The sequence below is a fragment of the Capra hircus genome (assembly GCF_001704415.2).
Source record: "Capra hircus breed San Clemente chromosome X unlocalized genomic scaffold, ASM170441v1, whole genome shotgun sequence".
Classification (NCBI taxonomy): Eukaryota; Metazoa; Chordata; class Mammalia; order Artiodactyla; family Bovidae; genus Capra; species Capra hircus.
The window spans coordinates 10,729,103-10,801,191 of NW_017189517.1; the positions used below are offsets into that span (position 1 = coordinate 10,729,103).

At 40.7% G+C, this 72,089-nt stretch overlaps 1 protein-coding gene and 1 non-coding gene across 11 annotated transcripts; one reads left to right on the forward strand and one right to left on the reverse strand.

Moving 5' to 3' along the window:
- Positions 1-3,185: 3,185 nt before the first annotated feature.
- TRNAC-GCA lies at positions 3,186-3,257 on the reverse strand. Its single transcript has one exon. It is a non-coding gene; the product is annotated as a tRNA-Cys (tRNA).
- Positions 3,258-16,287: 13,030 nt separating this feature from the next.
- Positions 16,288-40,178, forward strand: FAM122B (family with sequence similarity 122B). Of its 10 annotated transcripts, none has more exons than XM_018044240.1 (12): positions 16,289-16,682; positions 17,221-17,358; positions 19,499-19,577; positions 25,073-25,129; positions 25,433-25,476; positions 25,561-25,615; positions 25,867-25,968; positions 26,295-26,356; positions 26,893-26,957; positions 29,429-29,525; positions 37,456-37,596; positions 38,413-40,178. In XM_018044240.1, the coding sequence occupies exons 1-12, from the start codon at positions 16,570-16,572 to the stop codon at positions 38,480-38,482; spliced, it is 1,023 nt and encodes a 340-aa protein (XP_017899729.1). In that variant the 5' UTR covers positions 16,289-16,569; the 3' UTR covers positions 38,483-40,178. The 10 variants fall into 10 exon arrangements, with proteins under 10 accessions (XP_017899736.1, XP_017899729.1, XP_017899730.1 ...); XM_018044241.1 differs by having other exon boundaries at positions 26,896-26,957; XM_018044238.1 differs by having other exon boundaries at positions 16,290-16,682; positions 26,271-26,356.
- Positions 40,179-72,089: the final 31,911 nt, after the last annotated feature.

Genomic DNA, 72,089 nt, shown 5'->3' on the forward strand with positions numbered 1-72,089 from the left:
AGCTGTGCACACTTGGAACAACTATGGAGATTTCACATAAAGAATTTGGATTCCAGGTTTCTGGCTTCTGTTGAAATTTTGCAAGATTTTGCCACACTGACTCACATTCCCCCATGGCAACAATGAACTGAGCTGAGCAACCACTGCCTGCTGAAGATGTTCCTAGTTTCCTCAGCTTTGAAAGTGCCTGCTTAGCCAGCCTTGACCTGATTTGAGCTTGGGACCCTGAAGAAATCTTTCCCTATTTATGTTTTCATTTTGTTATAACTTTAGAAGCATTTTTATTTTATATTGGACTCTAGTTGATTTACAATGCGTTAGTTTCAGATATACAGCTAAGTGATTCAGTTATACATACATATATATCTTTTTTTCAAATTCTTTTCTCATTTAGGTTATTACAGAATATTGATGAGAGTTCCTTGTGCTATACAGTAAGTCCTTGTTGATTGCCTAGTAAATATAGTAAAGTATGTTGTTATAACTTTTTTTATTTTGAAACTGACTCACAAGAAATTGCAAAAAGAATATAGTGTTCTTGTGTACCTTTCGTCCAGGTTTCCCTAATGATAATAACCTATCTTTAACATGTTCTTTTCCACTCCCTATATCCAATTAAGTGCCAGTTCTTTTAGGTTTTACCCACGATTTTTCATGTCCATCATGCTTTCCAGGTTCCTTGCTAAAAACTAATTCAAAGCATTCTTACTTTTCCACCAACTCTGTAATAGTCTAGTTGGTCAGCTCATCTCTGTTCTTTTCCTACTGCGATCAGCTTGCTCTCCTGCTCACAACTTTCAGTGATTCTCTTCATTGCCTTCTGAATTCAGTTACATTCTTTACTATAACTTTTGGGCTTCCCTGGTGGCTCAGACGGTTAAGAATCCACCTGCAATGTGGGAGACCTGGGTTCAGTCCCTGGATTGGGAAGATGCCCTGGAGGAGGGCATGGCAACCCACTCCAGTATTCTTGCCTGGAGAATCCCCATTGATAGATGGAGCCTGGCGGGCTACAGCCTACAAGGTCGCAAAGAGTTGGACACGACTGAGCAACTAGGCACACACACTATAATTTTCAAAGCCCTCCACAATTTAGCTCCACAGACTTTTGGATTTCACAGACCAGGAAAATTTCAAAACAAAATCTTGGCACAAACGTGCAGTTGCATTTTCTCTTGCCAAGTAAGGTCATTAAAAAAAAATCTCATCAACTACCATCATTTCATTTATAAAAGGGCATTTTGTTATTTAAAAAAAAAAAGCAGGACTGACAATACAGGTCAGAGTAAAATACAGTAATGCCCAGGAAAGTATGCTGTATTTAACTTTTTAAAGCCATGGATTAGGTAGAATGTCACTTGGGATCAGCACTGGTCAGTAGGTAAACATTTGGGAGCCAGTGATCCAGGCAGAGTTGACCAGCATTCTAGAATACACCTATACTTTCCTACTTCCAAGCCTATTCCATGTTCTTGAAATGCTGTTCAGTTACCTGGCCCCCTTTCTTCCAGTCTGCTTTCAATCAACTTATTTGTTAGGACCCATCTTAAGTGCCATCTAATCCAAGAAACTTTCTTGTATTCCTCACCAATCCTGTCATTTCTAACTCCCTTCTTTTAATTACCCTAGGACTTTCTTTCCCTTCTAAGCACAGATCTTACTCGACCATACATTTAAGTCTTCTCAGTATTCATTTTCCCTATTAAAAGCTTATTGAGCCTTGAGATACATCTTTGCAGTGCAGTAATTTGCATATAATAGGCAGTAACAATGTTTATGAGAGGATATGTGTATATGTATATTTTTACTTCCTTTCCCAGTCATTTTCCCCTACGAGAACAGGAATATATTTTAGCAGTTACTACTAGGAAGTTGGAGGGTCACTAATGGGTTGCATATTTCCACTGTCTTTTGCATGTGGGAGGTAATTCTTTAAAAAAAAATTTATTGGAATATAGTTGATTTATAATGTTAGTTTCAAGGTGTACAGCTAGGTGAATCAGTTATGCATATACATGTATACACTCTATTGTAGATTCTTTTCCCATACAAGCATTACAGAGTATTGAGTAGAGTTCTCTGTGCTATACATTAAGTCCTTATTGGTTATCTATTTTATAAATAGTAATGTGTACATAATGGCAACCCAGTTCTTCCAGGTTTGTATTAATACAAGCTTATAATACCAGTGTGCTTGCACTCAGTCGCTTTAGCCATGTCTATCTCTTTGCGACTCCGTGGACTATAGCCCACCAGGCTTCTCTATCCATGGGATTCTCCAGGCAAGAACACTGGAGTGGGTTGCCATGCCCCCCTCCAGGGGATCTAGATGGTTGATAAAGTCTGTAAAGGGCCAGACAGTAAATATTGTGGGCTTTGTGATCCATACAATCTTTGCTGCAATTACTCAACTCTGCCACTGTAGTATGAAAGTGGCCCAAAGATAGTAAGTGAACAAGGGGGTGTGGCTATGTTACAATAAAATTTTATTTGCAAAACCGATCAGTTTGGCCCCCAGGCAATAGCTTGTCTTTCAAACAGAATTGAGGCACTAACAGTTTAAATGCAGGGTCAGACTAGTGGTATTTAAAGAGGGAAGGCACTGGCAGAAATCCAAGAACTTAATCTCTAATAAGGGCCACAGAAGTAGAAGAAAAAAATAACTTTAAATAAAATCACTGACACCAGTAGTGAAGTCAGCCACCTTGAGGGGCTAAAGATAGAATCAAGAGCTTCAAAACTTTTGACATTGATATTTTTATTAATACAAGATGAATACAAAAATGTACAGGAACTTAAGAAATAGTGATGTTTGTATTAAAGAGTTGACATTTACACAACAAATTCTGCAAATGCTGGTGCAAGGGAGACAAGTCTTTATACATAGGAAACATCAAACAAAATTGGAAAACTGCTTCAAAGAAGTGCAACAATATTTAGTGAGCTGTGAAAGAGGCAAGGCAATGAGTATGAGAGGCCAAGTAAAAGAAAGTGCAGTGAGCAGTGGACATACTCCACTGAAAAGAATCTGCAAGAAAATGAATGCAACTAAAGTGAAGAGAAGTCGCTCAGTCATGTCTGACTCTTTGCGACCCCATGGACTGTAACCCACCAGGCTCCTCAGTCCATGGAATTTTCCAGGCAAGAGTACTGGAGTGGGTTGCCATTTCCTTCTCCAGGGGCTCTTCCCAAACCAGGGATCGAACCCGGGTCTCCTGCACTGCAGGCAGACGCTTTACCATCTGAGCCACCAGGGAATGCAACTAAGGCTCCCTGTAATTCTGCTCTAAATTTTTCTTGTTGATTACACGCTAAGCTTGTCACAATAGCACAAAATATGCCCTCAGATCACTTGGACCAGTTCCTTGACCTCAGGCATGTCATCTATCATTCCTATGCTACTTCTTCTTGATAGACAAGAGTCCCTGGACTTGGTCTATCTTTCGGTTTAATTCCTACTAGAGAAATATGCAACTGCCCTTCACCATTCTGTACAAAAATTCATGTCCAGCATCAGATCTTAAGCTATGGAGTTCTACACTGTAACCATGCTCTAATATAATACACATTTCCAATCTTTTGCAGAACAAAGTAAAGTATGAAGGGATAACTGTGATCACTCTCTTTATTTCCAGGACTTTGAGGATTGGGACAAGGGACCTGGTCAGCTGCCCCTCACCCCCCACCCCAGCACTTAATATATTAAATAGAATCCACATGTTCCTGCAAATATATATTCTCCATCATCTACATATTTGTGACTTGTTTCTTCATTTCATAGAGCTTTTCAATAAAATGAACATTCTCAAGTATTTTCTTCTACTAGCAGAGTGCACCCATAACAATTCATTTATTCACACAACAGGATTTAGAGTAGAATCCTGAATTTATAGCATGTTCTTTTTCTCGGTACAACATGCAGAGCTGTCTCCACCCCTTATTTTTCTAGCTGCCTATTTTAAAAGGTAATGTATTATTTTCAGGTCACTCTTAGTTTGTGTTTCATTTTGTTAGAACATACTCTCCCTTAACTCAAAAGACCAGAAAGCTGCATTTATTTAATTAGTCAGCTTAGATATTGACTGAAGTGAAGTGAAGTCGCTCAGTCGTGTCCAACTCTTTGTGACCCCGTGGACTGTAGCCTACCAGGTTGCTCTGTCCATGGGATTCTCCAGGCAAGAATACTGGAGTGGGTTACCATTTCCTTCTCCAGGGGATCTTCCCAACCCAGGAATCGAACCCGGGTCTCCCACACTGCAGGCAGATGATTTACCCTCTGAGCCAGTGGACAAAGCACTAGCTTAGGAGTCTGGAGCCACAGCTTCCTAGTACTGATCGATTACTGACTATGACATCTTGGAGACTGATGGACCTGTTAGCCCATACATTAAACAAGGAGGGTGGATCTGGTCTCCTGAGTTCTCATCTAACAGTTGTGAATTACAGCTATCAAGTAGGATGATGCCAGCAAAAGGTGAGGTGCAAACTTAATAAAATGTATGCAGTGAAGGCATTTTTCAGACATTTTTACAATATTGAGAAAAACTTATAATACTGGGATGTGAAATCCAAGATCTCACTTTAAAATTCTATTTTAAGAAATAAGGTTGAGTCAGGCCAGATCTTTGGATATATGCAAGAAATACAGTTAACCATCAGTTAATCTTTTAAACCTTTTTTCATCATCAGATCTCTAGAGTCTTTTTAGACATTTCCTCCCTCATTAGCTCCTCGAGAATTCCCGCACAATTTTAATAACACAAATATACTGCGTATCTATGTGCCATATATACATATCTGTTTTATGCATATGAGAAAAAAACTTTCACCTGCCAAGAACTAAGTAGGGCCAACGTAGGTTACTGAGAATACAAAAGTAGGAGATCAATTTTCTGTGATAGCTAAACTTTTTGTTCAAATAAAAACTAGGTGTAAAAAAGGCCCAAGCTTATTTACTTGCCAACCATTCCCACTCTGAGTGTGCTAAGGTGAAGGTCAGAGGTGACAAAGTAGATGAGAGAATGACAAAAATTACAGTCATTACAGATCTGGAGGCGAGGGTGGGGAGTACACAATTTCTTCAATGGTGTGGGTGAGAGATGGGGTGAAGTTAGAGAAAGCCGTGCTCCACACCAAATAATTGTTGCTTTCGGGTCCTGGATCCTGATGAACTGTCAGAAGAGGACGTCACGTTTCATTTGTGCCCTTGCCCTACAGCCAGCCCGTCCCCCTTCCCCCCGCCCCCAGGCTGAGAGTGGGATCTTCCGGTCACCAGGAGCAAGGGAGATACCTGCAGAACCTCAATGAGTCAAGAAGTGGGAATGCTATTGTAAGTCACTTTCTTGCAACTCTTGCCACCCTTTCCCGCCCGCGCAGGCCTCCTCCAGTATCTCAATCCTGCTCACCCAAGGCCACTGATCAAAGGGGCGCTGCTGGATCGCCTCAAAGTGTTATCTTCTGTAGTGGTTGAACTCGGCAGCCCCTCCAATTGTAGTTCCATTTTCTCCCGTGCTCTGTCCGTGCAGAAGCTTAGTTTGGAGCTCTCTGGTTTTTCTGACTCCCGTTCACATAAGAAGTCAGCTAAGTGAGGAGATGATGTGGGGAGAGAGGAAAAAGAAGAGAGAGAAGGAAGTTCTTAGACAAGTGCGTGCTCACTTTTGCAGCCCTACCATCCCTAACACCAGTGGGCACAAAGTGGGACAGGACTGGCTCCGACCCTCCTAACTCCAAGCTTGGGGCACCTAACACTGAGATCTTCCACCTCCAAGCCTGTAATGAACATGAGGAATTTATCGTAATCCGTGAGTCCTCCTTTATTTCCCTCAGCCAAGGAAACCCGGGTAAGCCTTTCCCGTCAAAACAAAAACTACAACCCACTGCCTTGCAGAATCATTTGGGCACTGCGCTTCTGCGCATGCGTCCTGGGTCCGGCCCGCTGACGCACGTTTACTACGTAAGCAATGAACATTATTACAGGCGCCTGTGTCCGCCGTGAAGCGGGCGCACGCGCAGTGAAGGAGCCTTTTTTCGGAAGGCAGGCACTCTCTTCTCTCTGCCTAGTGCGGATTCACCTTGGTTGTTCCTCCTCTCCTCCCGTGTTAACCCTAGCATGGTTTCCTTAAGCATTATTTAGGAAAGAAAGGATGGAAATAAGGTGTATGGGAGCGCCATCTTTTCTGCCCTAAATCTAATACTCAGTTTGGGTTAGCTCATTGTCTCATGACTGAGGCAACAAGCTTGTTACCTCTCATGAATTTTTCCATCCTGTTACAAAAGACAACCTAAACCTTTGCAATGTAAAAAACACTAAAGCCTGGGGGTGGCGGTGGAGGAGAGGACCACCCGCTCTCAAAGGATCATGTTAAAGTCCTAACACAATTGGAACCAATTGCGCTAATAGAGTGTGGGTGGGTGGGTGGGTGGGTGGATGGCGGTGGAGGAGAGAACCACCCGCTCTCAAAGGATCATGTTAAAGTCCTAACACAATTGGAACCAATTGCGCTAATAGAGTGTGTGTGTGGGTGTGGGTGTGTGTGTGTGTGTGTGTGTGTGTGTGTGTGTGTGTGTGTGTGTGTTGAATTTAGTATCCATTCAAATCAGTGTTGCCATTTAACATTGTAAGAACTGCTCTTTTAGAATTTTTTTTTTACCACCTCTTAACTCCATACTAATAATTTTGAAAAACCACCCATCTTAGGAACCATATAGAGAAATGGCAGAGAAGGCAAGTGAAACGATTGAAATGGGAGTTATTAATTAAAAGAATCATAACACGGTATAGCACTTTACAGTTTAAAAAGATGTTTTCACATATTTATCTCAATTGGTTCTATCATTAACCCTGTTCAGCTAATCAGTGGTGAATTTAAAATAAATAGGATTATCTTGAAACAGTTCATGACAAGTTTATGTCATAAACATGAAAGATCATAATCATTCTTCATTCTGAGAATAGAATAAGAAAAGTGTAATTATATTAGACAGAATTAGGTTACTTAAATCCCTGACATGAGGACAATTTGGAGTCTCCATTCCTGATATAAGACAGGTTAACAATAGCTACCATTTGGGGGCCATTTATTATGTGCCAGGTACTGTCCTAAGCCCTTGAAATATGTGATCATATTTAATGCTTACAGTAACTCTGTGAGATAGGCACCATCACAATGCCCATTTTTCAAAGAAGGAAACTGAAGCTCAGAGGGATTACTCAAATTACAACTACTAAGCGGCAAAGCCAAGATTCCTCTGCTGTTCTATTTAAGTGGAAAGACAGACCAGGGGCCTCTGGATATTTCTCTGGACACTATTTCTGAACAAGCAAGCACTCAATAAATAGTTATTAAATTATTTTATAAATAAAACAGGTTTAAGTAACTTGTCCTTCACAGCTATCTTGTAAATTAGGTAAATATTTTCTATTTTACAGTTGATAAAATTCCGGAGAGATTAATGGCACATAACTAGGTAGCAATAGAATCTGGGCTGGTACCAAAATTCCTGAAAGCCACTGTGGAATTTCCCAGGGTAAGCTGGAGAGTTTATGAAAGATGGCAGCTAAAACTGAGCCTTTACTCAGAGTGACTGCAGAGGCAGTGGTTAAATACAGAACAGAGGGTCAAAACGAAACCATCTGAATAAGATAAAAATATGGAGTACATCAGAGAACAAAAAGCTCTTACTTTCAATCTACTGCTTATTTTACTTTTCAAAGAGTTTGTTAATATTCTTGGCAGACAATAAGGTTTAATGGATATGCAGTGAATGAATAGACAAATCAAATCTCATCATGTCTAAACATTACTGATATCTAGTTTTTTAAAATGGTCGCAAAAGAGTTGGACAGGACTTAGTGACCAAGCTACAACAAAGTACATAACACTAAGAAAATAGGTATAATAAAACAAGGAAAGAGCAACTAAGAGAGAGTTTTGAGAAAAGGGATTAAGAATATGAAATGATTAAATACATGAGATAACAATAGTTTCCAGCTACTACCAAAAAGGAGGGATTCTCTTTAACTTAAGTTCAGCTATATAACAGGAACCTAAAACCTGTAAAAATAGAAACAGGACATACTCAAGTTGGAAAGTCAAAAGGAACAAGTACTACAAAAACAAACATTTCTATATACTAGAGTGGCAAACACAATATTTAAAGAAATTATTTTTACTTCCCATTTTTACCCACACATTATTATACCAACCTGGCTGTGTTCCCTGATCGGTATTTGCTGTTCTGCAGTCATGTGCCATGATCTTGAGTTGTTGTTTTGCTTAGATGTATACCTTGACCCTTGTGGTGCTCTTCTCTGTGTCCCAGTCTGCTGCCATCTGCCCCTTGCCTCTTTCCTGTGAAAGGTGTCCCACAAACATGTCATAATCAGTTCTTTATTTTGTCTGTTGTCACGGCAACTTTAAAGCAACATGTTAGCCTTTAGTTATCACAAGACCAATACAGATACAAGTTGATCCCAAGCCCACAAACCACAAACACCAAAACCTTTCAAAAGATTTACATAAAGAGTAAAAGGAACTAGATAGAATGATATGAATAATGAATAAAACCTGAAAATGATGGTCAAGACAGCATCTGTCTTCTCACATATCCTTGAATTTCTCCTAATTGTTCAGCCCCAGAAAGTTAAGGATTCTTTTAAATTGTTTGGCTCTTCAGAGTTAGGGACTGTGTACTTGGTCAACAAATGATTCTTTGGTAGCTATTGTGAACAATAAAATGTACTATAATTTTTTTTGAGCAGATTGATGGGGAGTGGGGTATGGCTGAAACACTGAGATAAAAAGAGAAACATAAATTGATTAAAAAAGAACGGAGCTTGCTTTTCTAATCCAGTTGGCAGGAAAATATAGGCAATTTAAAAGAAACTATCTTGTGCTTGCTTCAGCAGCACAAATATCCCAAATTGGAATGATAAAGAGAAGATTAGCATGGCCTCTGGACAAGGATGACATGCAAAACTTTGTGACGTGTCTGATATTTTTTCATCTCACACTGGTCAGAATCAGTTCAGTTCAGTTCAGTCACTCAGTCGATTCCGACTCTTTGTGACCCCATGAATCGCAGCACGCCAGGCCTCCCTGTCCATCACCAACTCCCGGAGTTCACTCAAACTCGTGTCCATTGAGTCCGTGATGTCATCCAGTCATCTCATCCTCTATCGTCCCCTTCTCCTCCTGCCCCCAATCCCTCCCAGCATCAGAGTCTTTTCCAATGAGTCAACTCTTCCCATGAGGTGGCCAAAGTATTGGAGTTTCAGCTTCAGCATCAGTCCTTCCAATGAACACCCAGGACTGATCTCCTTCAGAATGGACTGGTTGGATCTCCTTGCAGTGCAAGGGACTCTCAAGAGTCTTCTCCAACACCACAGTTCAAAAGCATCAATTCTTCAGCGCTCAGCTTTCTTCACAGTCCAACTCTCACATCCATACATGACCACTGGGAAAACCATAGTCTTGACTCTACGGACTTTTGTTGGCAAAGCAATGTCTCAGCTTTTGAATATGCTATCTAGGTTGGTCATAACTTTCCTTCCAAGGAGTAAGCGTCTTTTAATTTCATGGCTGCAATCACCATCTGCAGTGATTTTGGAGCTCCCCAAAATAAAGTCTGACACTGTTTCCACTGTTTCCCTATTTCCCATGAAGTGATGGGACCAGATGCCATGATCTTCGTTTTCTGAATGTTGAGCTTTAAGCCAAATTTTTCACTCTCTTCCCTCACTTTCATCAAGAGGCTTTTTAGTTCCTCTTCACTTTCTGCCATAAGGGTGGTGTCATCTGCATATCTGAGGTCATTGAGATTTCTCCTGGCAATCTTGATTCCAGCTTGTGCTTCTTCCAGCCCAGCGTTTCTCATGATGTACTCTGTATATAAGTTAAATAAGCAGGGTGACAATATACAGCCTTGACGTACTCCTTTTCCTATTTGGAACCAGTCTGTTGTTCCATGTCCAGTTCTAACTGTTGCTTCCTGACTTGCATACAGGTTTCTCAAGAGGCAGATCAGGTGGTCTGGTGTTCCCATCTCTTTCAGAATTTTCCACAGTTTATTGTGATCCACACAGTCAAATGTCCATCATCAAAAAACAATCTACAAACAATAAATGCTTAAGAGAGTGTGGAGAAAAGGGAACCCTCCTACTCTGTTTGTGGGAATGTAAATTGATATGGCCACTATGGAGAACAGTGTGGAGCTTCCTTAAAAAACTAAAAATAGAACTACCCTATGTTCCAACAATCCCACTACTGGGCATATACCCTGAGAAAACCATAATTCAAAAAGATACATGCATCCCAATGTTCACTGCAGCATTATTTACAATAGCCAGGACATTGAAGCAACCTAAATGTCCATCAACAGATGAATGGATAAAGATGTGGTACATATGTACAATGGAATATTACTCAGCCATAAAAAGGAATGAAATTAGGTCATTTGTAGTGATGTGGATAGACCTAGAGTCTGTCATATAGGTGAAGTCAGAAAGAGAAAAACAAATATCTTATATTAATGCATCTATATGGAATCTAGGGGGCTTCCCAGGTGGTGCTAGTGGTAAAGAAGCTACCTGCCAATGCAGGAGACATAAGAGACCCGGTTCTATCCCTGGGATGGGAAGATCCCCTGGAGGAGGGCATGACAACCCACTTTAGTATTCTTGCCTGGAAAATCCCATGGATGGAGGAGCCTGGCAGGCTACAGTTCATAGGGTCTCAAAGAGTCGGACATGACTGAAGTGACTTAACACACACACGGAATCTAGAAAAATAATACAGATTAACCTATTTGCGGGGCAGTAATAGAGATGTAGATGTACCGGACATGTGGACGTGGTGGAATGGGGAAGGGGAGGGTGGGATGAACTGGAAGAGGAGCACTGACATATGTATACTGTTGTTGTTCAGTCACCCAGTCCTGTCTGACTCTTTGCGACCCCATGGACTGCAGCATACCAGGTCTCCAAATCCCTCACTATCTCCTAAAGTTTGACCAAATTCATGTCCATTGATTGGTGATACATCCGGCCATCGCATCCTCTGATGCCCTCTTCTCCTTGTGCCCTCCATCTTTCCCAGCATCTGGGAAATTAGTTAGCTGTTTGCATCAGATGACCAAAACACTAGAGCTTCAGCTTCAGTATCAGTCCTTCCAATGAGTATTCAGGGTTGATTTCCCTTAAGATGGACAGGTCTGATATCCTTGCTGTCCAAGGGACTTTCAGGAGTCTTCTCCAGCACCAAAGTTTGAAAGCGTCTATTCTTTGGCATTCTGTCTTCTTTACTGTCCAGCTCTCATAACTGTACATGACCACTGGGAAGACCACTGTTGTTCAGTTGCTCAATGGTGTTCCAATTATTTGCGACCCCATGGACTACAGAATGCCAGGCTTCCCTGTACTTCACCATCTCCTGGAGTTTGCTCAAACTCATGTCCATTGCATCAGTGATGCCATCCAACTATCTCATCCTTTGTCATCCCCTTCTCCTCCTGCCTTCAATCTTTCCCAGCATCAGGGTGTTTTCCAATGAGTCAGGTCTTCGCATCAGGTGGCCAAAGTTTTGGAGCTTCAGCTTGAGCATCAGTCCTTCCAATGAATATTCGCCTTGACCTTTGTCAGCTGAGTAATGTCTCTGCTTTTAAACACACTGTTTAGGTTTGTCATAGCTTTGCTTCCATGAAGCAATTGTCTTCTGATTTCATGGCTGCGGTCACCATCTGCAGTGATTTTGGAGCCCAAGAAGAGGAAGTCTGTCACTACTTCCACCTTTCCCCCTTTATTTGCCATGAAGTAATGGGGGTGGATGCCATGATCTTAGTTTTTTTAATATTTAGTTTTAAGCCAGTTCTTTCACTCTCCTCCTTCACTCTCATCAAGAGGCTCTTTAGTTCCTCTCTGCTTTCTGCCATTAGAGTGGTATCATCTGCATACCTGCCTGCAAGTTAGGAAACCAGGGTTCTATTCCTGGGTCAAGAAGATCCCCTGGAGAGGGAATGACAACCCAAACCAATATTCTGGAGAATTCCATGGACAGAGGAGCCTGGCAGGCTACAGTCTATCGGGTTGCAGAGAATCAGACATGACTGAGCGACTAACACACACACACACGTGCATGCATGCACACACGCACGCACACGTGCGCGCGCACACACACACACACACACACACACATATCTGAGGTTGTTGATGTTTCTCCCATCTATCTTGATTCCAGCTTGTAACTCATCCACTCCAGCATTTCTCATGATGTGCTCAGTGTATAGGTTAAACAAACAGGGTGACAGCAGACAGTTTTGTCGTCCTCCTTTTTCAATCTTGAACCAATCAGTTGTTCCATACAGGGTTCTAACTGTTGCTTCTTGACCCACATACAGGTTTCTCAGGAGATAGGTAGGATAGCCTGGTATTCTCATCTCTTTAAGAGATTTCCACAGTTTGTTATGATCCACACAGTCAAAGGCTTTAGCGTAGTCAATGAAACAAAGGTATATGTTTTTCTGGAATTACCTGGCCTTCTCTATGACTCAGCGAATGTTGGCAATCTGATCTCTGGTTCCTCTGCCTTTCCTAAACCCACCTTGGACATCTGGAAGTTCTTGGTTCATATAATGCTGAAGCTCAGCATGCAAGATTTAAGCATGACCTTACTAGCATTGGAGATGAGTGCAATTGTTCAATGGTTAGCACATTAATTAGTATTACCCTTCTTGGGAACTGGGATGAGGATTGACCTTTTCCAGTCCTGTGGCCACTGCTGGGTCTTCCAGATTTGCTCACATATTGAATGCAACACCTTGATGGCATCATCCTTTAGGATTTTGAATAGCTCTACAGGAATTCCATCGCATCCACTAGCTTTATTTCCTAAGGCCCACTTGACTCCAGAACGTCTGGCTCTGGGTAACTGACTACACCATCGTAGTAATCTACTACATTAAAATCTTTTTTGGACAGCTCTGTATATTCTTTCCATCTCTTCTTGATCTCTTCGGCATCTATTAGGTCTCTACCATTTCTGTCCTTTATTGTGCCCATCTTTGGGTGAAATGTTCCCTTGATATTTCCAGTTTTCCTGAAGAGATCTCTAGTCTTTCCCCTTCTGTTGTTTTATTCTACTTTTATGCACTGTTCATGGAAGAAAGCCTTCTCCATGCTGTTCTTTGGAACTCTGCCTTTAGTTGGATGTACCTTTCCCTTTCTCCCTTGCATTTCACTTCTCTTGTTTCTTCACGTATTTGTAAACCTCTTCAGATGACCACTTTGCCCTCTTGCTTTTCTTTTTCTTTGGGATGGTTTTGTTCGCTGTCTCCTGTACAATATTATGGACCTCCGTTCATAGTTCTTCAGGCACACTGTTAACTAGATTTAATCCCTTGAATCTATTCATTACCTCCACTGCATATTCATAGGGGATATGATTTAAGTCGTACCTGGCCAGCCTCATGGTTTTCCCTGCTTTAGTTTAAGCCTGAATTTTGCTATGAAAAGCTGATTATCTGAGCCACAGTCAGTTTTTGCTGACTGTATACAGCTTCTCCATCTTCGGCTACAAAGAATGTAATCAATTTGATTTTAGTATTGACCATTTGGTGATGTCTATGTGTAAAGTCATCTCTTGTGTTGTTGAAAAAGAATATGTGCTATGACCAGTAGCAATATTTGCTATTGCCCTGATTCATTTTGTTCTTCAAGGCCAAACTTGCCTGTTACTACAGGTATCTCTTGACTTCCTACTTTTGCATTACAATCCCCAATGCTGAATAGAACATCTCTTTTTTTTTGGTGTTAGTTCTAGGCAATCTTCTAGGTCTTCATAGAACTGATTAATTTCAGCTTCTGGGCATAGACTTGAATTACTGTGATGTTGAATGGCTTGCCTCGGAAACAAATCGAAATCATTCTGTCATTTTTGAGGTTGCACCCAAGTACTGCATGAAATTAAAAGATGCTTACTCCTTGGAAGAAAAGTTATAACCAACCTAGATAGCATATTCAAAAGCAGAGACATTACTTTGCTGACTAAGGTCCGTCTAGTCAAGGCTATGGTTTTTCCAGTAGTCATGTATGGATGTGAGAGTTGGACTGTGAAGAAAGCTGAGCGCCGAAGAATTGATGCTTTTGAACTGTGGTGTTGGAGAAGACTCTTGAGAGTCCCTTGGACTGCAAGGAGATCCAACGAATCCATTCTGAAGGAGATCAGCCCTGGGATTTCTTTGGAAGGAATGATGCTAAAGCTGAAACTCCAGTCCTTTGGCCACCTCATGTGAAGAGTTGACTCATTTGAAAAGACTCTGATGCTGGGAGGGATTGGGGGCAGGAGGAGAAGGGGACGACAGAGGATGAGATGGCTGGATGGCGTCACTGACTCGGTGGATGTGAGTCTGAGTGAACTCTGGGAGATGGTGATGGACAGGGAGGCCTGGCATGCTGCAATTCATGGGGTCACAAAGAGTCGGACACGACTGAGCGACTGAACTGAACTGAACTGCATTTTGGACTCTTTTGTTGATTATGAGGGCTACTCCATTTCTTCTATGGGATTCTTGCCCACAGTACTAGATATAATGATCATCTGAATTAAATTTGCCCTCTCCCATCCATTTTAGCTCACTAATTCCTACTAAAAAGTCGATGTTTATTCTTACCGTCTCCTGCTTGACCAAATCCAATTTACCTTAATTCATGGACCTAACATTCCAGTTTCCTACGCAATACTGTTCTTTGCAGCATTGGATTTTACTTTTATCACTAGACACATCCACAACTGAGTGTCGCTTCCTCTTTGGCTCAGCCGCGTCTTTCTTTCTGGAGCTATTAGTAGCTCTCCTCCACTCTTCTCCAGTAGCATATTGGACACTATCATGTGTAAAATAGCTAGTGGGAAGCTGCTGTATAACACAGGGAGCTCAGGCTGGTGCTCTATGATGACCTAGAGGGGGACTCAAGAGGGAGGCAATCTTCTTATCACTTATTTTTTTTAATTTATTTATTTTTGGTTGTGCTGGGACTTTGTTGCTTCACGAGGGCTTTCTATAGTTGTGGTGAGCAGGAGCTGCTCTCTGGTTGTGGTGCAGGGAATTCTCATTGCAGTGGCTTCTCTTGTGGTGGAGCATGGGCTCAGTAGTTGTGGCGCATGGATTTACTTGCCCTGTGGCATGTGGGATCTTCCCGGACCAAGGATCAAACCTGTGTCCCTTGCATTGGCAGGCAGATTCCTATGCACTGTGCCACCAGGGAAGTCCTAAGAGGGAGGAAATATACGTATAACTATAGCTGATTCACTTTGTTGTACAGCAGAAACTAACACATTGTAAAGCAATTGTACTAATAATAAAATTTTAGAAATAAAGGAAACTATCTAAAAGTGGTTTAAAAACTCCCATTTTATAAACAGAACATATAAACATTGAGGAATAAAATGACAATTTGGCTTGGCAAGTTTAGTATGGTACAACTAAGTTGAAGAAGTAGGTAAAATTATTTCTGCAAAAGATAATTTCTTTTTTTTTAAATTTCCTGTACTTTCTAGGTATGTATGATTAACACAGTACAGTGGCCATCTCTCTCTCAGGGTCCTTCAAGTGGTGAGGATTAAATGAGTTAATATTTCTAAAGCTCTTAGAATATTGCCTAGTATGCAGTAACTGCTATGTAGGTATTTAATAAAATAAGTTTAATTCCGGGTCTCATATAAGCTGAATCATGACTTGACTGTTAAGTCTCTATAAAGCCTAGAAATAAAAAAGGAAATTCTGGTTCTCTTACGGTTCTTCAGGACTTTCCCTGATATCACTGAAACTAATGGTGCTTGCATAATGGAGGTGAGTGCTTCTCATTAACTATAGGAACTCTCATTGGATTCACTTTATTTTTATCCCATTGCTTTTGTCCATTCACTTTCTTTGGTCTAGTGCACCCAAATGGACGATCTAACAAATGTGCTCCACACAAATACCAACAAGGTCGCGGGATTTAAGAAACGAGCGGGGATCCCAGACGTCAGGGCATACAAATTGGGAACGAAAAAACGTGGAAATCACGTGTTTCTTTTTTCTCTTGAATACCGGCCCAAACTCCTCCAGAAAGATGATGCTCCAGTGTCTCCAAAGGATTGGTTCTTTTCAAAATCCGGCGCCAGGTTCCCGGGACCAATGCAGAGGAGAAAAGCGGCCTGCTCCCTGGAAACGCTCCTCCCCTTTGAAGGAAGTTGGCGGGGCGGGGCTCCCACGCATGCTCCGTGCCCGCAGGCCCATTGGCGCCGCTTGTGGGCGCATGCGCAGGACCCAGTGGGTGCCCGGACGCGGAAGACCTGGCTTTGCTGAGGTTCCCGCTTCGGCAGCGTGGGAGGAGTGAAAGGCTGCAGGTTGTAGATATTGGTCTTGGCCCCGAGGGGTTCCCCCAGGCCATTAGAACCCAAGAAAGGAAAAGCAGGCACAGCGGCGGCGGCTGGCCAAACCCCCGACCTGTCTTCCAGGCAGGGAGGGGGTGGCGAGGAGGGGGAGCAGCTCGGATAGCAGGGCTGAGGAGCCTCCGGAACCGGGTCACGGACCATGAAGGGCTGGACCGGCTCCCCAAGCATGGGGAGCTGGAGCCGCCGAGGCCGCCCGGCCGGGCCCTGCCCGACTGTCAGCTCCTCGGTGCTAGTGCTGCCCGGGCAGCTCGGGTATCTGTAGCGCGGCCCCGCTTGAGGTCGTTGGCCGAAAGAGCAGCATGAGCTCCGCTGCTGCCTAGTTTCCACACCCCTCCCTTGTCTTCTCCCTCGTCCTGTCTCCTCTTTCCCAAACCCCGTCCTTCTCTCCCTCGCTCCCGTGCTCCTCTTTTCCCTCCACCCTGCCCTCCTCCTTTCCCTCTACCTCCTCTCCCCTTTCTGTCCCCCTCCTTTACCCTCTTTGTCTTCCTGCTTTTCCTTCTATCCTTTTCCCCTCCCTCTTGCTCTTTTCCCTCTTCCTTCCATCCCTCTTTCCCCCTCTCTCTTCCTTTATTCTGTCACCCACCACCACCACCTCTCCATCCTCCTCCCCTCCCTCACTCTCAGCCTCCCTTCATCATCCTCATCCTCTTTCCCTCCTCCTTCTTTCCAGCTTTTCTCCGCCCCCGCCCCCGCCCCCAAGCCTCCGCCCCTTAGCCCCCGCCCCCAGCTGCCAGTCCCCAGCAGCTCAGTCCTGCAGTGAGAGTCTTGGGAGTCCTTAGCTAAGCACCAGGAGCAGAGCACTGTCCGCGTGCTGCATGCAAGCCTCCGACATGGCTCAGGAGAAAATGGAGCTGGACTTTGAGCCTGACACATCTGATGGGGGCACCCTCAGGAGATCCAACAGCGCTCCCTTGATCCATGGGCTCAGGTGAGGACGGTTGGGGAGGATGGAGTGCAGGGTTCAGGAGCTCCTTGACCCCCTGCAAGCAGTCTTCCTTTCCTCCAGTGAGAGTTGGAGCTCATATGAGTTCACCACGCTGAGGGGGTGGGGACTTGTCTGCTTGACAGTGACTTGGGTCCCAAGGTAGAGTGAAAGTTTGACCCTAAACTCTGGGCAGTGTGGGGAAAATGGGACTCTCTCTACCTGTGGCTCTGTTGGCCCCTCTCAAAGGAACTACAACAGGCTTCTGGCTCTTCTAACAGGTTGCTTGCCCTGCCTAATTTACACCACTGAATGTCAGACTGAAGCCCCTGGAACTAGAATTGCAACTTGACACCTGTCTCTAAGAGCTGCTATTTCTAAGCTTAGTTTAGGAACCCTGGCGTTAACAGAGGTTTACTTCGATAAATCACAGTTTATCTAATAACTTGTAATTAAATGCCACATTCATGTCCTATTAAGTGATTCAGACTTGTCATAATGTTTTCAGATCCTAAAAATGCCTGAAACACATTCCAGTCAATAAAAAAATGAAGGGTGGCATGTAGCTTAGGTAAGTGAAAGTGCAGGTTTTCAAAAACAATAGAAAGAATCGACTCTTGAATTTTAGTGGTAGGTTCTTGTGTTTTCTGCCAGTAAGTCACCAGAGGGTCTATTTTAAGGCGGACTCTTGTGATAGTGAAGGTTAGGTTGGCAGACCTCTTGAGCCTATTACATTTCACTTTTGTAATTAGACAATTCATTTTAAAGCCAATTTGTGAGACCCTGTAGAAATGGAATGACTCCAAAAAGGGGGGATGGGAGTAGAATTAGCCAAAACACTAATCAAGCACAGTGAAGGCAAAGAGAAAGGTAATCCTTGTCTATCAAGCTGATTATGATATCCTTATTTTGGGGAAAAAGCAGACTTACCTTTTGTCTTTTATTATATTTCAACATTGAAGGAATGGTGAAGTGACTCTTTGCTTTCCTAATTGTGTCCTCAGCTCTACATTAATTTTTGATATTATAAAAATAAATTGGTATTTTTTTGAATCTTGTAAGCCGGCAGTTGTTGGGGACTGGGGTGATCCTGTTGACCTGCATTAAGACTGTTGCTGCTTTTTTGCTTCATGATTTAAGTAATTATTTGAAAGTAGCATGATGTGACAGGAGAAAGAGTGAGGTGACCAGGCCTAGTCCCAATTTTCTCCCTAACTGGCTATGATTAGGAATGAGTCACTTAGCCTTTCTGAGTCTCTGTTTTCAAATTTAAAATTTCAGAGAGCTGGATTAGGTGATCTCCACCATCCAGGTGATCTCCACCATCCACCAAGCCCAGTCCAGTTCGGCCTTGAAAATCCTTCTTCACCTCTTGTCCTGGGCATGGCACTCTGCTCAGGACTGCAAGGGTGACCAAAACGCCTCTCCCAAGGGGTTTAAAACACATGCACACTTGCCTTTAATAAAAAGTGAAGTTGGTGTCTCAAGAAGCATCTGGTTTCCCATTGTACTCTTTGGGTGCAAAGAGGGGAATGATAGCATTAGGTTTGTGGAATGAAGAGAGGCTTGTGGAGGGTCTGACATCTGAGATGGCTATTGAAGGATAGGAAGGGTTTTGACAGAGAGTGGTGGGAGGGAGGGCATTTGAGGCAGAAGAGGCAATGTGAGCAAATCTCTAGGTCTGTTGATGTAGTTGAGCAGCAGGGTTACAGAGTAGCACAAGTGTTTAGGGCAACGGGGAGATGTGCTGATAGGGTTCCTACTGGGCACGAGGGCTCCCCAGCTCTACTCACGTGACAGCGCACTTAGGCAGTAACGTTTACAGGTAGATCCTCTGGGGTAAACAGATGAGGTACTGGTGTCTGGTGGTAACTGGTTTGGGGGCGTGAATTCTGACCAGAAGGAACTGGAGGCAACCAGCCTGGAGCTCCGCCCCATACCTCTTCTAGCTGTCCCCCAGCCCAGAGGAGATCAGTATCTCAGCCAGCCTCTCTTCCACAGCACACCACTGGGGACTTTCTGCAGAGGACAGTGAGGAGTTGAGGGGCCATCGAAGACTTCAGTGTTAACCAGAGAACTGGCATTCATACAGCCGAAGGATATCTTATATGAGAAGACATAAATCATTTTATTTTTTACTTTCCAGTGACCTTTCACAGGTTTTTCAACCTTACACGTTTAGAGCTCGGAGGAATAGTACAACTGTCATGAGCCGTCACAACTTGGTAAGTATAGGAGTAAGTATCCTTAGTGGTTGGGATTGGAGGCGACACTTTCAAATGTTGTTTTTTTTGAAGTGGTGTGCTAGACACCACTGCTTATGAAAGAAACAAATGATTTTACCTGTCTTGTTTACTGCTTATGCCGTGGCCATTTTCAATTTTTGGTGCAAAAAGGAAATCTGGTTAAAAATTTTTCTTGACTGTGGGACTTGGTATTTTTAAACACTGTTCATTGTTTTTTGTCACTACTTGCATCATGGTTGTGAGGTAAGAAAGTGTTAGTCGCTCAGTCGTGTCCAGCTCTTTGCAACCCCATGGACTGTAGCCCACCGGGCTCCTCTGTCCATGGAATTTTCCAGGAAGAATACTGGAGTGGGTTGCCATTTCTTTCTCTAGGCAGTCTTCCCAACCCAGGGATCAAACCCTGGTCCCCTGCATTGCAGGAGGATTCTTTACCATCTGAGCCACCAGGGAAGCTCAGGGGTAAGTCAGGATTAACTTCTAATTATATCTGAGAATAGGTCTTTATTTGTCCTAGGATGCAAAAATCATGTATATGGTAGCAGAGTATTTATTTTTGTTGGACAGAGCTATCTATTTAAAGTAAAGACTACTTGAAAATGCTTGTATTTGCATTCCCAGTAGAGGTGCTGATGGTGACTGGTCTATATAGCCAGAGCCATCACGGATCACCTTTTTAGTTGGTCGTGGTGGGAGAAATTATGAAGAGGTTTTTATATAGTAGCCTTTCACATGTGGAGTCCACTTATCCAGTAATTGCAGTGCCCCGGAAGGTATGAAGTGTAAGCAAATAGGCCTCTAAATGGCTGAACCAGATTTCCATAGTCTGTGCACAAAGGTTCATCATTTTATTTATAGGAGAGGCTCTCTGACCTCTGAATCATCTAAAATTTATGCACAATTATAATAAGCTTCGAACTCAGTAGTGTGTGAGAAACAGCAAATCGGAAGAAGTACATTTGGGTTAAAGGTGTATTAGCAGCTGCTAGCAAGGGAGGAGAGGGGAAGACTGAAAAGCAGATAGAGGTTTTTACAAAATTAGTCTGTGGCTTAGTATTAGAGCTGAGAGCCTGTTGATAGACCCTGAGGGTGTCACTGGCATCGAACTGTAAAATAGTTGATATTCCTACAATATCTGGGTCATTAACCTTTTCTGAAATTGTAGTAATACTTACACTTATATGGTATTTTACATGTTACAGAGTACTTTCAGACATTTAATTCTCATAGCAACCCCTATGAAGTAGGCAGGGCAAAAGATGTTTTTCCCAATTAAAAGAGGCAGCAGCTAAGACTCAGCCGATCAAAGTGACTTGCTCCGAATAAGTGGCAGAGCTGGGGTTAGACTAGACATCTTCCAGTGCTATTCTGTTTGGTAAAATCTGTTTAAGAAAGGGACGGGGGATAGAACACTTTTAAGATTTCCAGCTACAGTGTCTACAGATACTTCAAGGGGGAAATGATAGCTCTCTGGAGGTTTGGTTTCCTGCACCTTCTTCCCTGAGGATACTAGAAAATAGAACTACTCGTTTTTGCTGTGTATGTGAAAAATCTTTCTACATGTTCTACAGCTGTGTTCCTGATATCAATAGCATAGCAAAGAAGCGAAAATGATTTTGCCCCTCTGCACTTCACTTGGCTATTTTCTAAGATGTGAAGATTCTTAGCATCTAAGATTCTTAGATGATTCGGGGCTCATCTCACTAATAGCCTTCCTTCTGGCTGTGCTGAAGTGCATGAGTTTGCTGAAGTGCATGAGTTTGCTGAAGGGATGTGTGGATGCACTCTTCTTTATTGATCCCTATGCTCTCTTCACTCTTTCCCCTTCTCCTCTCTGGTTTTCTGGTTTAGGACACCATCCCCAGCACCCTTTGGCTACTTTTTTCATAATATTGATTACACCATATGTATTATGTCACCACAAGCTCTACAGATCTTAATATACTTACCTATGTCCCATCTTGGCTCAGACGGTAAAGCATCTGTCTACAATGTGGGAGACCTGGATTTTTTTTTTTCATATGTACTTTTATTTTATTTTTTATTTATTTTATTTTTTTTTAGTTTTTTATTTTTTTAATTTTAAAATCTTTAATTCTTACATGTGTTCCCAAACATGCACCCCCCTCCCACCTCCCTCCCCATAACATCTCTGTGGGTCATCCCCATGCACCAGCCCCAAGCATGCTGTATCCTGCGTCAGACATAGACTGGCGATTCAGTTCTTACATGATAGTATACATGTTAGAAATTAAAATTGTGGTTTTGACTCAACTGAGAGACCTGGATTTGAGCCCTGGGTTGGGAAGATCCCCTGGCGAAGGAAATGGCCATCCACTCCAGTACTATTTGCCTAGAAAATCCCATGGACAGAGGAGCCTGGTAGGCTACAGCCTATGGGGTCACAAAGAGTCAGACACCACTGAGTGACTTCACTTTCACTTTTTATGTGCCATCTTAACCTGCACAAAGTGAGGTATTGCAGACTGAAATGGAAAGAGGTGCGGTTGGGGGGCTGATGAAAGAGCATGCAGAAGTAGGATCTGATTTGCTGATTAGATAGAAAGGCAGAGGGAAGGTGTACTCAGAGTGACTGATATTTTATTTCTTGATGACCATGTTTCTTCTTGCCTTTATTCCAGATAGGAATTGAGAGGAATTAGACATTTGAAGGGCAAACAGTACATTCTTCCCTGGAGTGTTGGGTTCAAGGAGTGTTGGGTCCAAAGCAATATTCAAAATCTTCTCAAAAATGGCAGTCCTCCTGTCTCACCTCCTTGCACTTTCAGCAGACGACCTGAGCCTTTTCACTTTGCAGAGATGGCAGACACTTCTCTTAGATAACCAGTGACCTTCTTCTCCTGGAAGTCTTGCCCTTCACGTGGGGGACTTTCTGCTAATGGTTGGGAAGTTGTTGGACTCCCCTGGACCTTTGCTCAGTCTGTTGTCTCTGCTCTATCTTGTGTCCTCTGTCCCTTCCTTGCTGGCTCTTTCCCTCCTGCCTTCTCCCAACTCACACATCCCATATCTGGAAAACAAGCCTCTTTCTTCATAGGTCTGTCTTTGCCTTTTTCCCTTCCTCTCTCCGAGTTTTTTCAAAGCTTAATCCACACTCAGTTCAGTTCAGTTCAGTTCAGTCGCTCAGTCGTGTCTGACTCTTTGTGACCCCGTGAATCTCAGCACGCCAGGCCTCCCTGTCCATCACCAACTCCCGGAGTTCACTCAAACTCATGTCCACTGAGTCGGTGATGCCATGCAGCCATCTTATCCTCTGTCGTCCCTTCTCCTCCTGCCCCCAATCCCTCCCAGCATCAGGGTCTTTTCCAATGAGTCAACTCTTCTCATGAGGTGGCCAAAGTATTGGAGTTTCAGCTTTAGCATCAGTCCTTCCAATGGACACCCAGGACTGATCTCCTTTGGAATGGACTGGTTGGATCTCCTTGCAGTGCAAGGGACTCTCAAGAGTCTTCTCCAACACCACAGTTCAAAAGCATCAATTCTTCAGTGCTCAGCTTTCTTTATGGTCCAATTCTCACATCCATGCATGACCACTGGAAAAACCATAGCCTTGACAGATGGACCTTTGTTGGCAAAGTAATGTCTCTGCCTTTTAATATGCTATCTAGGTTGGTCATAACTTTCCTTCCAAGGATTAAGACACTCAACTACCTCTAATTCCTTGCCAACAATTCATCCAGTTTATAATCTCAAGACACTTATCACAACTCCATTCAAAAACCATCCTGTAAAATCCCCCAGCACCCACTTGACCACCAGTGTCAGGGACCTCTTTTCTGGTCCCACTTGAGCTCTTTGCTCTATTTCACACCATTAACTGCCACTTCCTTGAGGTTCTTGGCTTTTTCCTCAGCCCATCCATTGCTCTCATTGCTGGTACCAGACACAGCTCTGCTGTTCTCTGTCCCTCTTCTGGGTCGACTTTCTAGTCCTGTCTCAAATTGACCAGTTGTGTAGGATGTAGACTTACCATCTAAACTGGTGACTTTCTCTGCAGTCAGCTTCTGGCAGTCCTTTGGCTTTCCTGATTATTTTGCTGCCTTTGGGGTTTGTTTTGTTCCCCGATGGACCCGTTCATGCTCTCTGCCCTACTGTCCTGATAGAGTCTTGCCTGCCTTATTTACTGGCCCTGTAGTTTAGCATTTTTTTCAAATGGCCTTATCAAGAGTTCACCAACAAACATGTATTACTTTCGTAATGGAAAAGAAATACTTGTGAAAAGAATTTTACTGGTAAAATTTTTCTCTCTTTCAAGCCTAGGAGAGGAAGAAATAAAAGAAAGGGGTGGGAAATGAAGGGATCTCTTTTGAGGTAAAATCTTATTTCAGTGGATAACTAAAAAATTTTACCTGAATTAGCTTCTGCCTAAAACACTTAGTTTTTTAGTTTATCACTCCTTTATAATACTTGCCACAGTTCAGTTCAGTTCAGTTCAGTCACTCAGTCGTGTCTGACTCTTTGCGACCCCATGAATCGCTGCATGCCAGGCCTCCCTGTCCATCACCAACTCCCGGAGTTCATTAGTATTGTTTAAAGTTTTGATAGGATAGGGGCTCTTGTAGCAGGATAATTGTCGTATTTCGCTTTATAGTATTACAGATTCATTCACCTTTCATCATCCCCCTGCTGTTAAGATGTTAGTATGAATTTTACTTTACATTTCATGATCAGATCATGATGATTTTTGAAGGAACATATTTTGGTACCCAAATCATTTTGTCTTTGTGTTATTAGAAAATGATCTAAAGGAAAGCAACAGTTATCTTTAAAATGCACCTTGCCTCTACATTGATTTTTTTTCCTGAACTAGTAAGCTTTGTGGTGATAGCATTAATGATCAAATTTTAGAATTGACTTAGATCATGCAAGTAAAATCTTATTGCAGTTTTTTAAAGTGTTTCAGTAAACATTAACTGTAAATAAAATATTGTTGTTGTTCAGTTACTGTGTTCAACTCTTTGCAACCCCATGGACAGTAGCACACCAGGCTCCTCTGTCCTCCACTATCTCTCAGAGTTTGTTCAAATTAGACAAAATATTTTATTGGGCTTATTTTCTCGTCTTCCTCCATTGGTGCATTGGTAATAAAAATGAATAGAATCAGGGTTTTTGCTTTCCCCTCATACAGAGTTCCTTATTTTAGTTAAGTGGGGTAATGGCTATTTCTAAGACCTGGAGTCTTTTTTTACATAAATGTACACAGCTCTGCATTCATTTGGGAAAAATGTTAAAGTCAGTGCCTGTCTAGCGACAGATGGTGCTTTGAGGTTGGACACCTGGTGTACTTTCTAAAGACTGAATGTACTGCTTCTCTAGTGCATTAATGTTCAGTGATTTAAAGAGCTCGATTTCTCAGAAGAATATGAGAAATTATCTAGGAAGAGGTTGTACACTGGCACTGACAGCAGACCGCAGCTTTGTGGTTCAAAAAATAGTAAATGTTGACTTTTTCTTTCCAGTTGCTGTCAACCTCACCTAATCGGATTCCTAGCAGCAGACTGCATCAAATCAAAAGGGTAAATTTTACTTACTGGCTCAGATCTGTAATTTTCTGCATTTTGCATTTTGATTTTATCTTCACCTTGCAGAATTAGGTATTAAAAGTGAGTCAGGCTGCCACTCTGGTTAGTTATAGACAGGTTAAAATTCTTCTGAGTGGGCAGATAAAATACAGATGTGGCATGGGTGACAATCTTAGAATGTCAGTCCTGCTGTACTCTGATGATGTCAAATGAAGTAGAAAAGTCCTTTTCGTTTCCTTGGAAATAGAGAACTGTCTGGATAAATATTCTGTTTTCAGCACATGTTTGTCTTTGTAGGAGGAAGGCATGGACATAATGAACAGAGAAACTGCGCACGAAAGGTTAGTGCTTCACAAGAACAGGGTGTGGCCTAAGGTATGTCTTGTTTACAAGCTCTGATGGCTGTTCATTTTTGTCTGTTTTAGAGAAGTGCAAACTGCAATGCAGATAAGCCAGTCATGGGATGAGAGCTTGAGCCTGGTAAAGTTTTCACATATCTGCTTGTTTTTTTTAATTTTCTAGAGCCCACTGTATTATTTATTGGCTTCATTCACTTTTGGCCCTCCTGTTTCCAAATTTGAATTCAACATTTGTTCTCTGCTTTCCCACCAGAATATGAAATTACAACTTTTAGGAGTGTATATCTGTAAAAGCGTAGGTGTGTTTGTGTAGTAAAGAACAGTGATGTGTTGACTTGTGAATTATGAGGAAATAACACTTTCTTTTTACAGAGTGATAGTGATTTTGACAAGCAGGAGAAATTATATTCTCCTAAAAGGATTGACTTCACTCCTGTTTCTCCGGCACCATCACCCACCAGAGGATTTGGAAAGGTAGGTTCACTGATGAGATATTAACTCTCTTTCACACATTGAGCTGATCACTTTCTAAAATGCACAATACACAAACACAAATCACCTAATTTTTGATGAATTCAATGACTGGAAGGAAAATTAATTGAAGTCTATGGTAGTAATTTGAGAAAAAAATCTGTTACTCTATCTATCCATCCATCTGTTCTCTCATAAACATATATGAGAGACAGGTAAGTAGTTCTAAAATGTTTTTGTCATTTTGAGAAGAATCTTTTGAAAACTGGAACACTAGAACTATTTTAATATATGTTTTTTCCTAGCAATGTTTTTCACCATCCTTGCAGATGTTTGTGAGCAGCAGTGGGCTACCACCAAGTCCCGTTCCTAGCCCAAGACGCTTTTCCACGTAAGTAAACCTGCTTTTTCAATGTGGATGAAAGGCTGTTCATTAAATTTGTCTCTCTGGTGAACTTTTTCTTCAGCATTTTATTATGGAAATTTCAAACAGCAAAGCTGAAAGAATTTCACAGTGAGCGTCTATATACCTACCACCTATATATTCAACTGTTAACATTTTACCATATTTAATTTTTGAGACATAGTGCCAGTTGATGTTTAGTTTACATTTCACGCATATGGAAATGTATTCTTTATAGAAGTAAGGAAAAAAATGTTAGGCCAGTCAAAATCCCAAATAACTTATTTATAAGATTTATCTTTAAAAAACGACAACTGTTGTGGATATTTTGTCTTAGGAAATGAGTTTTTAAAAATGGCTTAAAATGCCATGTTATTCCAGATTGTCATATGCCAGGTCAGATCATGTATTGGCATTTCAATTACTCAGCCTACAACACAGATATTGTCCATTTCTCCCTATATGGCTATAAACTGTATTGATTTGCCAAAAGTACTTACTGTTATCCTGTTTGTTCTTTAAAGCAGGAGAAGCCAGAGTCCAATCAAGTGCATTAGGCCCAGTGTTCTTGCTCCTCTTAAAAGAAAAGGTATGCCTCACCCTTCTGCTGTTAAACATAGTCCAGCTTGAATTACAAATTAACAGTTTCTGTCTGAAATTAGTTCAAAGCTTAACTCCTTTTTTCTAAAGAAATAGTGCAATGTTCTTTTCCAATGTATGCTTTAGTGATTCTAAATTCTGGGAATTAGTTTGATACCGTCTGTATTTTTTTTACACTTCATAACTGAGTCTTATTCATGTATTCATATAATCAATACATGTTTGAGAAATTTCGCCTCTCAGCAATCTGAATATAAAAGAGATATGTTGATATGTTGCAGAAGTATGTGTTAATGTCATAGCAAATAAGTCCATACACATACTGTATGCTCAAATATAAGCCACCACCAAATGACAGCTTGCCAAACAGAACAGCCTCCCATTCAAGTCTCTGTAGGGTTTTTGATAATAGAGTGCTCTGTGTGTGTGGTTTATAAGAAATACACTTTCTTTTTTTCTTCTTTTAATTTATGCTTTAATTGAAGTCTAGTTGATTTACAGTGTGTTAATTTCTGCTGTACAGCAAAGTGATTCAGTTATATACACATATATATATATTCTTTTTTATGTTCTTTTCCATTATGGTTTATTCCAGGATATTGAATGTAGTTCTCTGTGCTATACAGTAGGACCTTGTTGTTTATCCATTCTATATGTAATGGTTTGCATCTACCAACCCCAAACTCCCAAGGGGTGCTCTTTTAATTACATTATTTTAAACCACAAAGCACTAAATGAAAATGATCTCACTCAGTGCTAGTTTTAGATGCTTATAGAGGGCACCCAATGGAGTCTATTTAAAGAAAGGCAAAGAAATTTAACACGAGTTTAGTCGTTATTCCTGGGGATATAACAACATGATTGCAAGCGTTGGATGTCATTTTAAATGAAAGTTTTAATGATAATTCTAAAAAAGCAATTTAGTAAGTTTTTTTGTGTGTGTGCAGATCACCTTCAGGGCTAGTAAACAAATCAACTCTTCTAATGTTAGGTAAAGTGATACTTGGGGCTTTGGTGAAAACTTTCCAGTAGTAGTATCATACACAGATTCAAAAGTGCTATATTTCAGACAACTTAAAATTAAAGATGGTGTGCTCTGGGGAACAGATGCTGATACAGTGGCAGGATTTGTATTTAGTGAATAGATTTTACTTTATAAATAAATAGTCTTTTTCCTTAATGCTGCAAGGAATTATTTACGGTCCTAAGAACCTTCTCAGGAGCTATGATGTGAAAGTAAAGCTTAGAAATTAAATCTAGTATTGTTATTAGTATTAATTTTAAATATATTATAGGAAGTTGGTGGAGCTTAATATGGTTGTTCCATTTCAAAGCTATTCCAAAATATACCAGCAGATGGAGGGATTCTTTGCTCAAAAGGGCTAAAGTCTTTTGCTAATGAAGTGTTAAAAGCCTGGCAGCAGCTTTGAAAAGCTGCATATTAAAGCATGGAAAAAAGCAAATGAAAATATAACCTTTCTTGAATTTCAGTAATTTTCAGGATAGCTCCAGAGGAAAGATAATATGAATTAATTAATAATATGGGGGAAAAATGAATGTTGTGTTTGTTCTTCCTTGATCTTTTTCCATCATAAGACTCTTGTAGAGGTTTAAGTTCATGGTTGCTAATTTCCTAATGGAGTATAGATAAGCCCATTAATTAAATTGTCTTTAATGTTTGATTTTAAAGCTCAGATAAAGAGCTTTGAAACCAAGGTGTGTATGTGTTTTAAATCATAGCTTATTTGGAAAGGAGCTTTTTCTGTCTAATTTAGAGTTGTTAGTCTTTGGTCTCCCACGGCAAAATGTTAAGTGTTTTTTCTTCCAGTGTAAAGTGTTTCTATCCGCAGGTCTGAGAAAATCTACAGGATTGAAGTAGCCAGTACAGCATTAATTTTGTGAACTAATTAATAATTGCTTTTAATTACAGATGTGCTTTTAAACTTGTATATTTTCTAATCTTCATTTTCACTAAGTAGCCTAAAGCAATCTTTGATTTGTATGTTCTTTATCCGCCTGCATACTTTAGAGTCCATTTGACTTCATCTCAGGAAATGTTTTGATATTAAAATATATAACATCAAGAGTCTTTACTAATCATCTAGCATAAATTGTTATTCACTGGGAGCTTCAGCTATTAGGGGATACTTTTTTTCTCTTGTGGTTAGTCTTGATTCATTTTGCCTAATGAAGTCAGTGTTTTACTCTTCTATTAAAGAAATTGACTGTGTGGACAGCATGGTATGTACAATAAATGAAAAGGTATTTTTAGGGCTGCTGACTTTTTAGTTGAGCTTATGTGGCAGTGTATTTCTTCTACATTTAAGCACATAGAAAAATAGCTTTCAAGTAACAGCCTGAAGTATTCTGATCTTTGGTCGCACAAAGATCACCCCATTTTAGCAGCAAGCCTGTATCTGTAAAGTCACATTATGGTAGTATCACCTCTTTCTGTTTTAGGTGAAATGGAGACCGAAAGCCAGCCCAAGAGGCTCTTCCAAGGCACCACCAATATGCTGTCTCCGGAGGCTGCACAATTGTCTGATCTCAGTTCATGGTAAAAAATGAAATAAAACCCCAAAGATATGAAGGGATGATGTATTTGAAAAGAACCACAGCAAAAGTATATTGGAGTGATGTAAAATATATTCAACTTTTTATCCATGCTCCCTAGAGGTGAAATCTCCATGGAGGTATAGGCAGTGTAAGAAACTAGATTGTTTGAAAGTCAGTACTACCTTTGGAAGTGTGTGTACCTTTTTGACATCTTCACTTTCCTGCCTAGCTCCTGTTAGGTCAGCCTCTCGATAGTTGCTGTTGATCTCGGAATGTGTCGGTAGCTGGATGGCATGAGAAAGAGTTTCTGGGCTGTCCTGGGTAGTGTGCCTTGATTATAACTGCTCTGCCTGTATTTTGTATTGGATTGCCCAAAAAGTTCATTTGGGTTTTCCCACAAATTGAAACAAAGTTTTTGGCCAAGGCAATATTGTATCCTTTTAACTTAGCAGAGAACACCAGCATTTCTTAAGCAGGTCATTTTCTAAATAGCAACTATCTGTTGATATAAAATCTTTTTTGAATATTTTGGGGTATTCTGTCACAATCCTAAGGTTTCACTTAAATAGTAACATTTCCAGATTACTATGGTCTGTTCACATAACGTCTTTTTTAGCTTGACTCATCTGAGTTTAGAAGTTTAGCTTAAGGCTCTTTAGTGTTTTTATGCAAAGTTAACTTCTTTTCCTATACCCAAAGTTGAGTACTTGGATTCCAACCTGTATTGGGAAGAAGGGGAAGGGATTATAGCAGTGGCCAGGTGATATTTGGAAATCTTTTGAGTACGTTTCCATCAACTTGTGTATATGTGTGTGTGTGCGCACACACATGTGTATGTGTGTTAGTTGCTCAGTCATGTCTGATTCTTTGTGACCCCACGGACTACGGTAGCCCACCAGGCTCCTCTGTCCATGGAATTCTCTAGGTAAGAATACTGGAGTGGGTTGCCATGCACTCCTCTAGGGGATCTTCCCAACCCAGGGATCAAACCCAGGTCTCTTGCATTGCAGGCGGATTCTTTACTGTCTGAGCCACCAGGGAAGCTCCTTTCCATCAACTTGCTGAGTACCTATGTTGTAGATGCAATTGTGTAGAGCCTTTCAGAACTTTTTAATTTGAGTTTTATGGCTAAGGATTTTTAAAAAAGAGCCCCAGAGGGCATTCACTTTAAAAAGAATGATGTCCTCTAAATGGAAGATGTATGTAAGCCACTTATAAGTTATACAGACTGACAATTATTGCTTTCCAATCACTTATTAATTGTTTTGTCTAAGATAACCCCTGCTTCTTGTTCACCAAGAAGTCAAAGATTATTCTGGCTGATTCGACTTATTGATCAGTACTGTTCTAACCTTGAAACACATGCCTTTTAGATTGTTCTAGCTATTTTCAGCCCCACACTCTCTCTTCTCTCTCATCCCTGTCTGTCCTTGGTAGCTTAGTGTGCTAATTTTGGTATAGAGTGCCTTTCCAGGTATGTAGATGATTGCAAAGAGAAAACTTCAAAAGCTTGTTGAGAGGACTAGCAGGTGAAATTCTATACTGAGTGGAAACTGCGTATCACTTTTATGGTAAAGTAGGTTTTAATATAGGCACATGACATTATAAATAGATTTGCTTACCCAGTTACTAACCAAGTAACCAAGTTCATGTTAAAAGATAAGAAAGCATTCACCAAGTTAAAAACATACAGGGTGAGGTGATTTTTTTTTCAATATTGTCATACGGTGACTGTGCTCAATGCCATGAAATAGGTTCACACAAGTAAGGAAGGAAAAGAGAATGTATGTTATTTACCAAGGGTCCTCTCCTTTTGTTCAGATGTTTATTCCTCTGAGTAGCACAATCTAAGCTGTCTATGATGGTGACTGTTGTGAGGCTTCTGTGTTTGTTTGGCTGTACCACAGGGCTTGTATGATTTTAGTTCTCTGACCCGGGGTTGAACCCAGGCTGTAGCAGTGAAGGCCCAGAATTCTAACCACTAGGCTACCATGGAACTCCTGTGAGGCTTCTGTTTCTATTGCTACCACCTCTGTCCTCTGGACGTGTGACTGGCTGTGGGAGTCTTGGGAACATCAGCACTCTTGCTCTGTAAACACAAAAAGTACTGCCTCTGGATGCCTCTTTTCCTTTATTAACTGACTTTGTTAGAATGTCAGAGAATAATGTACCGGCAAAAGGGAGAAGATAAAAAAGAGATAACATAGCAGATCATTCACAGCTAAAGAACAAGGAGTGGAACAGCCAAGAATTGACTGTTCTTAGAATATCCATCTATAGAACTAAGATTTTTAAAGAACAATGCACAATGCTATATTTTATTAATGCCTACCTTTATAACACAAACATAAATAAGTGATAATGATAGTAAAAAAATTTAACTGCAAAGTAAATGGGCATATTTGGGACTAATAAGAATATTAATGAAAACAGACCCAATACAATTTTGCTACAGGGAATAGTAGTAGAAAATTTCTGGTTAATAGACTGTCATAAATTTGGAGTAATCAAATTATCTAAAACAGTAAAAAAAAAAAAGTGTCGCCTCACATTGGAGAGGTTTGCTTTATTCATGGCTACTCATAAAGTGCTAATAAGCCAACATACAGCTCACGCAATTTTTTCAAAGAAATTTAATACTCAAAATTCACAAAACTCAGTGTCAAAGATATTAAGGTGATTAAACTTTTCAAATGGTGTTTTTAGTAAGTTTGTAGCATCTGGACTTCTGAGGATATGAAAGCTGACAATTGCACTAAGACTTCTGGAACACCTTGTATACTGAGATTGCCGACATTTATGTCTATAGTTAAGAGAATTTAAAAATGAGTTATTCATGGTATGTAAAAATCAGGTTCTGCTTTTGCAGAAAATTTTTTATTCCTGTCTCTTAAAAGGAGTTTCATTGATCAGACATATTCTTAGAAATGAGGACAGAGACAGGAACTAACTGCGTTCTTGTTTCTGCTGCCAAGGATAACAATCTACTTGATAACTAAAGGAAACCATTCTTATACATTTTAGGGAAGAAATGGTATCAGATTATTAGTAGGTATTATCTCAACATTTCAGTCATTATAGTTTGTTCCCTGCCCCATTCCACAAAGAAAAGATAGGTTTTAAAACTTTAAAGTTTATATACTAGTAATGATCTGTAGAATTTTACATTTTTGAAGTATAAATTAAATGAGAAGTTTGAGTATGGACCTATATGGTATATTTATTTATTTATTTATTTTTATTTATTTATTTTTTACTTTACAACACTGTATTGGTTTTGCCATACATTGACATGAATCTGCCATGGGTGTACATGAGTTCCCAATCCTGAACCCCCCTCCCACCACCCTCCCCATATGTACTTTTTACTGAAGATTCTGCAGTCTTTGCCGACCAAATCTGGGGAACTTTGCCCACCACAAGGCAAGGATTATGTCATTCTGCATTTAGTCCTTATGAACATCAAAGAGTTTGACTGTACCTCGGAAGTACACCTTTGCATGGTGCTTTGATTCTTTTTGCATGCTGGGGACTCTTGTTCTGCTCTTCATTCTTTTGAGAATAAAACTGTCTGTGGCATGCTGTGTAAAATAAAGGCATTTTCAGAGCTGCTAACCATGTAGTGAAGATTATGTGATACTCTGTTTCTCCTACAAAAAGGAAAACATCTCCCATGAAATTTCTTGCCCAGTGCTTTAGTGTTAACATGACTGCTGACTTACCTCTATGATTTTTTTAAAAAATATTTTTCATTAGATTTATCTTAGTAATTTTTGACAGTATTTTTAATGTTCTATGTGTCATGGCAAGAAAATTTTATCGTGAAAATATGGCATATGCAAAGAATAAGTTTTAATTGTAATTTGATGATAGAAATGTTTACATTATACTTGAAGATTGTTTATGTGAGTAGCTTAGACTTCTGTGCTGATACTTTTTATTTGGGGTGTTTAAAGAGTATTTTTAATTAAAAATGTTTTTTTCCCATTTTACTGAGTATTACTCATATATAGCACTGTATACATACGTTTAAGGTGTACAGTATAATGATGTGGCTTACATACATCATGAAATCATGACCACGGTAGGTTTAGTGAACATCCATCATCTCCTATAGATACAAAATTAAAGAAATAGAAAAAGAAATTTTTCCTTTTGATGAGAGCTCTTAGGATTTGACTCACAACAACTTTTATTTGTAACATACAGCAGTGTTAGTCATCTTTATCATGTACATTACATCCCTATGTGCTAATACTTTTAAACTCCTGTCCCCAAAGTGACAGTGGAAATGATCATATTTAAATGATCTTAAAAATATAGAGGTTATATAGCAAGATAATGCTGGGTCTTCATAACGTAAGCTAGTAGAGACCAGAGAACATATACTATGGACCAGGTTAACCCCCACCAAGGGGTCAGGGGCTGCCGTGTAGTCTTACTTTATGCTAAAATCTGTGCTGGGCTTGATGGGCTATGGCTGATTTCTAACACATTTACCTACCTGCCATTCGTCTCACAGAATCCAGTTTACTGACTGGTCAAGGTTCAGAGTGGTTCAGCCAGATGGATAGTAGCATGAGTCACACTGGACAACCCAGTTTTGTTGTTACTTTATCATTGAATGCTTTGATGATTCCCTTAACTTTTTCACTTTCTTCCTTAGCTTTTCCCCTTTCTCCCTTAGCTTTTTTAGACAGAGAGCACTACTTTAACAGTCATAAATATTTTTGGTGGTATGGTTCAAATGGTGTCTCAATTTGTATAGTCAGTGGCTGGAATGAATTAGTTTACTTTTGTTTCACGTATTCTTATATCCAATTTGAATTATTTAGGTCCTTTGCTTTCCTGCCGTTGTTTGGCTTTGGGCCATTAGTCTAAGGCTCATTAGCACCTCCACCAGAGCTTAAACTGGGGAATAAAAAGAGAAATTTAAATTGGACCATACATTTTGCTTCTGAAGGCCTAGTAGAAGGTTTAACAGCAGACACTGAAAATCACTTTTGTACAGTGATCTCTCTGTGGCTTGCAAAATCACATAAGCCTTGCTTGTGAATATATTAATAATGTGTAACCTGTGACCTATAGTCACTGCTTCTAGGACCATGTATAGTAGTGCCAGGTTACTTAGAAGAGAAACTGGATTTTAGTTTAGTGAAAATATCTGGTTAAAGGTTTACCAGGCTCTGAATCTAAGTTGCACTATAGACAAAATGCAAGTATGCTATTCTTTGTCAATGAAACAAAATTATATATGTTTATACTTAATACCAGAGAAGAAATTCCTAAAAATAATATATGAAGTGAAATGTTCAGACTCTTTTTTTTTTTTGTAAACGTCCCCGTTACCTTATTTATTTAAGGTAATCAACAGTGTCAGAAGACCAGATTTCACAGCATGAGTCATGTTCTGTGTTTTTGAATGAATACAGATTCACCAGGCAAGCAGGTTTTATTGCAAATGGAATCTTTTAACCCAGGGCACACCATCAGTCTGCTTAGAATAAGAAAGTATTTATATTCAGATTATCTGCTTGGTGGCCAAATGTTAATCCAAGCCTGTTTCTTCCTGCCAACTAGCAGAGAGCGTGTCCTTCGGCTTCCCAGCCAATATGTGCTTTAGGAAAGTAAATTCATTTTAATATTAGTCTAGGCAAAATGCTGCAGGAGGAAAAATCACATATGTTCCAAAGGCAAATATAAAGGTCTTTTGATTTTCCAATGTCTTAGATTATCTGTGCAACTTTTTTCAGTACTTTGAATAATTTCATATTTTAGACCCGTTTTGCCGTTTGGTTGAAAAAAATGCTAGAGCCAGCTAAATTTTCCAAACTTATTACTTAAAAGTGGTATTATTAATGATGCATTTGACAGCAGTAAGCATAGAGTAGGAGGACTGTGGAATATACTGTTTCCATTTTTATTTTTACTTTTCCAAAGGCTATTTGTATTCTGTTTCCACCTGAAAACAATCCACAAGCAATAGAAAAAAAGGCCATTTTGAAGGAAACTAGAAGAGTAGAGAAACTGGGTTAGGGAAAGTTACATTTTATTAAGGGTGGTACAGAGCCCAGAAACTTCCAAATGAACCATAGGTTATTTAACAATGGAAATATATTAATTTGGAAATTTATAGAAACATTACTATTAAGGTCATAATGCTTAGTCTCAGAGCAATTAGATCAGGATGGGCTTTTGCAAAGGAGCTAGTGATCAAACTTAAACCAGAATCCATACTTGCTGATTCACAATTCCTTCTCCAATCCTTTGCTTTGTTTCCTTTTCAAAAGTGAAAAAGTATGGAAATTCCCTGGTGGTCAAGAGGTTAGGACTGTGCTCTCACTGCCAAGGGCCTGGGTTCAGTTCCTGGTCAGGGAACTAAGATCCCACAAGCCTCGTGGCAGGGGCAAAAGTTAAAAAAGTAAAAAGAATGTCTGTGTAGATCCTAAAACTGCCTGACTCCCTCGCCAGCTTTCTCTCATCATGTTCTTGCTCTTTGTGCTGTAGCAACAGTATCCTGCTTTTGGCTCCTAGGCATACCCATGCTTCTTCCCCAACTTTACCCAGTTAATGCCTACTCATCTTTCAGATGACTGCTCAAATTTCACTTTGAGGGAGCCTCATTTCTCCGTATTCCTCCCAATTAGATCTGGTCACCCATGTTATATACTCTAGGAACCCCTTGCATCTTTTCCTGCTTTGATCACAAATTCGAATTATATATTTATTAGTATGGTTATTTGAGTGTGCGTCTCCTGTACTATACTATAAATTAGTGCAGGCAGGGATCATGTGTGTCTTATATCCCTTTGTATTTCTAATATCTAGCATACATTCTGCACTTGGCAGGTACTCAGTAAATATTAGAAGAAGTGAAATGAGTGAATTCAGGCCAAATCTAGAGCATAGAGATTACATGTTGGATTGATAGGAGTCACAGCTAGGAGGGCAGCCTGAGGTCAGATTGTGAGGGCTGTGAATTGTGGCTGCTAAAGTCTGAAGCTGGATTCATGACGCAGGTGAGCTTGATTGTTGGGACACATGGTCACCTGGACCGGATGGGTCAGGTATCCCCAGACTGGGTTCTGGAGGCTCTTGATGCCCAGATCAGGAGTCTTAGTGGAAGGAGAGGAGCAGAAGCCAGTTATCAGGATTAAAGGGGCAAATAGTCTGTAAGGGTACTGAGACCATGGATCTAGAGCATTCCATGTAAATGCTTGACTGGATGGTAACTGAAGGAATTAAAGAAAGGAGCCTTTTAGGAATAGGAGGGAGACGTTTGCATTTTGAAAGCGAGAGGAAAGGAAATAGTCTAAGAAACTCATAAAATCAGAAGAACATAAAAGGCAAATGATGGAGGAGAGTAGGAAAAAAAAATGTGTCTTTGAATCTAGGACCTCTTGGGAGTGGGGAAGTGACAAAATCCAGAGCAGTTGAAAGATGGTTCGGGAATGGAGGGACAGTGAAGCAGTATACTTGCTAGAATACTTCCAACAGTCCAGGGTACCTCCAAGAGTAACCATTCCTGTTACTCGAAGGCTGATAGAAAGGTAAGAATATTAATATAAAGATAAAAATAATTTTAAAAAGAAATACAAGGGTAGAAATCTCTTGAACTGAAGGTAGGGGAACTCCCTCACCGAAACCATGACACATCCAGAGGAACACTTACTGGTACATCGGACCTTCCAGTGCCTCCAGGAGAGCACCCAGACAGTAAAGAGCCTTGAGTGTCTGACTCGGGCTGTGACGTTGTCCTCTCTCAGGTATCTGAACATAGGACATTCTGTAGTTTTGCTGTTGCTTTTATGCTTTTTATGATTTACCAGTGCTGTACTGACCCATGAGTTCTTGAAACCATGTCGTTGCATGTTGTTTGCCTTTACCCTGATAGATGCATCTGCTTATAATTCTTTTTGCTTTGTCCTCAGTTCAGATATTTTGGATGGCAGTAATAGCGGCAGTGGCTTGTCCTCAGAATCGCTGGCTAAAGGCAGCACAACCGCAGACGCTCCAGTAGCATGCTCCAATTCATGCTCTCCGTTCATCTTGATGGATGATCTCTCACCCAAGTGACTTACCCATTTCTGATTCAGTGTTCTAACTGCTGTTTCCTGCATAATATATTCAGGGAGGAACGCAGAGAACTTTGATCCATAATGAGGATTAAAGTGTTACTGATCTAAACCACTTTGATGCCGTTATGTTTTGGCACTACTTTTCTCTAAAGTTTGATTTTACAAGTGTAGTAACCTTACTTATGTTTCTTTACGCTGATCTCATTTTGAGCTAGTAATGAAATCTCAAATACTCATTTTTGATTGCTTAGAGTGTATATATATATATATATATATATAAAATTTCTCAGTGCTTCAACGATCACCTATTTTAGAGTCTATAGTTTAAGGAAAGCACTAATATGTATTTTCGATAATGGTTCTTTTCCCCAGCAGTGACATGACAGCTGGAGTTGATCAGAAATTCTCTTGCTTGAGAGATTTTTGTTGTTGTTGTTCTCTTTGACTACATAAGTCTCAAATCTCTTTACCTCACAATATTAGATTAATTGCTTTTGATGATATTAAATTTTTATTTTTCTGCATCAGCTTAAAGTACATTATTTTGTTTCCCTTTCCTGTTTGACCCGCTTCCTTGCCATTTCTCACAGAGGGGAAAAACATGTCGTTGCTCTCATTACTATCCATATCGCTTCTTTGCTATTGGAGTATAGGATGTGAGGATTGATTATAGTGCTGAGAATGTAAACAGACTTACAGGATGCTGGATTTAGTCACCACAGCTTCTTATGACTTATCTACCCCAGTTGATATTGTTATCCTCAAACCTGTTGCCCTAAGGAATATATAAAATATTGTTAATGTTTCTAGGTGGTGTTTTCAAGGAGAAGAAATTCCTGCCTTGACCAGATGTGTGGAGCACCTACAAATGAATGAATAATGTTATTTACATACAAACCACTATGTAGAAAAGCATACATGGAGCTTGACAGCTTGTCTCTGGTGGTGTAAGGAGGCCTGAAGGGCCTTGGCGTTCAATGTTGTGCTGTTATAAGCTATTTATCGTAAGGTAGGCTAGAAAAGGGGCTTTATGTGTCTGATTGCTACATATTGATTCTATTGCTGCTTCTTTCTGACTACTTTTTTGTCATTAGAGTCGTTTGTTTTTGTCGTGTGGTGAGTGGTCCTGTTGACTGTATTTTGATTGTTGTGTTGCCACCAGAATCCGAATCCAGTTTAATAAAAGGTCAAGGAAGCTTTTAGGAGCTACCAAAGTCAGTGTCATTGTGCATTCTGTTTTTAAGAAGCTGTTTGAGCTGTCAACAGTGTACATGATAGTAAATGTGCAGTACCATAAGTTATTTAACGTTTAAAAGAGGAAAATCACGATAGAGCTGTTTTAAAAACCTGAGTGTAATCTATTGCTGTTTTATTTATTATTTAAAACTGTGCAAAATGTCTGTAGATTTCTTACAGTGTTCAGACATCGTGGTTGGGTTGTCGGTATTTGACATGCAAATTTGCCTGCTAGGACCATAATATTCCATTTTTAAATGAATGTAAGAAATGAAAACTACTGCATTTGTGTCTTTTGAAGGCAAAGATCCTTGAATTTTAAAGGAAGATGATGTACTTTGAGGGTGCTCACAGACTAATAATACCGTAGGGCTCGAAGGGAAGCCTGTTCTCTCTGAATTATAAGAAACCATCACTTAGCTTGCAGTAAGTAATTCTGTTACAGCATCAGCTGTGTTGTTTATTTTAAATTGTGATAACCACCATCATGGCCATTAATGGCTTTATCTCTCATATTGGCTTTCACCTGTGCAAAATCCATAATCCTTCAAACTTAACATGAATGTATGTATTATGAAGATTGTTCTCTAGGATGCCATTTTAAAGAAAAATTACTTCAATGGTATGCAGTATGTTTATTCTGTTTATGAAAGAACCATGTTAAGAGTTTCTGCCTATATAATACTGAGAGATGGTTTTCTCCTATAGGATATTTATCCACCTTCTCTCTACTGTCTTCTTTGCCTTAAGGGACACTTTTAGCCATCATTTTTGGGCTCTAATTTAGGACTCTTGAGACGTAACCTTTAGAATGTAATGATATTTAAATTTGTTTCTGAAATTCTGTGGTGGGGTAGACTTGGGATAGGAAAATGAAATTAATTGTTCCACTGGTTTGAGAACTAGGAAGCAAGATGATTCACTTTACTATTTAAGCCAAGGTTCATTTTTATCATTTAAAGTGACTAGAAAGTTAAGTTTCTGCAGGGGTTGTTTTGGAATAAATAAAAGATAGAGATGCTAGCCTTCAGATGAGCTTTGGTGACAGTACTTTATTTTTATATATAGTCTAATATTTGGAAAGTCATCATTGTTATAAAGTAAAATTCTCTCTTCCTATTCTAATACTATATCATGTTTCAAGCTTCTATTTGAAAACAAGTATAAGAGATGACATGATAAGAAAATTTAATAGATGCTCTTTTTGCTTGATTGACTTATATAATCACTGTGTTTCATGATAACTGCTTTTGGAATAATAATAAGTTTTGTGAAATGCTGACCTTGTGTATATCTTAGAATGCAAAATTAATAAATTGTGTACACATGCATAAAATTCTGTAAAATTTTTAGCCTATTTATTTTATTCTTACTATTCTCTGCCTCCATATCCCAATATTGCGTTCTCTGTGTGTGATTGCAGAGAAATTTTTAATAAAAGGATATCAAGAATACAAAAGAACTAATAGCTGTTTTGAAATTTGGGCTGTTTCCCAAAACAAAGAGAAACCTCTCCACATAATCTGTCAAATTTTCAAGAGCATTTTGTAGAATTTGACAATTTAGAAGGCTCTTGCCAAGGCCACACATATTTCTTACTTGTTTTGGATTTATTTTATCTTATGTTTTTTTTACATATTCATAAGACTCTGCATTGTTTTTGGAACAAGACTGGGGGTGGGAAGACAGGCGAAAAAATAAAAGCCTTTCATGCATGACTCGGGTTTTAAACACTCAATTTTCTTTTCAGTATTTAAAAAATATTAATATATAAAATATTTTATTTCACAGTTAGAGAAAAGCTGCAAGAGTATCCCAAAGAACTCCCATATATTTTTCATCCAGATTGCTTGGTTGTTGATATTTAACCACATTAGTTTTTATTCCTCACACTTTATGTATGTGTGTGTGTCATACATTTTTTTCTGAACCATTTGAGAATATTATAGACAGGATACCCCATTACTCTTAAGTGCTTCAGTGTAAATTTCCTGAAGATGAGGACATTCTATGTAATCACATTGTACTTTCAAAATCATGGCATTAACCTTGATACAAAACTATCCCACTTAGTGTATAGACCCTGTTCATATTTTGCCTTTGGGCCCAGTAAGGCTCTCTTAGCGAGGAAAAAAGTTTTCTTCTGGCCTAGGATTCAACCGAGGGTTATGTGTTACACTTGGTCATTATGTGTCTTTAGTCTCCCTCAATCTGTAAGTCCCCCAGTCTTTCCTTGTCTTTTGTGATCCTTATAGTTTTGAGAAGTACTGGCCAGTTATTTTGAAAAATGTCCTTCAATTTAGGTTTGATATTCCCTCATTATTAAATTCAGGTTTATGCATTTTGGGCAGAAACAACCACAGAAGTGGTGGTGTGTTCTCAATAGATCATTGCAGGAGGCCCATGGTGTCGCTTTGTCCTGTTACTGGTCAATCCTTTGGTGAAGGAGATATCTGCTGTATTTCTCCACTGTACAGTTAGCATTTTCCTTTTGAAATTTGTAAAATATTTTGTGTGGAGGTACTTTGAGACTATATACATATACAATTTTGTCATCAGACTTCCCCCCACTAGTTTCAGTATCCAGTGATCTTTCTTGTGTGCTAGTGTTATGATCACTACCCAGTGGTGACTCTAATTCCATTATTCCTTCTACACTTAGTTGGCATTTCTAATCTAAAGGAGAACTTTCCCTTCTCCACCATTTATTTGATCTTTGTGGACTTACCTTTTAGTCAGTGGGTTTTTATTCATAACCATGATTATTTTGATATTCACATATCAGATTTGGACAGTGAGAGTCCTTCCAAGCTGGCTACTATGTCCTTTTGGCAATCCCTATCATTTGAGGGGCAGCATTTCACTTTCCAGCGTAAGATGTCCCAAATTTATACTTGTCCCTGCCTTGAGATTAGCCATTTCTCTAAGGAGCCTTGATTCCTTTTAATAGAGGATGGTATTTGGTACAATTACCAAAGTATAGGCACTAGGTATAATCACTACTTCTTGGATGTTATGGTTTAAAGACCCTCTCTGGAGTTCCCTGTGGCCTAGTGGTTAGGATTCCATGCTTTCACTGCCATGGCCTGGGTTCAGTTCTTAATGGGGGAACTGAAATCTGCAAGCTGTGCGACATGGCCAAAAAATAATATAAATAAATAAAGGTCCTCCCTACAAAGGGAATCCCAGGTGGTGCTAGTGGTAAAGAATATTTCTGCCAATGCGGGAGATGCAGGAGACAACAGGTTCAATCCCTGGGTCGGGAAGATCCCCTGGAGGAGGAAATAGCAACCCACTCCAGTATTTTTCCCTTGAGAATCCCATGGACAGAGGAGCCCAGCAGACTAAAGTCCATGGGGTCTGAGAGCACTGAGCACTCACACATGCAATACAGAGAAAAGAATGCATGTGTATTTATATATACACACATATGGGTATTTGATCATCTACTAAAGGTCACAAGTTCAAACTAGCATCTCAGATTCCAGTTCAGCACTACCGGGTTCATTCCAGTGTCCGTCCTATCCATATTTGTAACTGTTCTCAAATAGTGACAAGCCTGTTTCCTCTTATCCTCAATTTAATTGCTCATTTCTTTGTATGTAACCAATTTCTGACCCTGCCACCCTAATGCCCCCTCAGCCCTGCCAGCCCTGGCTGCCTCTATGGGAGAAAGGGAAGAGAATTCTAAATACTCAAGTTTTAAATATCCCTTTCTCACACCCACGCCAAGCATTGTTCCCTAGCTCCCCTTCCTCTGCGTTTACCTGTTCACAGCTCATGGATTTTTTTTTTATGTTCATCAATTTAATAAGTATTTATTGAACCCTGTGGTGGGAACTGTAAATGCAGATTAAGTCAGTATTGAAGATGACCAGGCTAGTGGAATTAAACAGAAGTACACTAATGTACACAGTCTGGATGGGAGGGGAGTTTGGGGGAGAATGGACAGATATGTGTATATGTGTGGCTGAATCTGAATCCTTTCGCTGTTCACCTGAAACTGTCACAACATTGTTAATTGGCTATACCCCAATACAAAATAAAAAGTTTAAAGAAAAAAGAAGAAAACCTAACAGCAACAAAAAAAGTACACTGACCACTAAAAGCACTGATTCAAGTGTGTTGGGGAGTACAAAGGAAGTAAAAAGTGTGTTGGGAGCATAACCTGGTCTGGGCTTTCTGGTTGCTTCCCAGGAGAGGTAACACTGAAGCTGAATCGAAGAACAAACCTAAGGTGGAGGGAGAAGTGAGAGGAAAATAGGCAGGAAGAGACCAAGGCACACTCACAGTCATATGGGTCATTTGCTAACATGAGAAATGGGGGTGGAGAGAAAAACGGGCATCTCTTGTCTTTTAGGATTTGGGAATCTTTAGCTTATGTAGCGGAGAAGGCAATGGCACCCTACTCCAGTACTCTTGCCTGGAAAATCCCATGGACGGGGCAGCCTGGTAGGCTGCAGTCCACGGGGTCGCACAGAGTCAGACATGACTGAAACGACTTAGCAGCAGCAGCTTATGTAGGGGGAAGCTACGAAAGTGAAAGTGTTAGTCACACAGTCATGTCTGACTTTGCAAACCCATGGACTGTAGCCCGCAAAGCTCCTCTGTCCATGGAATTCTCCAGGCAAGAGTACTGGACTGGGTAGCCATTCGTTTCTCCAGAGGATCTTCCCAACCCAAGGATCAAATCTGGGTCTCCAGCATTGCAGGCAGATTCTTTACCATCTGAGCCATCAGGAAAGCCCTAGTGTAGACATAAGAAGGGAGATTTATGGAGAAGAGGGTTGGTTAAGGACAAAATCCTGACAAGCATCAACATTTAAGGGGCAGGTTGAAGGAAAGCTGGGGTGGCAAGAGGGGTAGGAGCAAACACTGGAGAAACTAGCTAATGCTCTCAGCAAAGCTAAGGAGGGAGTCATCTCCAGAGTCACTGAAGATGAGGATGGAAAACTTCCCATTGGATCTGATAATTAGAAGGTCCCCTAGAGACTTTCATGAGTGTACTTTTCACGAGGTGAATGGAACAAAACTTGGATTGCAGTGGCTTGAGTATATGGGGGTTTAGAAAATGGAGATGAACAATATAGTCTGTGCCCAAATTTTCTAACTTCCTCTTTCTTTTCTTTCCCCATCCATGCTCAATTGCAATACAAAATTGTTCCCATTTGTTCCCTTGTATATATACAAAGAAGGCAATGGCACCCCACTCCAGTATTCTTGCCTGGAGAATCCCGTGGGTGGAGGAGCCTGGTGGGCTGCAGTCCATGGGGTTGCGAAGGGTTGGACACGACTGAGTGACTTCACTTTCACTTTTCACTTTCATGTATTGGAGAAGGACATGGCAACCCACTCCAGTGTTCTTGCCTGGAGAATCCCGGGGATGGCGGAGCCTGGTGGGCTGCCGTCTATGGGGTCACACAGAGTCGGACATGGCTGAAGCGACTTAGCAGCAGCAGCAGCATACTCAGAGCTGTATCTAAAACATAATAGTCACTCAATAAAATTTTGTTGCATGATAACCACCCCCCCAACCTCTAACCCACAGAGGGAGCTGTAAGAAAATCACTTCAACCTATAGAGAAAGAAAGTCATAGGAGTGGGGGTAAGGGGAAGGGTTAACCTATAGAAAGAGCCAGAAGAAACTCCTAAGGCAATTAACCACACACTCTCACCTCTAGGAGGAGCATCAAGCTTCTTGTCTTCCAGGCATTCCCAAGGAAAACTTGTATGAGGAATCTTCATCAAGGAGTACTCTGCTTAGGTAATAATTATTCATATATACCTAATATAGACCTTCTGTTTGTGGCATGTGATACCAACTTTCCATTTATAAAAGCAAAGTGAAGATTTCACTTAAACTTAGCAAATAATATTTTTAAAGACATGTATTTTAAAGATAAATATAACAAAGAAAAAGTGAGTTCACTTAAAGAAACATCAAAGTAAAATCATAAATCAGAACTTAGATCCAGGAATGGATTGGGTCACAGTGATGTGTGGAATTGTTGGTATGAAGAGGTTAAACTCTATTGAATCTGTGGGAGGGGTGCTTCTTTGGAGCCTCTTCTGGGATTCTGATTCTGCTCACTCTTCTGTGAAGTGTGGAAAGAGAAGTCGGGCACGTCTGTAGCTTCTGAGAAGTTACCTCCCTCTCACCTTGGTCTCTTCTTGCCTGTCTATTTCTGTCTCACTTCTCTCTCCACCCTAAGGGGAACTTAGTTGGGGTTCTGGGAGAAGAAACCTAAAGAGTGCTTGAGGCCTGAGTTCCTAGGTCCTGGTTTGCTTGGAATTGAGGGGTTTTCTGGGGGCTTTCAGTGCTAAGGCAAGGAAAATCCTGGGCAAACTGGGACCAACTGGTCGCCCTAAATGGTTTCTTGCCTGGCCTCGATGTGGTTTTCCTTCAGTTTGTTTCCTTAATGATCTCTTCTGACTGAAGTAGAGGTGAGTGCTCCAAAGCTAAAATCAGAATGTTGCCCTCAGAGAAAGAAGCTTCTAGACTGGGTCACTGAGGTCTACTTGCTTTGGGCAAAAAGAAGTTTTGGTGTAATCCTTTTGGTGACTACACTGAAGTTTGAGGTGAAAGACGGAGCTAGTAAAGTGTTTATTTGTCTGAGTCTATTCTTCAGGCATTTATCTCCCTCTGGAACCTATGGGGTTGGATTGAGAGGAGGGGGGAACTGTGGCTGTTGTAAGTAGTGGGTCAAGAATTCTACAATTTATAATCCTGATGTTGTATATTTCCTCCTCTAAGACAAAATTAACACTTCATAATAGCGTTTTAAATTATTTTCTTTTTTAAGAAGTGTCTTTCTTCATTCATTTAAAAATTATAAATTATGAGAGGAAAAGTTCATTATAAACAGTTTAAACCTTATAGAGGTATGTGAAGTAAATAAATGCCTCCCCCCAGCCTTTTCACTTATAGTTTGATTTGTATGCCTAATTACCTGTTTCTATATATATGTGAACACGCTTATAACATACATGTGCATATTTTATAACTTTTTATTGAAGCATAACATACGTAGAAAAAAGTGTTCAGCTTGATGAATTATTACAACTGGATGGTTTGTGGAATGTTCTGGCATGTTCTGTGTGACCTGGGTGATGGTTACATGGTTTTATTTGTGATCATTCATAGAGGGCAAGTGGCTAGAAGTGGGCATTCAGGGCACTTCAAGTGTTCTGGAATGTTCTGTGTGATCTAGGTGATGGCTATATGGGTTTATTCAGTTGTAGTAACTTATAAGGGGGTGAATGGCTAGATACAGACATTAGAGAGTGCTTCAGAATGTCTTGAATTTTCTGTGTTGACCAGGATGATGATTTATGGGTTCATTTTTAGCAATTGTGTAGTATTCCCATATAAGAACATTCCATAATTTATTTAATTAACCTTTAATTGATGGTCATTTAAGTTCTTTATAATTTATTAGTATACACAAATAATACTATTTTTGTTTCTACAAGTATTTCTGCAGAAGAGAGTCTTAGAAGTGATAAATTATTGAGTCAAAGGGTATGTGCATTTGTTTATTATGTTCCTTTTGAAGAGATAATACATTTATTTGTTTAAAAATTATACAGGTACAAAAGGGTGGACGATGAAAAGTCTCTTTCCTGTCTTCATCCCCCAGCCACCATAGCTCCTCTTCCCCATAGCAACTGTGTTTTTATTTTCTTGTTCATCCTTATAGGGAAAGTTTGCATATATGCAAACAAATTAATCAATATATTCCTTTTTTCCAAAAATTTGCATATATAATAGCATATTTGTATGAGCTATTACTGTGTAATCTCCCCTTCCTTCCCCCTGAAACCTTAGTGACTTAAAATAGTTCATTTATTCTCATGAGTCTACGGGTAAGCTGAGTGGTTCTGCTGTTCAGGACCAGACTCAGTAGATCAAAAAGAAATTACTGAGACAACTTGGGAAGTTTGAATATGGACTGTGAATTAAATAATATTATTTTACAAATTTTTTCAATCAAGGGTTCAAAATTCAGGGTCAGAATTCATGCAAATTCATTTAGTTGTCATGTTTCTTTAGTTTTCTTTAGAATAGCTCCCCTACTTTTTTCATCTTTTTTTAAATATAAATTCATTTATTTCAATTGGAGGCTAATATTCATTTCAGAGAGTCTGGGCCAGTTGTCTTGTATAAGGTCTTGTATTTGGATTTGTCAGATTGTCTCCTCATGATTATATTCAGTTAAACATTAGATTAGTTAAACCTTTTTGGCAGGAATACCACAGGTGATTCTCATTACATCACATCAGGAGGTACATGACGTCAGTTGTCCCATTCAGTTCAGTTCAGTTCAGTCGCTCAGTGATGTCCGACTCTTTGCGACCCCATGAATCGCAGCACGCCAGGCCTCCCTGTCCATCACCAACTCCCAGAGTTCACTCAGATTCACGTCCATCGAGTCAGTGATGCCATCCAGCCATCTCATCCTCTGTCGTCCTCTTCTCCTCCTGCCCCAAATCCCTCCCAGCATCAGGGTCTTTTCCAATGAGTCAACTCTTCGCATGAGGTGGCCAAAGTACTGGAGTTTCAGCTTTAGCATCATTCCTTCCAAAGAAATCCCAGGGCTGATCTCCTTCAGAATGGACTGGTTGGATCTCCTTGCAGTCCAAGGGACTCTCAAGAGTCTTCTCCAACACCACAGTTCAAAAGCATCAATCCTTCGGTGCTCAGCCTTCTTCACAGTCCAACTCTCACATCCATACATGACCACTGGAAAAACCATAGCCTTGACTAGATGGACCTTAGTCAGCAAAGTAATGTCTCTGCTTTTGAATATGCTATCTAGGTTGGTCATAACTTTTCTTCCGAGGAGTAAGCGTCTTTTAATTTCATGGCTGCAGTCACCATCTGCAGCAATTTTGGAGCCCCCCAAAATAAAATCTGCCACTGTTTCTACTGTTTCCTCATCTATTTCCCATGAAGTGATGGGACCGGATGCCATGATCTTCGTTTTCTGAATGTTGAGCTTTAAGCCAACTTTTTCACTCTCCTCTCTCACTTTCATCAAGAGGCTTTTTAGCGCCTCTTCACTTTCTGCCATAAGGGTGGTGTCATCTGCATATCTGAGGTTATTGATCTTTCTCCTGGCAATCTTGATTCCAGCTTGTGTTTCTTCCAGTCCAGCGTTTCTCATGATGTACTCTGCATATAAGTTAAATAAGCAGGGTGACAATATACGGCCTTGACGTACTCCTTTTCCTATTTGGAACCAGTCTGTTGTCTCATTGGTGATGCCAAATTTGATCACTCAGTCAAGGTAGTGTTCTCCAGATTTGTCCACTATAAAAGTACATTTCCCCCTTTGTAATTAATGCTAAATTAGTATTTTAAAAGTAGATGTGACCATGTACATGTCCTGTTCCCCAACAACTTTCACCCAGTAGTTTCAACATTCATTAGTGATACCTACCTGGGTCAGTTTTTAAGATGGTGGCTGCAAAATATTTTACTAATTCTGACATTCCTTCCATATTTATTAGCTAGCATTCTTCTGTAAAGAAACCTGCCCCCTTTTTTGCATATCAATGTGTTATAACCCATTACCTTTATTTTACTATACTGTTGCATGAACAGACAGATCATTGGAACGAAGCAAAAAGTCCAGAAATAGACCCAAGTATATATGAAATTTTAACATATAGTAAAGCCTTACATTGTACACTGGAATAAACTCCAAATGGATCTAAATGTAAGAGATGAAACCATGTAAGTACTGTAAGAAAACATGGATGAATTCCTTTATGATTTTCTCCTGGATGTGGAGAAAGTCTTTCTAAGAATGACTCCAAATCCAGATACAATGAAAAAGATGGATAATTTCAACTACAAAAAATAGAAACCTGTTGCATGGGGGAAAAACACATGGTCAAAAGAAACATGACAAAACTGGGAGAAATACTTATTTAAAGGGCTAATATCCCAAAAATAGATATAATGAAGTCTTAAATTCCATAGGGATGGAACAGCTAAAAATCACAAGAGGAAAATGGGCAAAAATATGAAGACACAGTTCATAGAAGAAAATAAACAAATGACCCTTAAATATATGAAAAGATATTCAACTTCATACACAGTAAAGTGAAAGTGAAAGTTACTCAGTCGGGACTCTTTGTAACCCCATGGCCTATACAGTGCATGGAATTCTCCAGGCCAAAATACTGGAGTGGGTAGCCTTTCCCTTCTCCAGGGGATCTTCCCAACCCAGGGATCAAACGCAGGTCTCTCACATTGCAGGCGGATTCTTTACCAGCTGAGAGATGCAAATATGCTTTTTAAAGAAATATGTAGTCTGCTTGACTATCTGGGTCATTTGGGGAGGAGGGTGAATGAATGAATGCACTACTGGGTCCTTATATTTACCAGTCGGGCCTGCCACTTAATAGTCAAATGAATGAATGAATAAATGAATGAATAAAGTGGCTGCTGCTAACTCGCTTCAGTCATGTCTGACTCTGTGTGACCCCATAGACGGCAGCCCACCAGGCTCCCCCGTCCCTGGGATTCTTCAGGCAAGAACACTGGAGTGGGTTGCCATTTCCTTCTCCAATACATGGAAGTGAAAAGTGAAAGTGAAGTCGCTCAGTCGTGTCTGACTCTAGCGACCCCATGGACTGCAGCCTACCAGGCTCCTCCGTCCATGGGATTTTCCAGGCAAGAGTACTGGAGTGGGGTGCCATTGCCTTCTCCTGAATAAAGTAGAGGCAACCTCTATGTTTTCTTTAGTTCCCTCTCCCCTTTTTTGTTTCCATATCAAAATTCCTTTCCAAATTTTTCTCCCTAATTTCCCTCTTGTGTCTATTTGTTAACTAAAGTAAAACTTTAAGTATGGCCAATAGCATAAAATAAAAAATTTTAAATGTTGCAAGTTTTAAAGGAAACAAATGTTAACATCTAAAGTGCTAGAAAAAGTCTGGCTTTCTTATCTTGCTATAAGTATTCTCTCATGTACCACAATAAGGAAATTGAAAAATAATTTATCAATGAAATCATTCCAACATTTTTGTGATCTTATTACTAAGACTACTTCTAACAGTTTTGTTGCAAAACTGCAGTATTTTAACTTTACTCTTGTGAATTGATTTGGGACTGTAACCGTCATAACTTTGATTCCTCAAGAAAATGTATTCCAGGCACCAAAAAATGAATATCTCAATAAATATTTGAAATATAACACACTTGAAAGTTGAAGGTCTGCATGTTTCTGAGTGCCTATTGATTGAATTTGTTAACAAGACCTTAAGCAGTTGTTTTTTTTTTCCTACCACTAGAAATTCTGGGTATATTTTTCTATTACAGTTAATTTTCAACTTGTAAAATAAGATGTTCTTCAAATGTTGATTTTTTATCTCAGAACTTTAATGAGTCACTTGATTTTACAAGCCCAGAAAAACAGGCCCCCCCAACCAGACAGTCTTAGAAATCGATCTTGTTTTCTTTAATACAGTAATTATAAATTGATACAATAAATATTACTTTGAAATTTCCCTCAGTTGAAAGACACTATAGAAAAATCTACAGATCTGCTTTCTCCTTATCTTTGTGCATCTTTAGGAGTTTTGATAGCCTATGTAAATAAAGATTCTGATTAGCAGCAGTTTAGAACAGAAAAACATTTTGCAGGGCCTTTTTTTTTTTAAGGCTTTGATGAATGTGAATACAAATTGAACTGGGACAACTAGGGGTTTGAGGTTAAAAATGAGGTTTCAGCCTTTCAATAGCTTATTGTAAAAGGACTATACACTAACTGGAGAATACCTGAAAAGTAATGGGAAACAGACAAAATTTCAAGTGAAAATGAAAATCACCATAATTACACCAGGTGGAAATAACTATATGTTTGTGGGTTTTTTCTAGATAATTGAGTTAATACTCTCTATATAATATATTTTAGTCTATGAAAGCACTTAAACATTGAGAGTATTTTTTAAAGAAATGATCTTCCAGGGTATTTAGGCTTTATGGGTTCTCACACTGCTATGGTGAATGGTTTAAGAATCTGCATCTTGAAATCAATTCATAGAAGTCCTGTTTTGATTACCTGCAGATGTCAGTGTGGATCTGAGTGTGATTCAACAGTTTGTTCCAGGATGTGGGGAGACAGTTGAAGTCCAGTTGTGAACCAGTTGCTTATTAAACAAACACTAATTTAGTTTGGATGAGAGATGTGAGTTGCAAGGGCCTTAACTCGCCAAAATTTCTTTTGACACAATTTTAATAAGCATGGATATATTCTCTGGTTACAGAGGTTCACAGAAGATTACACCCTCTTGTTCCTGCTTCTGATTGCTTGACCAGTCTTTCTGAAATTTGTCATAGCGCTAGAGAAGTGGAGTTGGTGTTCTTGGGCTTATTCAATTTGACTTCAACCCAGATGGCAAGTCTAGGGTATATATTACAAGCTGTGTTGGTTTACTTTCTACTGTTATCACATATTTATACACAAAGTTTAAAACCCATAATTTCTACTCTCAAAAAGCATCGTCTCTGCCATTCCTTCCGATTGTTCCTTTCTTTTTTTATGTTATCCCACTCTCATCCAACTTCATAACACACAAAGTCAAGAGTGTTTATTAGGCTGGGAAATTGTCAGAGACTAGCAGGGGTTCATCATGGCAAAACCCTGTTCTTTCTTGAGTCACAACAAATTACCATCTGTTTCATAAGCTAGCAAGCTTCCTCTCAGCTATAATTTGCTATATATATTGGTACATAAATTGTTGGTAGCTTCTGTTTACCTAGCAACAGAATCTGTTTGGCAGAAGGTGGTGGGAAAGAAGGCTTTTCTTTTTTTTTTAAAGACAGTTTCTTCATCTTCAAATTTTTTTCAAATGCAAGAAAGGCAGATGTACTGGCCCAAACGATCTGCCTTTTATATCATTTTAACCCAACTTGCCTAGTAAATGCTGACTTTGGAGATTATTTTTGCTACTTTGATTACCTCAAATATAACTGAATGCCCTCCTAAAAATTCTTTTTTTCTGTTATATGTAAATTTTGTACAATCACTTTGAAAAACTGCCTTGACCTTGTAGCTATAGCTGTTTTCGAGTGTTTTAACTTCACTTGTGGGTTTTGCATGCTAAATTTACATGTCAAGAGCATTGGTCAGGAGACAGAGAAAGAGAAATACTGTATGGCATCACTTATATGTGGGATCTAAAAAAAAAAAGTCAAACTGATAGAAACAGAGAGTAGAATGGTGTTTGTGAGAGGTTGGGGGAAATAGGGAGGTGTTGGTCAAAGGGTACATACTTCCAGTTAAAAGATGAGTAAGTTCTGAGGATCTAATGTACAGCCTAGTGACTATAGTTAATAATACTGTGTTGTATACTTAAAATTTGCCAAAGAAGAGATTGTAAGCATTCTCGCCAGGAAAAAAAAGGAATTAGGTGATGGATATGTTTATTGTTCATTAACTTGATTGTGTAATCATCTCACTGTACCAAATGAACCAAATCATCATGCTGTACACTTTAAATACATTGCAATTTCACTTGTCACTTGTACCTCAGTAAAGCTGGGAAAGGGCAGGAAGAGCATTGGTCAGGGCCTGGTGGTCTTTAAATTAAGTGTAACTAAATCAAGCACTATGATGTCTGTATTACTTTAATTTTCCTTTGATTGAATAAGTTCTACATTCCTATCTGTTCACTTTCTTAGCTTTCTAATCAGCAGAGCAATGTATCTGCTGAAAGGAAAAAAAGACAGAGGAAGAAAAAACATTCTGACATTCTCTTCATGTTAGTTATAGATATCAGATGCTGTTAAAGGCCAGAGTGTATTTTATGCATTCATTTTGAGCAGGGAAGGAAGTGTTGTCCTGTCAACTTCCTTCACAAAATTCCAGGCTATAATTTGCTGTGGGCTTACTGCAGGCTCATGCCTTGTTGCAAATGACTGGTTTTCCATTTTGATCTGCAACTATTGTGGAGTTTGCTATGAAAAGGCAAGGTGGAGGTTACTAACCTACTCTTCACTCCAAAAGAAAAAAAGAAAAGAAAGAGGAAGGAATCAAAAGGAAAAAGAACTTCTGTATCATCCTGAGGTTTTGACACTGGTTATAAGAAAAGGATATGGCAGAATTGTTATATAGACAGAGTTCTTTTGACCAGAGTGTTTCCATGTCTTCCTTTTGCAGTCTTTGTTTATGCTCTCTTCAGTCCCTGATTCTGCACTTGCCCAGTGTTGCGAGGGACATGGGAATTAACTGGGATGAGGAGATAGTTTTTCTGCCTCCATTGTTAATACAAACGCTTATTCTTGCCTCTCTCCCAGTAATGCCAGTCAGGTAGGTGAGGAATTATCCATCTTAAGCCATGAGATTGAGACCCATTTTTGTATAAAAGATGTGCTTAGTCACTCATCTCTTTGTGTCCAACGCTTTGCTTCTCCATGGACTGTAGCCCGCCAGGCTCCTCTGTCCGTGGGGATTCTCCAGGCAAGAATACTGGAGTGGGTTACCATGCCCTCCTCCGGGGGATCTTTGCAACCCAGTGATCAAACCCAGGTCTCCTGCATGGCAGGCGGGTTCTTTACTGTCTGAGCTACCAGGGAAGCCCATAGAGAAGACAGTGAAAGGCAAATAAGGGAAGATGAATTCACCAGAGAGGAGCTGGCAGAAGAAAAGCAGAGGACTGGGCTTTCAGGACATGAAGGAGACATAAGAAGAATCTGAGAGTGAATGATCAATGAGGGAAGCTCATTGTCTCACCTAAGCAACACTTCTTAGGCAGTGGGATGTACTAGGGACAAGAGGTGGGAAAAACAGTCCTCTTTAGAGAGGAGAAATTTTCGATGGTAATGACTGGGGGGAAAATGGTGGAGGAGGCCCCAAATGTCTTTAGTGGCTTCTTAGCTGTAAAGAAGGTACAGAAGCCAGATTGCCAAGGACCAAGAAAGCAATACAGGCATGTAAGGAAGTTTTTATTCTAAAAGTTTGCCAGCATTTAGATACTGGTAGCAACAAGGAGAGCAGGGTTACTTGTAGAGTAGTTGTTACTGTTGTTAATGATTAGATTGAAGAGCCCATGGGACAAGTGAGAAATCAGAGGATCCTATTGAGTACTGCTATCCAATAGAACTTTCCATGGCAGCTTCATGTCGATGTATGGCAAAACCAATACAATATTGTAATTAGCCTCCAATTAAAATAAATAAATATATATTAAAAAAACTAAAATAAAATTTTTAATGTACAGAATAAAATAAATAAATAAATAAAAATTAAACAACAACAACAAAAAGAACTTTCCGCAGTGATGGAAGTGTTCTGCATCTGCACTGTCCCATCAGGTAATCTCACATGGCTATCGAGCACTTGAAATGTGGCTAGTGCGATTATGGAACTGAATTTTTCGTTTCATTTGATTTTAATTCATTTACATTCAAATAGCCACACATGGCTAGTGGCTACCATACAAGACCATGCAAGTTTGGAGGGAGCGGATAAATGTGGGAGTAGAAAGGTAGGAAAGGGTGAATTCTACAGCAGAGAGGGAGAGAATAACTTAGAGAGTACTAAGAAAAAGAATCACATCTCCAGTAGCTAAGGGAGTTACACCCATAGCTTCAATTTTTTCAGCAACCTTTCTCAAGCTCATCTACTAAGAATGGGGGTGTTGGGATAAAGAGGACTTGGGGACCTGAAGAGAAAGACTGGAATATTCACAGTACAAGGTATATAAGGAACAACTGGGCAGTGATGAGAGCCAAACTGTAGTTGACAGTATGAATTAGTGGTGGGCCAAGTCTAAGGGGCTCAATATGCTGAAATTTTTACTGGGCCAAGTGTGTGCAATTCCATATAAGGTTCTTTTTGGAATAAGAAATGAGCTAAAAGGATCTGGAAAAGATTATCATGCAGTTTAAGCTTTGGAAGTTATGTTTAAGTGTATCTCAGCAGCTCTATTACTCTACCATAAACGTTTCCTGGTAAATTTCATTTTTTTTCTTGTGAGTTTAAGCCTTGATAATATAAAATATATTTGAAAGAATTTCACTAGACATGTTGGGCTTCTTCTGCCTAGGTGATGTTTGGTTATCAGGTGACCAGCCGGATTCCATTGCTTGTTCTCCTCATGATAGAGTTTGTGGGTAGTTCACCCATCGCTAGTATGGGGTAAAGGTGGCAGGAGGCTTCCTCATAGCTATAAAAATTATAGCACTGTGCAAATCAATGGCTAGTTGATTAACACCTTTTCCAGATGTCCTAGGGGCAGAGGAGATGCTTATTGCAATAAAGATCTTATTTGTGGGAAGGGATAAAAATTAAAGGAATAAGCAGATAGGAATAGAAACTGATCAGCTGGAGTTTTTCTGTATGTCAACAGCACCAAAAGAATTATGAACCAAAGAGGTTTTTTTTTAAGTCAAAGTACAGACAGATGTAGACAGCAGTTTAAAAACTTGGTTTTAAAATGGAAATCACCAAGCATAAAATTTTAACTTCAGAAAAAAGTGTGCACTTTGGCTAACTAATCAACCCTGTGGATGTTTCCAAGTAAGTCTTTAATTCTTGTTTTTGTTGCAGCCTAACACTCTTGGGAAAGGCTAGTTTATGTCAAAAGCCCATGACTAATAACACTCATCAGAACTCCTCCTCTAACACTAAAAAAATGAGCACAATGTGTCTCATTTAATACATTCCAATGGCCAGAAATGGAGAACATGACCTCTCCATTCTATAGAGTTCCAGCCAAGGCTTTAAAGAGAAATAAAACATATATTGAATCCTCAGCTTGCCAATATCACACCTAGGCCATTGAATTGCCAGTTGTTTTATCCATCGAGACAGAGAATCTGCTATATCAAACATTCCCTCATATAAACCCTGATACCAGAGTATGTCAACCTGCCTAAGCAATCTCAGTAGCTCCAACCAAATGAAATTTCCAAAGGTGAGAACCCTTCCCTGGTGGCTCAGACAGTAAAGAATCTGTCTACAATGCAGGAGGCCCAGGTTTGATACCTGGGTTAGGAAGATGCCCTGGAGAAGGAAATGGCTACCCACTCCAGTATTCTTGCTTGGGAAATCCCATGGACAGAGGAGCCTGGTGGGCTACAGTCCATGGGGCCGCAAAGAGTTGGACAAGACTGAATGACTAAAATACACACACACACACACACACACACACACACACACACACACACACACACGCAACCTGAATAGCTCCAACCAAATGAAATTTCCAAAGATGGGAACAAAATCATGGAAAGTAGAACCTGGTGTGCCTCTAAGGTATAAGGAATAATTCAGAAATTCTAGAATTTTAATCTGTTCATTCAGGCATTTGTTAGTTATCTTCCAAGAACCCCTAACATTGGGGTAAGGTGGGAAGAGGATGGAGATTCAAAGACAGTATGAGATCTGGCCCGCAAAGATCTTGGACAAAGCAATTTGATAACAATTAGGTAATGGCAACCCACTCCAGTATTCTTGCCTGGAAAATCCCATGGACAGAGGAACATGGTAGGCTCCTACAGTCCGTGGGATCATGAAGAGTTGGACACAACTGAGCGACTTCACTCACTCACTCAGGTACTTAGTAAAGGCCAGAAGGGTGACTAGAACCTGTCCTCTTAAATATAAAAGAGATATGTGATAGCATGGAAAGAACCCTGGACTAGTGTGTCTAAAGCCAGTTTTGTCATGAATTGAATGAACCATCTTGGCCTGAAACGAAGTCCTTAGTTGTTGTTCAGTCACTCAGTCGTGTCTAACTTTTTGTGACCCTGTGGACTGCAGCATGCCAGGCTTCCCTGTCCTTCACCATCTCCTGGAGCTTGCTCAAACCCATCCATGTCCATTGAGTGAGTGATACCATCCAACCGTCTCATCCTCTGTTGTCCCCTTCTCCTGCCTTCAATGTTTCTCAGCATCAAGGTCTTTTCCAATGAGTTGACTCTTCACATCAGGTGACCAAAGTATTGGAGCTTCAGCATCAGTCCTTCTAATGAATATTCAGAATTGATTTCCGTTAGGATTGACTGGTTTGATCTCCTTGCAGTCCAAGGGACTCTCAAGAGTCTTCTCCAACACCACAAGTCCTTAGCTGGTCTTCCTATAAAATGAAGATGGTGCTACTTGGTAAGCTGGCTTCTGCAGAGGGCTTCTTAGAACATCAAATGAGAGAGATCATGGTGGTGAGAGTCTTGCCTGGGTGGGGGGCCATGCTGGCTAATTCCTAAAGCCCTTTCCCACTCATAAGATTCTAGGATTTTGTGGTAGCAGAGGTAAAAGTGCTTTAAAAAATGTTAAGAACTCTAAAATGTGACATTTGTGTCATTCTCATCATTACAAATGCTCCTTGTGGACTCCTGGTGGCTGATGCTCTCCCTCTCTCTGCTGATGGGCCCACCCCAAGGTGCACTTCCTGACTTCCAGGCCAGGGTTCTCTTTCTGACCCTTTAACATCTCTCAAAAATTAATAAGCTGCCTGACCAGCAGAGAATTTCCCAAGGAAGTCCCTACTATTTTCCCACTCCCACAGACATTTATTTTCTCTTCCCTGACAGAGTATAAACTTCACTACAGGCCACTGAACAAAATAATATCTTCTTTTAAAATCATTAAGCTGAGTGACCAGGCAACTTGAAATATAGGAAGGCTTTTCCCGGGAAGGTCAGGTCACCACCATCCCCACGGCCTTAAGCATTTATCTTCCCTTCCCCATCAGAATGCAAGCAGTGTTATGTGGCAGCTTGGGTGAGAGGGGAGTTTGGGGGAGAATGGATACATGTATATGTATGGCTGAGTCCCTTTGCTGTTCACCTAAAACTATTATACCATTGTTAATCAGCTATACTCCAGTACAAACTAAAAAGTTTGATTAAAAATAATCAAATCTGCCTTTGACCACAAAAAGGAAAAAAAAAAAAAGAATGCAAACTGTCATATTACCCACTGGACAGATACTCTTTGGGCCTCCCAGATAGGCCATGTTTAGCTACAGGAAGCAAGAAAATAAACAGGGAGCTCTTGGTGTAGGTTAGCCATGGGTTAATGAGAGGTTTCATTTAACTCTAGGTGGTCAGCAGCGTTCCACCCCACCTCTCCCAGAGTATGCTATCGTCCTAAGTGAAAAGGCCCAAGGGTAATGCTTAGAAATGAGTTTAAGCTGTTATACATCAACTAAGGACAAAGTCCCCCATGCTTCTGTGCTTACAGCCTTGCTCTATACCATTTCCTTTTGACCTAGCATATATTACCTTGGATTGTTTATAATTTTTCCAAAGCATATAGCACATATTCCTTACCAGAACCCTTGTAGTCCCTTGAACATTGAGCAAAATGTTCTGTACACAATAGTCACTAGATTTGAAAAACAAATTCCAAGTAATGTAGAAAATACGATCTTTCAAAGTATTTACAGTCCAAAAGAAATCATACTGATACTAATCCAAGAAACTTGGAAGTCTGTTCGCTTCCACACTTTCACCTCAAATAATGCAGATTGGTTTAACAGCCCACCATGTCTCACTAATGTGCATGTCTGGTTACCTCTGGCAGTCAGTGCTGGGATCTGGGAGTGGAGTTTGGGCATTAGTTAGCTTTGCCAATGACTGTGATATATCATCTATAATATATGATACGTGATATAGCCAGCACAGCCAAACAAGTCACTCTGAGAATGAGTTATTGGCTTTCTGGACAGAAAAGGTATTGGGTCAAGTCCAAAAACAGCACTGAATTTTCCTATTCTGTGAGCAGCAAGAAAAATGAGGGCCAAGGTGACCACAATCCTATCTAGCCCCTACATCTGCATTTACTGAGATGTTTTTAAAGTCCTTTATGTTAACTCCAGAGAGGCAGTAAAAACGAACCCAAACTGGAGAGATGTAAAGGGTGCCTTCCTGTCTCTTGGGACAATCAGGCAGCCTGCTGGCCTGGCCAGCTGAACAAGGCAATCTGCCCGGGGAGACCAGACAGAGGTTAGGCAAGGAACCGAAACTGTTCTGCAAGAGGGATGCTGCTAAGTCACTTCAGCCGCGTCGGACTCTGTGCGACCCCGTAGACGGCAGTCCACCAGGCTCTGCCGTCCCTGGGACTCTTCAGGCAAGAACAGTGGAGCAGGTTGCCATTTCCTTCTCCAATGCATGAAAGTGAAAAGTGAAAGTGAAGTTGCTCAGTTGTGTCCGACTCCCAGAAATCTCATGGACTTCAGCCTACCAGGCTCCTCCGCCCATGGGGGTGGGTTGCCATGCAAGAGGGATAGGAGTTTTGAAAAAATAACAGGGCAAGGAGGAAGCCGGTGATGGGAACTGGACCCTGAGGCAAAGGCCTATGGTTGAATACCATCCGGAACTGGATATCACCCTGAATTCGGCAAGCTCAGCCTGACCAGTCAATGGATGGCACCCTCAATCTCAGCTTGGATGAATCTTAGTTTTTCCAGTTGATTCATGTTATATTCAATACAAACTGTAGAGAGGTAAGGAGGAGAACAGATTTTCAGGCCTCCTTACCTCCCTCTGAAGCTGCAGCTAGTGTTTTTTTTTCACCCAACACCTTCAAACAAAAGAGAGCCACATTAGCTTCCTTCTGGGAAAGGAAGGAACCAGACTCTCTGGGGTTTGGGTCATGCTTGCTACTGAGGCATTAATCAGGGTCCTGACATCGCTGGAAAGGGCTGGTTTCCTCTTCACATATAGAATCATAAAGGGGGCACAACAGTCAAACAAAAGGCCAAGGAAACCTCTCCCAAAGATACTATCAACTGCAGTTATGGACCAAGGAGTCTGGCCAGAAGGGAAAGCCCATTTTAGAAAAGGACCCTGTTTTTCCAGGCAGTGACATTCCTGTTACTCCGGATATGACTATAGTTCCAAAGAGGTCACTGGGGTAGAACTTAACTTCAGCTGGTGTTTCAGGAGTGGCCAATTACTCAGCGTATGGTTATTTTTCATTCTCTCCAGCTTAAGGAGCGTGGATATCCTACACTTAAGGTGGTGGCCATTACAATTTGATATCCTACCATCACGTTTAGCACAAGTATAGTTTTGAGAACTGCTTCCAGTTTCAGTGGGTGGAGCCTAATCAGTCTTAACAATCTTGGTAATGCTGGATATTTCAGATATACCTTGCTGCAAGGATTTGTGTAGAAATGGGTGAGCAACCCAGTTCACATTAATGAGAGATGAAGGAATGTTTGCTGTAAGGAAGGGTTCCTCATTGCTAAGAAAGCAGTCTCTCTCCCTCTAATATGTTGTCCTGTGTGGATCTGAGGTCTGAAACTGCCACAAACATCTCACTCAAGCTTGAGGATGAAGTAATTTTGGAGAGAATATCAGGACACAGAGAAGAGCAGGAAAAAGAAACTGGAGTTACAGTTATAATATCAGCCCTGAAGCTACCTGCCTCAGGACTTCCAGTTTTGTAAACCAAAACCTTTCTTGTTGGGGGTGTAGATGATGACGAAGAAAAACTGGCTAGTCACTGAGACTGGAAACTCCCAGATCATGTAGTGGGGACTCTGGAGGACTGGAGTCCACTTAACTAGACTCAGAGGAGCTTATAATTCAGAGGCCAGTTTATTCATTAACGATGGAATGTATGCCTTTCCAATGCCTGGAAGCCTTATGTCCTCTAACTTCCTTTCCCAGTATTGAGGTACCTGGGAGACCAAGTTGGTAGTAACAGTAGCCACAACAACAAATAATAATAATAACAAACAGCCTAATTTGCCTGAAGTTACATAGCTAATAAATAGAGCACAGGATTTAGACTCTGTTCTATGTGCGTCCAAAGCCCAAACCCTTTTAATAAAGTTTTTATTGGAGTATAGTTGATTTATAATGCTACATTAGTTTCAAGTGGACAGCAAAGTGAATTAGCTATACATGGGCATATATCCACTCTTTTTAAGATTCTTTCCCCATATACAAAGCCCAAACTCTTAACTATTAATTTGTCTAGCCTTGAGTGGCAATCAGGAGGTTTTTATGACTCAGTTCAGTCACTCAGTCATGTCCGACTCTTTGTGATCCCATGGACTGCAGCACGTCAGGCTTTCCTGTCCTTCACCATCTCCTGGAGCTTGCTCAAACTCATGTCCATTGAGTTGGTGATGTCATCCAGCCATCTCATCTTTGTCATCCTCTTCTTCTCCTGCCTTCAATCTTTCCCAGCATCAGGGTCTTTTCTAATGAGTCAGTTCTTCACATCAGGTGACCAAAGTATTGGAGCTTCAGCTTCAGCATCAGTCCTTCCAATGAATATTCAGGACTGATTTCCTTTAGGATGGACTGGTTGGATCTCCTTGCAGTCCAAGGGACTCTCAAGAGTCTTCTCTAACACCACAGTTCAAACGCATCAATTCTTTGGCGCTCAGCTTTCTTTATAGTCCAACTCTCACATCCATACATGACTACTGGAAAAACCATGGACCTTTGTTGGTAAAGTAATGCCTCTGCTTTTTAATATGCTGTCAAGGTTGGTCATAAATTTTCTTCCAAGGAGCAAGCATCTTTTAATTTCATGGCTGCAGTCACAATCGACAGTGATTTTGGAGTCCAAGAAGATAAAGTCTGTCACTGTTTCCATTGTTTCCCCATCTATTTGCCATGAAGTGATGGGACCAGATGCCATGATTTTTGTTTTCTGAATGTTGAGTTTTAAGTCAACTTCTTCACTCTCCTCTTTCACTTTCATCCACAGGCTCTTTAGTTCTTCACTTTCTGCCATAAGGGTGCTGTCATCTGCATATCTGAGGTTATTGATATTTCTCCCAGCAACCTTGATTCCAGCTTGTGCTTCATCCATCCCAGCATTTCTCATGATGTACTCTGCATATACGTTAAATAAGCAGGGTGACAATGTACAGCCTTGATGTACTCCTTTCCTGATTTGGAGCCAGTCTGTTGTTCCATGTTTGTTTCTAACTGTTGCTTCTTGACCTGCATACAGATTTCTCAGGAGGCAGGTCAGGTGGTCTGAAATTCCCATCTCTTGAAGAATTTTCCAGAGTTTGTTGTGATCAACACAGTCAAAGGCTTTGGCGTAGTCAATAAAGCAGAAGTAGATGTTTTTCTGGAACTCTCTTGCTTTTCTGATGATCCAACGGCTGTTGGCAATTTAATCTCTGGTTCCTCTGCTTTTTCTAAATTTTATGACTAACAAAAACAATAGAAACTTTTACTGAGCTCCTGTCTTATGGCAGGCCCTGTGCTAAGTGCACCATATGTATTACCAAATACTCCTCATAGTATTCCAGTGAGGGTAAATATTATTAGTATTCCCATTTCATGAAACTGAGGCTTGGAGAGATGGGTAATAAGTAGTGGGGTCACCTGACATGTCTTTAAAGGAACCACCATTTTTTAGGGAATCATAACCAAGGGAGGGAAAGAAGGGGAGCACTTGGGTTGTCTCCTCTGTTCTGATCCAAAATATATCTCTCTGGTGGCACAAGGAACTTAGGTCCACTTCCATAAACAGTACTGTAGACTAACAGACAACTTCTTCTTATCCAAGTCTCCTTATTCAATATAGGTAGACCTCATTTTATTGTGCTTTGCAGATTTTTCATTTTTTTACAAATTGTAGGTCCAAACAGATGTATTGGCACCATTTTCCACTGACATTTGCTTGCTTTGTATCTCTGTATGACATTTTGGCACTCCTCACAATATTTCAAACTTTTTCATTATTATTTGTTACGAGATCAGTAATCTTTGATGTTACCACTGCAAGAAAAAATTACCAATCTATGAAATTTCAGATGATGGTTAGCGCTTATTAGCAATAAAATATTTTTAATTAAGGGATGCACACTGCTTTTCTTAGCTATAAGTGTGCCATTGTACACTTAATAGAATACAGTACAGTGTAAACACAGCTTTTATATGCACTGGGAAACCAAGGAAAAGTTTGCATGACTTGCCTTATTGCATGCAGTATTTGCTTTGTTGTGGTGGTTGTGAACCAAGCCAGCAATATCTCTGAGGTATACCTAGATTCACACACCAAAAACTTCTGTGACGAAAGTTAACAGACTGATGCCTTATAGTTGAGATTTTAGAAGCTGTTCTCACAGTCCGTTGTTGATTTTGGGACACTACCCTCATCTTAATAGCACCAATGGTTAGAGTTTTTCTTGTTAATGTCAGTTTCAGAATGTGATGTGGGCTGGCCTTCTTCCTAGAGCCCAGAAGTCTACCTTATTGATATCCTGTAGCCCTCTCCTTATTATCTTCAGCTTTTTTTGTGGTGTTGAATTGCCCATTCTTGCCTCAACCATACATCTTTGCACTAAATTCTGTTTCTTTTGGCTCTTTGCTATGTCTTTATTTTCTAATTTAATTGTATTAATTGGTCTATGTTTAGAAATCCTCTCTCTCCTGCAAAATGGCCAACTTCTTGTAGGCACTGACTGTGTTTTCTACTTCCTCCACATTCCCCACAGCACCAAAGAGAATGTTGAGCACGTAGTAAGCATTCAGTGAATGCTGATGGAATTGAATTATGAACTATTGTCTCATGTTCGGTCTTTCCTCAAGGGCTTTTGGTTAGAACATTTGGCCGGAATGCCACACAGACAAAACTGAATTAGGAAAAAAAACATGCAATATATGTTACAGTCAAGTCTCAGAATTTCACATTACCTAATGTTTTGACTTCTTTTGAAATCAGTTAGTTATTATCTGGTCTCACAAACATCGCCTTTCTTTTCACATCTCCTAGGTAGGATTTTTCTTCTCTTTGCCCCCTAATTTCACGTTTTCCCCTCTCAAACAAATCCTTGAGTGAGGTTTTTCTTCTTGCTGAAAAAGTCACTGTTGTGACCATCCCAGAGTGGCCTAATTCGGAACCTGTGTCATTTTACTTCTGTCTTCACTTTTCTTTCTTTTTTTCTTTTTTTACATTAACATTTAGACAACATGTAGACAACAACAGCTCAAAGGCAACACGTAGACAACAGCAGCTCAAACATGACAACAGAAATGGAGGGCCCAGCCCCTGCTGTCCTTGACAGAGCATCTGCACAAAATAAAGCACACAGTTTGAGAATTCCAGTGCAGGAGAAAACATAGAGGAGTCATCAATTTTAACCTAATGTGGCCCCTTAAAGAAGTCAGCGCCCAATTCATTGCCAAAACTTTGCTTATTCCTACTGAAGAGTTCAAACCCCCTCTCAGAGTTGCAAGACCACTGTAGTCTCCTGTACTTTGTCCTCCATGCTCCAGACAATGCGGCCACAGTCCTGTATTCTTAGTGCCTGGGCAGAGCTATCGGGGGACAGTCTTTCCATCATGTCCTGTCTGCCACCTTCAGTGATGGGGTCTCCTTGAACTGACAAGTTCAGTAACTGGATTTAGGCAGCAGTGACCTCTCTTTAAGTAAATATGCATGAGAACTGACTCATATGAAGGTGGAAAAAGGCCCTTCCCCGGCACCCCATCCATTGCCCTGCACCTTTCTGCACCTGTGACTGTTTGCAATCCCCACCCTGCCAGCTTTGTTCCTCAGTAATCCCTGCTGAGGGAATTTGGGCCTGCTCTCCACAGTCACTTCCATCTGCACTTGGCTTTCGTCTTGAGTCCACAGTTCTGGCAAGTCCTGACTTCTTCAAAGCCAGTGTGAGGAGAGTGCACGTTCAAAATCATCTGCCTGGGTTGGAGCAAGTGGAAAATGGAAAACATGCTCATTTTGGAGTCATCTCATTCTTGTGGAAAAAATCTGAAACCTCTACTGGCTTATTGTTTGTAGGCTGCCAAACGTGTCTTTTTTTTTTTTCCCCAAGGCAGAAGAAACCATCTTTGAATCTCATTATTAGTAACACAAAAATTATATGTAAAGCTTCTCCCACCCACTGCAAAATTGCCACATAAGGTGGGGTTAGGGTTTGGCTTCTTCTTGTTGATCACAAACAGTTCCCAACTGATCCACTTTGAGCAAATGCAAGATGTTGATCACTGTTTTGTTACCCCCAACTTCTAGACAGTTTCTGTCCTGGAGATTTGTTAGCCCTCACCCACCCTGCTGCCTACTTCAACAAAAAAATATATATATGAAAAACCTCATAAAACCAGCCTCTATTTCCTCAAAATGGTGGGTAATTCGAAACTAGAATATAGAATCATAGATTAAAAAAAATCTAATATAAAGCCATTTTATTGTCTAGTACCATTCAGGATGAGAATCTAGTGTTTAATTTTTTTATTTTTGGCTGTGCTGAGTCCTTGCTACCACACAAGCTGTTCTCTAGCTGTGGTGAGCAGGCTTCTCATTGCAGTGGCTTTTCTCAGGGTGGAGCATGGGCTCTAGAGCACAGGCTCAGCAGCTGTACAACATGGGCTTGGTTGTTCCATAGCACATGGGATCTTTCCAGATCAGGGATCGAACCCACATCTCCTGCACTGGCAGGTGGATTCTTTTTACTGCGGAGCCACCAGGAAAGCCGAGAATAGTAGATTTTTAAAATAAGTTTTTATCAAAGTCTAAAACACATGTGATCATCAACGTAGAGCCAGACATCCTGAAATGTGAAGTCAAATGGACCTTAGGAAGCATCACTATGAACAAAGCTAGTGGAAGTGATGGAATTCCAGCTGAGCTATTTCAAATCCTAAAAGATGATGCTGTGAAAGTGCTGCACTCAATATGCCAGCAAATCTGGAAAACTCAGCAGTGGCCACAGGACTGGAAAAGGTCAGTTTTCATTCCAATTGCCAAAGAAAGGCAATGCCAAAGAATGCTCAAAATACCACAAAATTGCTCTCATCTCACATGCTACCAAAATAATGCTCAAAATTCTCCAAGCCAGGCTTCAACAGTACATGAACTGTAAACTTCCAGATGTTCAAGCTGGATTTAGAAAAGGCAGAGGAACAAGAGATCAAATTGCCAACATCCATTGGATCATTGAAAAAGCAAAAGAGTTCCAGAAAAACACCTACTTCTGCTTTATTGACGATGCCAAAGCCTTTGACTGTGTGGATCACAACAAACTCTGGAAAATTCTTCAAGAGATGGGAATACCAGACTACCTGACCTGCCTCCTGAGAAACCTGTATGCAGGTCAGGAAGCAACAGTTAGAACTGGACATGGAACAACAGACTGGTTCCAAATAGGAAAAGGAGTATGTCAAGGCTATATATTGTCACCCTGCTTATTTAACCTATATGCAGAATACATCATGAGAAATGCTGGGCTGGAAGAAGCACAAACTGGAATCAAGATTGCTGGGAGAAATATCAATAACCTCAGATATGCAGATGACACCACCCTTATGGCAGAAAGTGAAGAGAAACTAAAGAGTCTTTTGATGAAAGTGAAAGAGGAGAGTGAAAAAGTTGTCTTAAAACTCAACATTCATAAAACTAAGATCATGGCATCTGATCCCATCACTTCATGGCAAATAGATGGTGAAACAGTGGAAACAGTGTCAGACTTTATTTTGGGGGGCTCCAAAATCACTGCAGATGGTGACTGCAGCCATGAAATTAAAAGATGCTTGCTCCTTGGAAGAAAAGTTATGACCAACCTTGACAGCATATTAAAAAGCAGAGACATTACTTTACCAACAAAGGTCCATCTAGTCAAAGCTATGGTTTTTCCAATAGTCATATATGGATGTGAGAGTTGAACTATAAAGAAAGCTGAGTGCCAAAGAATTGATGCATTTGAACTGTGGTGTTGGAGAAGACTCTTGAGAGTCCCTTGAACTGCAAGGAGATCCAACCAGTCCATCCTAAACGAAATCAGTCCTGAATATTCATTGGAAGGACTGATGCTGAAGCTGAAGCTCCAATACTTTGGCCACCTGATGTGAAGAACTGACTCATTGGAAAAGACTTTGATCCTGGGAAAGATTGAAGGCAGGAGGAGAAGGGGACGACAGAAGATGAGATGGCTGTATGGCATCACCAACTCAATGGACGTGAGTTTGAGTAAACTCTGGGAGTTGGTGATGGACAGGGAGGCCTAGCATGCTGCAGTCCATGGGATCACATGACTGAGTGGCTGAACTGAACTGAATATACATGTAAAAATATACAAACTATTTGGATACAAATTGATGAATTTTTATAAAATGATCATACCCATGTAAGCAGTACCTAGATCAAGAAACAGAACACATTTCCTACATTAGTTTCCTACGGTTGCTGTAAAAAATTACCACAAAGTCAGTGGCTTACAATAATAGAAACATATTCTTTCTCAGTTCTGGAGGCCAGGAGTCTGAAATCAAGGTGCCTGGAGGGACATGCTCCCTCCAGGAACTCTAGGGGAGAATCCTTGGCCTCTTCCAACTCTGGTGGCTCCAGGTGTTCTTGGCTTGTGGCTACATCACTCAAAATCTCTACCCCTTCTTGACAAAGCTCTTCTCCATCTTCCTTCTCTTCTGTCTTTTCCTCTTCCATCTCTTATATAAGGACACTTGTCATTGGATTTAGGACCCATCCAAATAATCCAGATGATTTCATTTTGAAATCCTGGGTTGAATTACATCTGCAAAGACCCTTTTTCAAGTAGGGTTATGTTCACAGGTTTTGAAACATATATAAATCTTTTGTGGGGCCACCATTCAACATATCACACCCCTCATTTCCTGACCTCTCACAGCATAGATTAGCTTTGCTTCCATTTGTACATTATATAAATGGAGTCATATAAGATGCACTTCTTTGTTTCTGGCTTCTTTTGCTCAATATCACACTTGTGAGATCTATGTACATGTTAACTTTTAGCCATAGACCAGCCTTTCTCATTGCTGGATAGCATTCCATTGAATGGGCATGCATTTCTGTCAAGTACCGTGAGGAATAGAATTACTGAGTCCTATGTTACTTGTATGTTTAGCTTTGGTAGATAATGTCAATGAATGACAAGAGTATGAGAGGGAGAAAGAGTTTTTGAGATCAAGACCAGCTGCCCTACTTAAAATAAAACTCAAGTAACCCCAAATCCACTAAATTAAGTCTACTCTTTCTCCTGCTATGACCTTTGGAATCGGGCAAATTTTACGGTGCATTTTCATTCTGGCTCAGTACTCCATTAAGGTACTGGGCCAAAATCACACTACCTTACTTTTGTCAGATCACACAAATGAAAGGGAGCTTGGTGGTACTGGCCATGAGGGAGGAGAGAAGCAAACCATGTGACCAAGTGTGTTGCTGCTGCTGCTGCTAAGTCGCTTCAGTCGTGTCCGACTCTGTGCGACCCCATAGACGGCAGCCCACCAGGCTCCACTGTCCCTGGGATTCTCCAGGCAAGGACACTGGAGTGGGTTACCATTTCCTTCTCCAGACCAAGTGTGTTAGCTGGAGTTAATTTACTTCTTCCTTGTATTTAGGCCTCCCATTTGCTCCAGGACTCAGCCAGCTCAGTAAGTGTCTCAGGCAGGCTCGTTCATCCTGACTTGTGTAGGTGGAGGAGTGTTGTGTGCTAAGAAAGAACATTACTCATGAAACTTTCATTGCAAGAAGTTTATGTTTCAGAAAAGAGTCCCATATTTGGACCCTGAGCTGTGGAAAGCCAAAGGCAGCTCAAAGTCAAACAAACAATCTAACAAGATAGCTACTACTCCCACCCCCCACTCCCACCCTGCTGTGTTATTTTTTAAAAGCATTTAGTGTAATTAAGCCATTGCCTCATAAAGTTGTTTAACCAGGAACTTCAGTTTCCCCAGGAAGAGATGAAAACAAACTGAATGCTTCATGTCACTGTTCCCACGAGTCTTAAAAAATCATGTTTGTCTTTAACAGCCTGACATGAAACATCTCTTGTCGATAAAGCTGTTCTACCTCAGGAGAACAAGGCAACAAAATTTACAGTGGCAATTTTTATGCACATTTTAAACATGAATTCTTCTTATAGATTACCAGGCATGTTTGACTCCAACTGTATTTTCCCACATAATTATTTCTTTTAAATCTCCTAATTATTCCATTCTGTTGAATACCATCTGTCCTGCTGAGGGACAATTGTGTCTAAACAAATCAACAGGTTTTACGTCACTGTCTAAATATGAAGGAGAAACGACCCCCAAACTATACTCTGGCACTTTGGTGGAAATGAAGAGTTCTAAATCCCACACTGGGAATGCCTCATCTCTTGCTCTCCTGGAAGCTAACTTTCAGGACTTGTGGAGCCCCAAACAAAGCCAAATGAATTTTGGAAAGGTCAGTGGGAAAGGGATTGGGTGGGACTTTCCCAGAGAATGTCTGAGCCTTTGCTCTGCGAGCTGTCCAGTCACCCGGACAGTTTGTCCTTCTCAGAAAGGGTGGAGGAGAGGACAGAAGCCATCCTGTCCTGGTACCTGGGACCAGGGGGCCTGGACATGGGATATTTGCACAATTTGCTTGGAGGCAGCCATCTCACCCTGGGAACCCCAGAAACAGTGTAGTTACGTCAGGAACCTTGGAGAATGAGCCCAGCATCTGTGGGAAGAAAACTGCCAAGGACTGTCTGTCTTGTGTCTTGTTATCTACAGAACTGTGTTTCAAGTAATCAAATACTCTGCACTGGGAGAGTGCTTCTCCCTGCAGCCTATTCCAGGCACCCCAGAGCCCCAGTGCTTCTGCTCCAGGCCTGCCCACGTTGCTTTTAGCATTCTACCTTCCAACAATAAATGACCTTTCTCCTTTCAGATTGTTTTTCTCATCCTCTCTGTCTTGCTCTCACTACTTACCCCTACCCCCAACTTCGTTTGGCCTTTATATGTTGATTTCCTTCCTCAAAGATGTGGCCAAGAAGCCCGATGGCTCTCAGGATTAGAAAGGAGGATACATTCACTGGTGTGTGGCTAGCCAGTGGCTCTGAGTGATCAGTCAGTCCCAGGAGATTCTTTTCCTATCTCTGTGATCATATCAGCCTCCCTCTCCCCTACTGGCCTAGATTATCATATTCTCTTCTTCTAAATGCTCACTTCTAAACCAGTTCATCTAAAGACAGTCAGCATCTGCCTTTAGCTAGTGAACTCTGATTTGGCATGAAGCCCAATCCAAAGGGATAAAAATGAAGAAGTAGGGTAGACAGTCCTTCAGCACCTCTGCTTCATTTCCCATAGACCCGATTGCTTCCTTCAGAGAGACCTACATGCAATTAGAGATTCTGTCTCCTCTCCCCGGGGCCCCATGCACTATCTGGGGAAAGGCTAGAGGAGCTCACCATTACAGTGCTGGGACTCGGCAGTGCCCTCAGTCAGGTGGTGTCAACACATACGTACTTCCCAGACTCTCCCCTGACCCCAGCCCAGAACCCCAGCAAGCTAATCACCAGGAAAATGTCTGTGCACGAACATCAGAAGTGAATGGGCAGGTGGCTTGCTTTGGAATTAGCTTGCAGCACCTCTTTTTCTAGCTGCCCTTCAGCACTGGACGTGGTAACCACACCGGTTAACACCCCAAATTGGCTTGGGATTATGAATGGAGGGAAGGGAGATCCCCATGCAAGCAAGCAGCTGTCCCTTTGGTTAATTATTGGGATCCACAAGCCCGTCCCTACTGCCAGGGCTCCAGTGTCAAGATGATGAAATAGGTGATTAAAGGACTTGGAGGCCAGTCCACACTGCAGCTTTGTCTGGAGTGTTCCAACGACAAGTGTTATTAGTCCACTAATCATAACATTGCCTGCAGTGGAATTTCCTTGGGAAGGAATGGGGCAGCGCCTCCATGCCAGAGGGCTGCGCTGCATGAAAATACTAACACATCACAATTGGCTGTTCTTTGGGAAGGCTATTCCAACAGCCAATTCAGGAAATAGGTCACCAGGCTTCTAGATGCACTGTTATTTTGATTTACTTCCTTAGACTCTTGCAGTTTTTATACAATTCTCTCTGGGTAGAATCAAACTCCTCCAAGTTATTTGGCTTCTGGAGTGCCACACAGGGAAAGAAGTGAGCTGCTTCTGAAAAGAGACAGGGGTTTTCTGTGCTCAGGCCTGCAGGGTCTGCTTACTTCTAAGAATTAGGTGCGATATCCTTCAGGTTGACACTCCTCACCTTGACCCCTTTCACTGGGGTCTCCCAGAGGTCTGAGGCCATGGCTTTGAGGAGCCTGCAGCTGTGCCTGCCAGACAACAAATGTTTAGAGAGAGAGGATGAAGAGATACAAACAGGTTGGAGAGTGCCAGAACCCTCTCAGTAACGAGCATAGCAAAGCTTCCATTTCCAAGGACCTTGGGAGGACGAGCTGTACTTAGTACCAGCTGTTGGAGTCTGGGACCACCCTGTTGGTGGGGTTAGGGGCCCAGCCAACTCTTTCTTTTACTCTATATCTCTGTTCATTTGGGCCTTAATAAACAAGAGTCAGGGGAACTCTGGGTCTCTGTCACCAAGCAGCTGCCTCCTCTTTCCTGGATCAGTCTAGAGTTGCCCTGATTTTTCCTAAACCCAAGCAGTTGTCTATTGCCTTGCAGTGTCAGCAGAGGGTATTTGTGGGTCCACTGGTATTTACGGATTTCACATAAGGCAAAAGCTTATATTTCTTTTTTTTTTTTTAAGGTAGACAGATGGTCTGACACTTGGGCCTGTGAGCTTACCCCTGCTCCCTTTCTGTTTTTAACCCTTCATCTGTTGGATATTTCTAGATTCACAACATCTTTCTTGGTGCTCAGAGACATACTGTATTTTATTGGTACATAAATTCTGGGCTCTAGCTCACCTGCCCAGAGATGCCATCACAGTGCAGTCTTTTAGTAGATGAAGACATGTGCCAATAATTCACTGGGGTATTGAAATTCCATGGGAAGGTTTGAAGAGGTCTCTCAGAGACTGATACTTTGCTCAGAACTTCTTCATCCCCTTTCTTCTTTTCTGTAGCCCTGTTAGTCATGGCCTATCTTAGCAAATAGGAAAGGGTAATCTTTATCAGAAACTCCCCTTTGTTGTTCAGTTACTCTGTCGTGCTGACTCTTTTTGACCTCCATGGACTGCAGCACGCCAGGCTTCCTTGTCCTTCACCATCTCCCAGAGCTTGCTCAAACTCATGTCCATTAAGTCAGTGATGCCATCCAACCATCTCATCCTCTGTCGTCCCCTTCTCCTCCTGCCTTCAATCTTTCCCAGCATCAGGGTCTTTTCCAATGTTGTTTAGTCTCTAAGTTGTGTCCAATTCTTTTTCCACCCCATGGACTATAGCCCACCAGTCTCCTCTGTCCATGGGATTCCCTGTAAGAATACTAGAGTGGGTTGCCATTTTCTTTGCCAGGGGATCTTCTCACCCAGGGATCGAACCTGCATCTCCTGCATTGGCAGGCAAATTCTTTACCACTAG

Bases quoted from the DNA above. Each gene is read 5' to 3' on its own strand.
- FAM122B (XM_018044238.1), top strand. From the start codon at position 16,570: ATGAAGGGCTGGACCGGCTCCCCAAGCATGGGGAGCTGGAGCCGCCGA. The intron at 16,683-17,220 runs GTATCTGTAGCG...GCTAAGCACCAG, and splicing joins GTGCTGCCCGGGCAGCTCGG to GAGCAGAGCACTGTCCGCGT. The intron at 19,578-25,072 runs GTAAGTATAGGA...TTTTCTTTCCAG, and splicing joins TCATGAGCCGTCACAACTTG to TTGCTGTCAACCTCACCTAA.